Source organism: Schistocerca americana, chromosome 2, assembly GCF_021461395.2.
Source record: "Schistocerca americana isolate TAMUIC-IGC-003095 chromosome 2, iqSchAmer2.1, whole genome shotgun sequence".
Classification (NCBI taxonomy): domain Eukaryota; kingdom Metazoa; phylum Arthropoda; class Insecta; order Orthoptera; family Acrididae; genus Schistocerca; species Schistocerca americana.
Genome location: NC_060120.1, coordinates 1,074,145,378 through 1,074,217,466, shown reverse-complemented (window position 1 = coordinate 1,074,217,466; position 72,089 = coordinate 1,074,145,378).

The window sequence follows — 72,089 nt, the reverse complement described above, 5'->3', positions numbered from 1 at the left end:
AAAGAACTGACACTCTACCTTTATATGATATGAACCTCTCCTGTGAGTCCAGTTTTAGATTCCGATGCGTCACTTCAGGTTTACTGTATCCCTCGAACCTTCTTATTGACGATGAAACACAGAAATTGCATCCGATCTTAATACAATAGGCACAATGACGACTTAAGTACAAAAGGACTGACACTCTAATTTTCTATGATTTGAACCTCTCCTGTGAGTCCAGTATTAGATTCCGATGCTTCACTTCAGGTTTAGTGTATCCCTTGGACCTTCTTATTGACGATGAAGCACAGAAATTGCATCGGAATTAAATTCAAAAGGCACAATGCCGACTTAAGTACAAAAGAACTGACACTCTACCTTTATATGATATGAACCTCTCCTGAGAGTCCATTTTTAGATTCCGATGCTTCACTTCAGGTTTACTGTATCCCTTTTACCTTCTTATTGACGATGAAGCACACAAATTGCATCGGAATTAAATTCCAAAGGCACAATGCCGACTTAAGTACAAGAGGACTGACACTTCAACTTTCTATGATTTGAATCTCTCCTGTAAGTCCAGTTTTAGATTCCGATGCTTCATTTCAAGTGTACTGTATACCTTGGACCTTCTTATTGACGATGAAAGACAGAAATTGCATCGGAATTAAATAGAAAAGGCACAATGCCAACTTAAGTACAAGAGGACTGACACTCTAACTTTCTATTATTTGAAACCCTCCTGTGGGTCCAGTTTTAGATTCCGATGCTTCACTTCAGGTTTACTGTATCCCTTGTACCTTCTTATTGACGATAAAATACAGTAATTGCATCGGAATTAAATTCAAATGCCACAATGCCGACTTAAGTACAAGAGGACTGACACTCTAACTTTCTATGATTTGAACCTCTCCAGTGAGTCCAGTTTTAGATTCCGATGCTTCACTTCAGGTTTACTGTATACCTTGGACCTTCTTATTGACGATGAAACACAGAAATTGCATCGGAATTACATTCAAAAGGCACATTGCCGACGTAAGTACAAGAGGACTGATACTCTAACTTTCTTAGATGTTAACGTCTCCTGTGAGTAGAATTTTAGATTCCGATGCTTCACTTCAGGTTTACTGTATCCCTTGGACCTTCGTATTGACAATGAAGCTCAGAAATTGCATCGGAATTTAATACAAAAAGCACAATGCCGACTTATGTACAAGAGGACTGATACTCTAACATTCTATAATTTGAACCTCTCCTGTGAGTCCAGGTTTTGATTCCGATGCTTCACTTCAGGTTTACTGTATACCTTGGACCTACTTATTGACGATGAAACACAGAAATTGCATCGGACTTATATTCAAAAGGCACAATGCCGACTTAAGTACAAGAGGACTGTCACTCTAAATTTCTATGTGTCGAACCTCTCCTGTGAGGCCAGTTTTAGATTCCGATGCTTCACTTCATGTTTCCTGTAACCCTTGGACCTTCTTTTTGTCGATGAAGCACAGAAATTGCATCGGAATTAAATTCGAAAGGCACAATGCCGACTTAAGTACAAGAGGACTGACACTCTAATTTTCTATGATTTGTACCTCACCTGTGGGTCCAGTTTTAGATGCCGATGCTACACTTCAGGTTTACTGTGTACCATTGACCTTCTTATTGACGATGAAGCACAGAAATTGGATCGGAATTAAATTCAAAAGGCACAATGCCGACTTAAGTACAAGAGGACTGACACTCTAACTTTCTATGAGTTGAACCTCCCCTGTGAGTCCAGTTTTAGATTCCGATGCTTCACTTCAGGATTACTGTATCCCTTGGACCTTCTTATTGGCGATGAAACACAGAAATTGCATCGGAATGAAATTCAAAAGGCACAATGCCGGCTTAAGTAAAAGAGGACTGACACTCTAACTTTCTATGATTTGAACCTCTCCAGTGAGTCCAGTTTTAGATTCCGATGCTTCAATTCAGGTTTACTGTATGCCTTGGACCTTCTTATTGACGATGACACACAGAAATTGCATCCGAATTTAATACAAAAGGCACAAGGCTGACTTAAGTACAAGAGGACTGACACTCTAACTTTCTACGATTTGGACCTCTCCTGTGACTCCAGTTTTAGATTCCGATGCTTCACTTCAGGTTCACGGTATACCTTGGACCTTCTTATTGACGATGAAACACAGAACTTGCATCGGAATTAAATTCAAAAGGCACAATGCCGACTTAAGTACAAGAGGACTGACACTCTAACTTTCTCTGATTTGAACCTCTCCTGTGAGTCCAGTTTTAGATTCCGATGCGTCACTTCAGGTTTACTGTATCCCTCGAACCTTCTTAGTGACGATGAAACACAGAAATTGCATCCGAACTTAATACAATAGGCACAATGACGACTTAAGTACAAAAGGACTGACACTCTAATTTTCTATGATTTGAACCTCTCCTGTGAGTCCAGTATTAGATTCCGATGCTTCACTTCAGGTTTAGTGTATCCCTTGGACCTTCTTATTGACGATGAAGCACAGAAATTGCATCGGAATTAAATTCAAAAGGCACAATGCCGACTTAAGTACAAGAGAACTGACACTCTAACTTTATATGATATGAACCTCTCCTGAGAGTCCATTTTTAGATTCCGATTCTTCACTTCAGGTTTACTGTATCCCTTTTACCTTTTTATTGACGATGAAGCACACAAATTGCATCGGAATTAAATTCCAAAGGCACAATGCCGACTTAAGTACAAGAATACTGACACTTCAACTTTCTATGATTTGAATCTCTCCTGTAAGTCCAGTTTTAGATTCCGATGCTTCATTTCAAGTGTACTGTATACCTTGGACCTTCTTATTGACGATGAAAGACAGAAATTGCATCGGAATTAAATAGAAAAGGCACAATGCCCACATAAGTACAAGAGGACTGACACTCTAACATTCTATAATTTGAACCTCTCCTGTGAGTCCAGGTTTTGATTCCGATGCTTCACTTCAGGTTTACTGTATCCCTTGTACCTTCTTATTGACGATAAAACACAGTAATTGCATCGGAATTAAATTCAAATGCCACAATGCCGACTTAAGTACAAGAGGACTGACACTCTAACTTTCTATGATTTGAACCTCTCCAGTGAGTCCAGTTTTAGATTCCGATGCTTCACTTCAGGTTTAGTGTATCCCTTGGACCTTCTTATTGACGATGAAGCACAGAAATTGCATCGGAATTAAATTCAAAAGGCACAATGCCGACTTAAGTACAAGAGAACTGACACTCTAACTTTATATGATATGAACCTCTCCTGAGAGTCCATTTTTAGATTCCGATTCTTCACTTCAGGTTTACTGTATCCCTTTTACCTTTTTATTGACGATGAAGCACACAAATTGCATCGGAATTAAATTCCAAAGGCACAATGCCGACTTAAGTACAAGAATACTGACACTTCAACTTTCTATGATTTGAATCTCTCCTGTAAGTCCAGTTTTAGATTCCGATGCTTCATTTCAAGTGTACTGTATACCTTGGACCTTCTTATTGACGATGAAAGACAGAAATTGCATCGGAATTAAATAGAAAAGGCACAATGCCCACATAAGTACAAGAGGACTGACACTCTAACTTTCTATTATTTGAAACCCTCCTGTGGGTCCAGTTTTAGATTCCGATGCTTCACTTCAGGTTTACTGTATCCCTTGTACCTTCTTATTGACGATAAAACACAGTAATTGCATCGGAATTAAATTCAAATGCCACAATGCCGACTTAAGTACAAGAGGACTGACACTCTAACTTTCTACGATTTGAACCTCTCCAGTGAGTCCAGTTTTAGATTCCGATGCTTCACTTCAGGTTTACTGTATCCCATGGAACTTCTTAGTGACGATGAAACACAGAAATTGCATCGGAATTAAATTCAAAAAGCACAATGCCGACTTAAGTACAAGTGGACTGACACTCTAACTTTCTACGATTTGAACCTCTCCAGTGAGTCCAGTTTTAGATTCCGATGCTTCACTTCAGGTTTACTGTATACCTTGGTCCTTCTTATTGACAATGAAACACAGATATTGCATCGGACTTATATTCAAAAGGCACAATGCAGACTTAAGTACAAGAGGACTGACACTCTAACTTTCTATAATTTGAACCTCTCCTGTGAGTCCAGGTTTTGATTCCGATGCTTCACTTCAGGTTTACTGTATACCTTGGTCCTTCTTATTGACGATGAAACACAGAAATTGCATCGGACTTATATTCAAAAGGCACAATGCAGACTTAAGTACAAGAGGACTGGCACTCTAACTTTCTATGATTTGAACCTCACCTGTGGGTCCAGTTTTAGATGCCGATGCTACACCTCAGGTTTACTGTCTACCATGGACCTTCTTATTGACGATGAAGCACAGAAATTGGATCGGAATTAAATTCAAAAGGCACAATGCCGACTGAAGTACAAGTGGACTGACACTCTAACTTTCTATGATTTGAACCTCCCCTGTGAGTCCAGTTTTAGATTCCGATGCTTCACTTCAGGTTTACTGTATCCCATGGAACTTCTTAGTGACGATGAAACACAGAAATTGCATCGGAATTAAATTCAAAAGGCACAGTGCCGACTTAAGTACAAGAGGACTGACACTCTAACTCTCTACGATTTGAACCTCTCCAGTGAGTCCAGTTTTAGATTCCGATGCTTCACTTCAGGTTTACTGTATGCCTTGGACTTTCTTATTGACGATGAAACACAGAAATTGCATCGGAATTAAATTCAAAAGGCACATTGCCGACGTAAGTACAAGAGGACTGACACTCTAACTTTCTATGATTTGAACCTCTCCTGTGAGTCCAGTATTAGATTCCGATGCTTCACTTCAGGTTTAGTGTATCCCTTGGACCTTCTTATTGACGATGAAGCACAGAAATTGCATCGGAATTAAATTCAAAAGGCACAATGCCGACTTAAGTACAAAAGAACTGACACTCTACCTTTATATGATATGAACCTCTCCTGAGAGTCCATTTTTAGATTCCGATGCTTCACTTCAGGTTTACTGTATCCCTTTTACCTTCTTATTGACGATGAAGCACACAAATTGCATCGGAATTAAATTCCAAAGGCACAATGCCGACTTAAGTACAAGAGGACTGACACTTCAACTTTCTATGATTTGAATCTCTCCTGTAGTCCAGTTTTAGATTCCGATGCTTCATTTCAAGTGTACTGTATACCTTGGACCTTCTTATTGACGATGAAAGACAGAAATTGCATCGTAATTAAATAGAAAAGGCACAATGCCAACTTAAGTACAAGAGGACTGACACTCTAACTTTCTATTATTTGAAACCCTCCTGTGGGTCCAGTTTTAGATTCCGATGCTTCACTTCAGGTTTACTGTATCCCTTGTACCTTCTTATTGACGATAAAACACAGTAATTGCATCGGAATTAAATTCAAATGCCACAATGCCGACTTAAGTACAAGAGGACTGACACTCTAACTTTCTATGATTTGAACCTCTCCAGTGAGTCCAGTTTTAGATTCCGATGCTTCACTTCAGGTTTACTGTATACCTTGGACCTTCTTATTGACGATGAAACACAGAAATTGCATCGGAATTACATTCAAAAGGCACATTGCCGACGTAAGTACAAGAGGACTCATACTCTAACTTTCTTAGATGTTAACGTCTCCTGTGAGTAGAATTTTAGATTCCGATGCTTCACTTCAGGTTTACTGTATCCCTTGGACCTTCGTATTGACAATGAAGCTCAGAAATTGCATCGGAATGAAATTCAAAAGGCACAATGCCGATTTAAGTACCAGTGGACTGACACTCTAACTTTCTATGATTTGAACCTCTCCTGCGAGTCCAGTTTTAGATTCCGATGCATCACTTCAGGTTTACTGTATCCCTTGGACCTTCTTATTGAGGATGAATCACAAAAATTGCATCCGAATTTAATACAAAAAGCACAATGCCGACTTAAGTACAAGAGGACTGATACTCTAACATTCTATAATTTGAACCTCTCCTGTGAGTCCAGGTTTTGATTCCGATGCTTCACTTTAGGTTTACTGTATACCTTGGACCTACTTATTGACGATGAAACACAGAAATTGCATCGGACTTATATTCAAAAGGCACAATGCCGACTTAAGTACAAGAGGACTGTCACTCTAAATTTCTATGTGTCGAACCTCTCCTGTGAGGCCAGTTTTAGATTCCGATGCTTCACTTCATGTTTCCTGTAACCCTTGGACCTTCTTTTTGTCGATGAAGCACAGAAATTGCATCGGAATTAAATTCGAAAGGCACAATGCCGACTTAAATACAAGAGGACTGACACTCTAATTTTCTATGATTTGTACCTCACCTGTGGGTCCAGTTTTAGATGCCGATGCTACACTTCAGGTTTACTGTGTACCATTGACCTTCTTATTGACGATGAAGCACAGAAATTGGATCGGAATTAAATTCAAAAGGCACAATGCCGACTTAAGTACAAGAGGACTGACACTCTAACTTTCTATGAGTTGAACCTCCCCTGTGAGTCCAGTTTTAGATTCCGATGCTTCACTTCAGGATTACTGTATCCCTTGGACCTTCTTATTGGCGATGAAACACAGAAATTGCATCGGAATTAAATTCAAAAGGCACAATGCCGACTTAAGTACAAGAGAACTGACGCTCTAACTTTATATGATATGAACCTCTCCTGAGAGTCCATTTTTAGATTCCGATGCTTCACTTCAGGTTTACTGTATCCCTTTTACCTTCTTATTGACGATGAAGCACACAAATTGCATCGGAATTAAATTCCAAAGGCACAATGCCGACTTAAGTACAAGAGGACTGACACTTCAACTTTCTATGATTTGAATCTCTCCTGTAAGTCCAGTTTTAGATTCCGATGCTTCATTTCAAGTGTACTGTATACCTTGGACCTTCTTATTGACGATGAAAGACAGAAATTGCATCGGAATTAAATAGAAAAGGCACAATGCCGACTTAAGTACAAGAGGACTGACACTCTAACTTTCTATTATTTGAAACCCTCCTGTGGGTCCAGTTTTAGATTCCGATGCTTCACTTCAGGTTTACTGTATCCCTTGTACCTTCTTATTGACGATAAAACACAGTAATTGCATCGAAATTAAATTCAAATGCCACAATGCCGACTTAAGTACAAGAGGACTGACACTCTAACTTTCTATGATTTGAACCTCTCCAGTGAGTCCAGTTTTAGATTCCGATGCTTCACTTCAGGTTTACTGTATACCTTGGATCTTCTTATTGACGATGAAACACAGAAATTGCATCGGAATTACATTCAAAAGGCACATTGCCGACGTAAGTACAAGAGGACTGATACTCTAACTTTCTAAGATGTTAACGTCTCCTGTGAGTAGAATTTAAGATTCCGATGCATCACTTCAGGTTTACTGTATCCCTTGGACCTTCTTATTGACAATGAAGCTCAGAAATTGCATCGGAATTAAATTCGAATGGCACAATGCCGACTTAAGCACAAGAGGACTGACACTCTAATTTTCTATGATTTGAACCTCACTTGTGGGTCCAGTTTTAGATGCCGATGCTACACTTCAGGTTTACTGTGTACCATGGACCTTCTTATTGACGATGAAGCACAGAAATTGGATCGGAATTAAATTCAAAAGGCACAATGCCGACTTAAGTACAAGAGGACTGACACTCTAACTTTCTATGAGTTGAACCTCCCCGTGAGTCCAGTTTTAGATTCCGATGCTTCACTTCAGGATTACTGTATCCCTTGGACCTTCTTATTGGCGATGAAACACAGAAATTGCATCGGAATTAAATTCAAAAGGCACAATGCCGGCTTAAGTACAAGAGGACTGACACTCTAACTTTCTATGATTTGAACCTCTCCAGTGAGTCCAGTTTTAGATTCCGATGCGTCACTTCAGGTTTACTGTATCCCTCGAACCTTCTTATTGACGATGAAACACAGAAATTGCATCCCAACTTAATACAATAGGCACAATGACGACTTAAGTACAAAAGGACTGACACTCTAATTTTCTATGATTTGAACCTCTCCTGTGAGTCCAGTATTAGATTCCGATGCATCACTTCAGGTTTAGTGTATCCCTTGGACCTTCTTATTGACGATGAGGCACAGAAATTGCATCGGAATTTAATTCAAAAGGCACAATGCCGACTTAAGTACAAGAGAAGTGACACTCTAACTTTATATGATATGAACCTCTCCAGTGAGTCCATTTTTAGATTCCGATGCTTCACTTCAGGTTTACTGTATCCCTTTTACCTTCTTATTGACGATGAAGCACACAAATTGCATCGGAATTAAATTCCAAAGGCACAATGCCGACTTAAGTACAAGAGGACTGACACTTCAACTTTCTATGATTTGAATCTCTCCTGTAAGTCCAGTTTTAGATTCCGATGCTTCATTTCAAGTGTACTGTATACCTTGGACCTTCTTATTGACGATGAAAGACAGAAATTGCATCGGAATTAAATAGAAAAGGAACAATGCCGACTTAAGTACAAGAGGACTGACACTCTAACTTTCTATTATTTAAAACCCTCCTGTGGGTCCAGTTTTAGATTCCGATGCTTCACTTCAGGTTTACTGTATCCCTTGTACCTTCTTATTGTCGATGAAGCACAGAAATTGCATCCGAATTTAATACAAAAGGCACAATGCTGACTTAAGTACAAGAGGACTGACACTCTAACTTTCTATGATTTGGACCTCTCCTGTGACTCCAGTTTTAGATTCCGATGCTTCACTTCAGGTTTACTGTATACCTTGGACCTTCTTATTGACGATGAAACACAGAAATTGCATCGGAATTAAATTCAAAAGGCACATTGCCGACATAAGTACAAGAGGACTGACACTCTAACTTTCTATGATTTGAACCTCTCCAGTGAGTTCATTTTTAGATTCCGATGCTTCACTTCAGGTTTACTGTATCCCTTGGACCTTCTTATTGACAATGAAGCTCAGAAATTGCATCGGAATGAAATTCAAAAGGCACAATGCCGATTTAAGTACCAGTGGACTGACACTCTAACTTTCTATGATTTGAACCTCTCCTGCGAGTCCAGTTTTAGATTCCGATGCATCACTTCAGGTTTACTGTATCCCTTGGACCTTCTTATTGAGGATGAATCACAAAAGTTGCATCCGAATTTAATACAAAAGGCACAATGCCGACTTAAGTACAAGAGGACTAACACTCTAACTTACTATAATTTGAACCTCTCCTGTGAGTCCAGGTTTTGATTCCGATGCTTCACTTCGGGTTTACTGTATACCTTGGACCTTCTTATTGACGATGAAACACAGAAATTGCATCGGAATTAAATTCAAAAGGCACATTGCCGACATAAGTACAAGAGGACTGACACTCTAACTTTCTATGATTTGAACCTCTCCAGTGAGTCCAGTTTTAGATTCCGATGCTTCACTTCAGGTTTACTGTATACCTTGGACCTTCTTATTGACGATGAAACACAGAAATTGCATCGGAATTACATTCAAAAGGCACATTGCCGACGTAAGTACAAGAGGACTGATACTCTAACTTTCTAAGATTTTAACGTCTCCTGTGAGCAGAATTTTAGATTCCGATGCTTCACTTCAGGTTTACTGTATCCCTTGGACCTTCTTATTGACAATGAACCTCAGAAAATGCATCGGAATGAAATTCAAAAGGCACAATGCCGATTTATGTACCAGTGGACTGACACTCTGACTTTCTATGATTTGAACCTCTCCTGCGAGTCCAGTTTTAGATTCCGATGCATCACTTCAGGTTTACTGTATCCCTTGGACCTTCTTATTGAGGATGAATCACAAAAATTGCATCCGAATTTAATACAAAAGGCACAATGCCGACTTAAGTACAAGAGGACTGACACTCTAACTTTCTATAATTTGAACCTCTCCTGTGAGTCCAGGTTTGATTCCGATGCTTCACTTCAGGTTTACTGTATACCTTGGACCTTCTTATTGACGATGAAACACAGAAATTGCATCGGACTTATATTCAAAAGGCACAATGCCGACTTAAGTACAAGAGGACTGACACTCTAAATTTCTATGTGTCGAACCTCTCCTGTGAGGCCAGTTTTAGATTCCGATGCTTCACTTCATGTTTCCTGTATCCCTTGGACCTTCTTTTTGTCGATGAAGCACAGAAATTGCATCAGAATTAAATTCGAAAGGCACAAAGCCGACTTAAGTACAAGAGGACTGACACTCTTATTTTCTATGATTTGAACCTCACCTGTGGGTCCAGATTTAGATGCCGATGCTACACTTCAGGTTTACTGTATACCTTGGACCTTCTTATTGACGATGAAACACAGAAATTGCATCGGAATTTGATACAAAAGGCACAATGCTGACTTAAGTACAAGAGGACTGACACTCTAACTTTCTATGATTTGAACCTCTCCTGTGAGTCCAGTTTTAGATTCCGATGCTTCACTTCAGGTTCACTGTATACCTTGGACCTTCTTATTGACGATGAAACACAGAAATTGCATCGGAATTAAATTCAAAAGGCACAATGCCGACTTAAGTACAAGAGGACTTACACTCTAACTTTCTATTATTTGAAACCCTCCTGTGGGTCCAGTTTTAAATTCCGATGCTTCACTTCAGGTTTACTGTATCCCTTGTACCATCTTATTGACGACTAAACACAGTAATTGCTTCCGAATTAAATTGAAATGGCACAATGCCGACTTAAGTACAAGAGGACTGACACTCTAATTTTCTATGATTTGAACCTCTCCAGTGAGTCCAGTTTTAGATTCGGATGCTTCACTTCAGGTTTACTGTATACCTTGGACCTTGTTATTGACGATGAAACACAGAAATTGCATCGGATTTAAATTCAAAAGGCATATTGCCGACGTAAGTACAAGAGGACTGATACTCTAACTTTCTATGATTTTAACGTCTCCTGTGAGTAGAATTTTAGATTCCGATGCTTCACTTCAGGTTTACTGTATCCCTTGGACCTTCTTACTGACGACGAAGCTCAGAAATTGCATGGGAATGAAATTCAAAAGGCACAATGCCGAATTAAGTACAAGTGGACTGACACTCTAAGTTTCTATGATTGGAACCTCTCCTGCGAGTCCAGTTTTAGATTCCGTTGCTTCACTTCAGGTTTACTGTATCCCTTGGAATTTCTTATTGAGGATGAAACACAAAAATTGCATCCGAATTTAATACAAAAGGCACAATGCCGACTTCAGTACAAGAGGACCGACACTCTAAATTTCTATGAGTCGAACCTTTCCTGTGAGGCCAGTTTTAGATTCCGATGCTTCACTTCATGCTTACTGTATCCCTTGGACCTTCTAACTGACGATGAAGCACAGTAATTGCATCGGAATTTAATTCAAAAGGCACAATGCCGACTTAAGTACAAGAGGACTACCACTCTAATTTTCTATGATTTGAACCCCTCCTGTGAGTCCAGTTTTAGATTCCGATGCTTCACTTCAGGTTTACTGTATCCCTTGGACCTTCTTATTGACGATGAAACACAGAAATTGCATCCGAATTAAATACAAAAGGCACAATGCCGACTTAAGTACAAGAGGACTGACCCTCTAACTTTCTATGATTTGAACCTCTCCTGTGGGTCCAGTTTTTGATTCCGATGCTTCTTATTGACGATGAAACACAGAAATTGCATCGGAATTATATTCAAAAGGCACAATTCCGACTTAAGTACAAGAGGACTGACACTCTAACTTTCTATGATTTGAACCTCCCCTGTGAGTCCAGTTTTAGATTCCGATGCTTCACTTCAGGTTTACTGTATCCCTTGGACCTTCTTATTGACGATGAAACACAGAAATTGCATCGGAATTAAATTCAAAAGGCACAATGCCGACTCAAGTACAAGAGGACTGACACTCTCTATGATTTGAACCTCACCTGTGGGTCCAGTTTTAGATGCCGATGCTACACCTCAGGTTTACTGTCTACCATGGACCTTCTTATTGACGATGAAGCACAGAAATTGGATCGGAATTAAATTCAAAAGGCACAATGCCGACTGAAGTACAAGAGGACTGACACTCTAATTTTCTATGATTTGAACCTCCCCTGTGAGTCCAGTTTTAGATTCCGATGCTTCTCTTCAGGTTTACTGTATCCCTTGGAACTTCTTATTGACGATGAAACACAGAAATTGCATAGGAATTAAACTCAAAAGGCACAATGCCGACTTAAGTACAAGAGGACTGACACTCTAACTTTCTATGATTTGAACCTCTCCAGTGAGTCCAGTTTTAGATTCCGATGCTTCACTTCATGTTTACTGTATGCCTTGGACCTTCTTATTGACGATGAAACACAGAAATTGCATCGGAATTAAATTCAAAAGGCACATTGCCGACGTAAGTACAAGAGGACTGACACTCTAACTTTCTATGATTTGAACCTCTCCTGTGAGTCCAGTTTTAGATTCCGATGCTTCACTTCAGGTTTACTGTATCCCTTGGACCTTCTTATTGTCGATGAAACACAGAAATTGCATCCGAACTTAATACAATAGGCACAATGACGACTTAAGTACAAAAGGACTGACACTCTAATTTTCTATGATTTGAACCTCTCCTGTGAGTCCAGTATTAGTTTCCGATGCTTCACTTCAGGTTTAGTGCATCCCTTGGACCTTCTTATTGACGATGAAGCACAGAAATTGCATCGGAATTAAATTCAAAAGGCACAATGCCGACTTAAGTACAAGAGAACTGACACTCTAACTTTATATGATATGAACCTCTCCTGTGAGTCCATTTTTAGATTCCGATGCTTCACTTCAGGTTTACTGTATCCCTTTCACCTTCTTATTGACGATGAAGCACACAAATTGCATCGGAATTAAATTCCAAAGGCACAATGCCGACTTAGGTACAAGAGGACTGACACTTCAACTTTCTATGATTTGAATCTCTCCTGTAAGTCCAGTTTTAGATTCCGATGCTTCATTTCAAGTGTACTGTATACCTTGGACCTTCTTATTCACGATGAAAGACAGAAATTGCATCGGAATTAAATAGAAAAGGCACAATGCCGACTTAAGTACAAGAGGACTGACACTCTAACTTTCTATTATTTGAAACCCTCCTGTGGGTCCAGTTTTAGATTCCGATGCTTCACTTCAGGTTTACTGTATCCCTTGGACCTTCTTATTGACGATGAAGCACAGAAATTGCATCGGAATTAAATTCAAAAGTCACAATGCCGACTTAAGTACAAGAGAACTGACACTCTAACTTAATATGATTAGAACCTCTCCAGTGAGTCCAGTTTTAGATTCCGATGCTTCACTTCAGGTTTACTGTATACCTTGGACCTTCTTATTGACGATGAAACACAGAAATTGCATCGGAAAGAAATTCAACAGGCACAATGCCGACTTAAGTACAAGATGACTGGCACTCTAACTTTCTATGATTTGAACCTCTCCTGTGAGTCCAGTTTTAGAATCCGATGTTTCACTTCAGGATTACTGTATCCCTTGGACCTTCCTGTTGACGATGAAACACAGAAATTGCATCCGAATTTAATACAAAAGGCACAATGCCGACTTACGTACAAGAGGACTGACACTCTATCTTTCTATTATTTGAAACCCTCCTGTGGGTCCAGTTTTAGATTCCGATGCTTCACTTCAGGTTTACTGTATCCCTTGAACCTTCTTATTGACGATGAAACACACAAATTGCATCCGAATTTAATACAAAAGGCACAATGACGACTTAAGTACAAAAGGACTGACACTCTAATTTTCTATGATTCGAACCTCTCCTGTGAGTCCAGTATTAGTTTCCGATGCATCACTTCAGGTTTACTGTATCCCTTGGACCTTCTTATTGAGGATGAATCACAAAAATTGCATCCGAATTTAATACTAAAGGCACAATGCCGACTTAAGTACAAGAGGACTGACACTCTAAATTTCTATGATTCGAACCTCTCCTGTGAGGCCAGTTTTAGATTCCGATGCTTCCCTTCAGGTTTACTGTATCCCTTGGACCTTCTTATTGACGATGAAACACAGAAATTGCATGCGAATTAAATACAAAAGGCACAATGCCGACTTAAGTACAAGAGGACTGACACTCTAACTTTCTATGATTTGAACCTCTCCTGTGAGTCCAGTTCTTGATTCCGATGCTTCACTTCAGGTTTACTGTATACCGTGGACATTCTTATTGACGATGAAATACAGAAATTGCATCGGAATTATATTCAAAAGGCACAATGCCGACTGAAGTACAAGAGGACTGGCACTCTACCTTTCTATGAATTGAACCTTACCTGTGGGGCCAGTTTTAGATGCCGATGCTACACTTCAGGTTTACTGTCTACCATGGACATTCTTATTGACGATGAAGCACACAAATTGGATAGGAATTAAATTCAAAAGGCACAATGCCGACTTAAGTACAAGAGGGCTGACACTCTAACTTTCTATGATTTGAACCTATCCTGTGAGTCCAGTTTTAGATTCCGATGCTCCACTCCAGGTTTACTGTATCCCTTGGGCCTGCTTATTGACGATGAAACACAGAAATTGCATCGGAATTTAATTCAAAAGGCACAATGCCGACTTAAGTACAAGAGGACTGACACTCTAACTTTCTATGATTTGAACCTCCCCTGTGAGTCCAGTTTTAGATTCCGATGCTTCACTTCAGGTTTACTGTATCCCTTGGACATTCTTATTGACGATGAAACACAGAAATTGCATCGGACTTATATTCAAAAGGCACAATGCCGACATAAGGACAAGAGGACTGGCACTCTAACTTTCTATGATTTGAACCTCACCTGTGGGTCCAGTTTTAGATGCCGATGCTACACTTCAGGTTTGCTGTCTACCATGGACCTCCTTATTGACGATGAAGCACAGAAATTGGATCGGAATTAAGTTCAAAAGGCACAATGCCGACTTAAGTACAAGAGGACTGACACTCTAACTTTCTATGATTTGAACCTCCCCTATGAGTCCAGTTTTAGATTCCGATGCTTCACTTCAGGTTTACTGTATCCCTTGGAACGTCTTATTGACGATGAAACACAGAAATTGCATCGGAATTAAATTCAAAAGGCACAATGACGACTTAAGTACAAGAGGACTGACACTCTAACTTGCTATGATTTGAACCTCTCCTGTGACTCCAGTTTTAGATTCCGATGCTTCACTTCAGGTTTACGGTATACCTTTTACCTTCTTATTGACGATGAAACACAGAAATTGCATCGGAATTAAATTCAAAAGGCACAATGCCGTCTTAAGTACAAGAGGACTGACACTCTAACTTTCTATGATTTGAACCTCTCCTGTGAGTCCAGTATTAGATTCCGTTGCTTCACTTCAGGTTTAGTGTATCCCTTGGACCTTCTTATTGACGATGAAGCACAGAAATTGCATCGGAATTAAATTCAAAAGGCACAATGCCGACTTAAGTACAAGAGAACTGACACTTTAACTTTCTATAATTTGAAACCCTCCCTTGGGTCCAGTTTTAGATTCCGATGCTTCACTTCAGGTTTACTGTATACCTTGGACCTTCTTATTGACGATGAAACACAGAAATTGCATCGGAATTAAATTCAAAAGGCACATTGCCGACTCAAGTACAAGAGGACTGACACTCTAACTTTCCATGATTTGAACCTCACCTGTGGGTCCAGTTTTAGATGCCGATGCTACACCTCAGGTTTACTGTCTACCATGGACCTTCTTATTGACGATGAAGCACAGAAATTGGATCGGAATTAAATTCAAAAGGCACAATGCCGACTGAAGTACAAGAGGACTGACACTCTAATTTTCTATGATTTGAACCTCCCCTGTGAGTCCAGTTTTTGATTCCGATGCTTCTCTTCAGGTTTACTGTATCCCTTGGAACTTCTTATTGACGATGAAACACAGAAATTGCATAGGAATTAAATTCAAAAGGCACAATGCCGACTTAAGTACAAGAGGACTGACACTCTAACTTTCTATGATTTGAACCTCTCCAGTGAGTCCAGTTTTAGATTCCGATGCTTCACTTCAGGTTTACTGTATGCCTTGGACCTTCTTATTGAAGATGAAACACAGAAATTGCATCGGAATTAAATTCAAAAGGCTCATTGCCGACGTAAGTACAAGAGGACTGACACTCTAACTTTCTATGATTTGAACCTCTCCTGTGAGTCCAGTTTTAGATTCCGATGCTTCACTTCAGGTTTACTGTATCCCTTGGACCTTCTTATTGTCGATGAAACACAGAAATTGCATCCGAACTTAATACAACAGGCACAATGACGACTTAAGTACAAAAGGACTGACACTCTAATTTTCTATGATTTGAACCTCTCCTGTGAGTCCAGTATTAGTTTCCGATGCTTCACTTCAGGTTTAGTGCATCCCTTGGACCTTCTTATTGACGATGAAGCACAGAAATTGCATCGGAATTAAATTCAAAAGGCACAATGCCGACTTAAGTACAAGAGAACTGACACTCTAACTTTATATGATATGAACCTCTCCTGTGAGTCCATTTTTAGATTCCGATGCTTCACTTCAGGTTTACTGTATCCCTTTTACCTTCTTATTGACGATGAAGCACACAAATTGCATCGGAATTAAATTCCAAAGGCACAATGCCGACTTAGGTACAAGAGGACTGACACTTCAACTTTCTATGATTTGAATCTCTCCTGTAAGTCCAGTTTTAGATTCCGATGCTTCATTTCAAGTGTACTGTATACCTTGGACCTTCTTATTCACGATGAAAGACAGAAATTGCATCGGAATTAAATAGAAAAGGCACAATGCCGACTTAAGTACAAGAGGACTGACACTCTAACTTTCTATTATTTGAAACCCTCCTGTGGGTCCAGTTTTAGATTCCGATGCTTCACTTCAGGTTTACTGTATCCCTTGGACCTTCTTATTGACGATGAAGCACAGAAATTGCATCGGAATTAAATTCAAAAGTCACAATGCCGACTTAAGTACAAGAGAACTGACACTCTAACTTTATGTGATTAGAACCTCTCCAGTGAGTCCAGTTTTAGATTCCGATGCTTCACTTCAGGTTTACTGTATGCCTTGGACCTTCTTATTGAAGATGAAACACAGAAATTGCATCGGAATTAAATTCAAAAGGCTCATTGCCGACGTAAGTACAAGAGGACTGACACTCTAACTTTCTATGATTTGAACCTCTCCTGTGAGTCCAGTTTTAGATTCCGATGCTTCACTTCAGGTTTACTGTATCCCTTGGACCTTCTTATTGTCGATGAAACACAGAAATTGCATCCGAACTTAATACAACAGGCACAATGACGACTTAAGTACAAAAGGACTGACACTCTAATTTTCTATGATTTGAACCTCTCCTGTGAGTCCAGTATTAGTTTCCGATGCTTCACTTCAGGTTTAGTGCATCCCTTGGACCTTCTTATTGACGATGAAGCACAGAAATTGCATCGGAATTAAATTCAAAAGGCACAATGCCGACTTAAGTACAAGAGAACTGACACTCTAACTTTATATGATATGAACCTCTCCTGTGAGTCCATTTTTAGATTCCGATGCTTCACTTCAGGTTTACTGTATCCCTTTTACCTTCTTATTGACGATGAAGCACACAAATTGCATCGGAATTAAATTCCAAAGGCACAATGCCGACTTAGGTACAAGAGGACTGACACTTCAACTTTCTATGATTTGAATCTCTCCTGTAAGTCCAGTTTTAGATTCCGATGCTTCATTTCAAGTGTACTGTATACCTTGGACCTTCTTATTCACGATGAAAGACAGAAATTGCATCGGAATTAAATAGAAAAGGCACAATGCCGACTTAAGTACAAGAGGACTGACACTCTAACTTTCTATTATTTGAAACCCTCCTGTGGGTCCAGTTTTAGATTCCGATGCTTCACTTCAGGTTTACTGTATCCCTTGGACCTTCTTATTGACGATGAAGCACAGAAATTGCATCGGAATTAAATTCAAAAGTCACAATGCCGACTTAAGTACAAGAGAACTGACACTCTAACTTTATGTGATTAGAACCTCTCCAGTGAGTCCAGTTTTAGATTCCGATGCTTCACTTCAGGTTTACTGTATCCCTTGAACCTTCTTATTGACGATGAAACACAGAAATTGCATCCGAATTTAATACAAAAGGCACAATGACGACTTAAGTACAAAAGGACTGACACTCTAATTTTCTATGATTTGAACATCTCCTGTGAGTCCAGTATTAGTTTCCGATGCATCACTTCAGGTTTACTGTATCCCTTGGACCTTCTTATTGAGGATGAATCACAAAAATTGCATCCGAATTTAATACAAAAGGCACAATGCCGACTTAAGTACAAGAGGACTGACACTCTAAATCTCTATGATTCGAACCTCTCCTGTGAGGCCAGTTTTAGATTCCGATGCTTCCCTTCAGGTTTACTGTATCCCTTGGACCTTCTTATTGACGATGAAACACAGAAATTGCATGCGAATTAAATACAAAAGGCACAATGCCGACTTAAGTACAAGAGGACTGACACTCTAACTTTCTATGATTTGAACCTCTCCTGTGAGTCCAGTTCTTGATTCCGATGCTTCACTTCAGGTTTACTGTATACCGTGGACATTCTTATTGACGATGAAATACAGAAATTGCATCGGAATTATATTCAAAAGGCACAATGCCGACTTAAGTACAAGAGGACTGGCACTCTACCTTTCTATGAATTGGACCTTACCTGTGGGGCCAGTTTTAGATGCCGATGCTACACTTCAGGTTTACTGTCTACCATGGACATTCTTATTGACGATGAAGCACACAAATTGGATCGGAATTAAATTCAAAAGGCACAATGCCGACTTAAGTACAAGAGGGCTGACACTCTAACTTTCTATGATTTGAACCTCTCCTGTGAGTCCAGTTTTAGATTCCGATGCTCCACTCCAGGTTTACTGTATCCCTTGGACCTGCTTATTGACGATGAAACACAGAAATTGCATCGGAATTTAATTCAAAAGGCACAATGCCGACTTAAGTACAAGAGGACTGACACTCTAACTTTCTATGATTTGAACCTCCCCTGTGAGTCCAGTTTTAGATTCCGATGCTTCACTTCAGGTTTACTGTATCCCTTGGACCTTCTTATTGACGATGAAACACAGAAATTGCATCGGACTTATATTCAAAAGGCACAATGCCGACATAAGGACAAGAGGACTGGCACTCTAACTTTCTATGATTTGAACCTCACCTGTGGGTCCAGTTTTAGATGCCGATGCTACACTTCAGGTTTACTGTCTACCATGGACCTCCTTATTGACGATGAAGCACAGAAATTGGATCGGAATTAAGTTCAAAAGGCACAATGCCGACTTAAGTACAAGAGGACTGACACTCTAACTTTCTATGATTTGAACCTCCCCTATGAGTCCAGTTTTAGATTCCGATGCTTCACTTCAGGTTTACTGTATCCCTTGGAACGTCTTATTGACGATGAAACACAGAAATTGCATCGGAATTAAATTCAAAAGGCACAATGACGACTTAAGTACAAGAGGACTGACACTCTAACTTGCTATGATTTGAACCTCTCCTGTGACACCAGTTTTAGATTCCGATGCTTCACTTCAGGTTCACGGTATACCTTTTACCTTCTTATTGACGATGAAACACAGAAATTGCATCGGAATTAAATTCAAAAGGCACAATGCCGTCTTAAGTACAAGAGGACTGACACTCTAACTTTCTATGATTTGAACCTCTCCTGTGAGTCCAGTATTAGATTCCGTTGCTTCACTTCAGGTTTAGTGTATCCCTTGGACCTTCTTATTGACGATGAAGCACAGAAATTGCATCGGAATTAAATTCAAAAGGGACAATGCCGACTTAAGTACAAGAGAACTGACACTCTAACTTTATATGATATGAACCTCTCCTGTGAGTCCATTTTTAGATTCCGATGCTTCACTTCAGGTTTACTGTATCCCTTTTAAATTCTTATTGACGATGAAGCAAAGAAATTGCATCGGAAAGAAATTCAACAGGCACAATGCCGACTGAAGTACAAGATGACTGGCACTCTAGCTTTCTATGACTTGAACCTCTCTGTGAGTCCAGTTTTAGAATCCGATGTTTAACTTCAGGTTTACTGTATCCCTTGGACCTTCCTATTGACGATGAAACACAGAAATTGCATCCGAATTTAATACAAAAGGCACAATGCCGACTTAAGTACAAGAGGACTGACACTTTAACTTTCTATTATTTGAAACCCTCCCTTGGGTCCAGTTTTAGATTCCGATGCTTCACTTCAGGTTTACTGTATACCTTGGGCCTTCTTATTGACGATGAAACACAGAAATTGCATCGGAATTAAATTCAAAAGGCACATTGCCGACGTAAGTACAAGAGGATTGATACTCTAACTTTCTATGATTTTAACGTCTCCTGTGAGTAGAATTTTAGATTCCGATGCTTCACTTCAGGTTTACTGTATCCCTTGGACCTTCTTATTGAGGATGAATCACAAAAATTGCATCCGAATTTAATACAAAAGGCACAATGCCGACTTAAGTACATGAGGACTGACACTCTAAATTTCTATGAGTCGAACCTCTCCTGTGAGGCCAGTTTTAGATACCGATGCTTCACTTCATGTTTCCTGTATCCCTTGGACCTTCTTTTTGTCGATGAAGCACAGAGATTGCATCGGAATAAAATTCAAAAGGCACAATGCCGACTTAAGTACAAGAGGACTGACATTCTAATTTTCTATGATTTGAACCTCTCCTGTGCGTCCAGTTTTAGATTCCGAAGCTTCACTTCAGGTTTACTGTATCCCTTGGACCTTGTTATTGACAATGAAGCACAGAAATTGCATCGGAATTTAATTCAAAAGGCACAATGCCGACTTAAGTACAAGAGGACTACCACTCTAATTTTCTATGATTTGAACCTCTCCTGTGAGTCCAGTTTTAGATTACGATGCTACACTTCAGGTTTAATGTCTACCATGGACATTCTTATTGACGATGAAGCACAGAAATTGGATCGGAATTAAATTCAAAAGGCACAATGCCGACTTAAGTACAAGAGGGCTGACAATCTAACTTTCTATGATTTGAACCTCTCCTGTGAGTCCAGTTTTAGATTCCGATGCTCCACTCCAGGTTTACTGTATCCCTTGGACCTGCTTATTGAAGATGAAACACAGAAATTGCATCGGAATTAAATTCAAAAGGCACAATGCCGACTTAAGTACAAAAGGACTGACACTCTAACTTTCTATGATTTGAACCTCCCCTGTGAGTCCAGTTTTAGATTCCGATGCGTCACGTCAGGTTTACTGTTTCCCTCGAACCTTCTTATTGACGATGAAACACAGAAATTGCATCCGAATTTAATAGAAAAGGCACAATAACGACTTAAGTACAAAAGGACTGACACTCTAATTTTCTATGATTTGAACCTCTCCTGTGAGTCCAGTATTAGATTCCGTTCCTTCACTTCAGGTTTAGTGTATCCCTTGGACCTTCTTATTGACGATGAAGCACAGAAATTGCATCGGAATTAAATTCAAAAGGCACAATGCCGACTTAAGTACAAGAGGACTGACACTTTAACTTTCTATTATTTGAAACCCTCCTTTGGGTCCAGTTTTAGATTCCGATGCTTCACTTCAGTTTTACTGTATACCTTGGACCTTCTTATTGACGATGAAACACAGAAATTGCATCGGAATTAAATTCAAAAGGCACATTGGCGACGTAAGTACAAGAGGACTGATACTCTAACTTTCTTTGATTTTAACGTCTCCTGTGAGTAGAATTTTAGATTCCGATGCTTCACTTCAGGTTTACTGTATCCCTTGGACCTTCTTATTGACAATGAAGCTCAGAAATTGCATCGGAATGAAATTCAAAAGGCACAATGCCGATTTAAGTACAAGTGGACTGACACTCTAACTTCCTATGATTTGAATCTCTCCTGCGAGTCCAGTTTTCGATTCCGATGCATCACTTCAGGTTTACTGTATCCCTTGGACCTTCTTATTGAGGATGAAACACAGAAATTGCATCGGAATTAAATTCAAAAGGCACAATGCCGACTTAAGTACAAGAGGACTGTCACTCTAACTTTCTATGATTTGAACCTCCCCTGTGAGTCCAGTTTTAGATTCCGATGCTTCACTTCAAGTTAACTGTATCCCTTGGACCTTCTTATTGACGATGAAACACATAAATTGCATCGGAATTAAATTCAAAAGGCACAATGCCGACTTAAGTACAAGAGGCCTGACACTCTAACTTTCTATAATTTGAACCTCTCCTGTGAGTCCAGGTTTTGATTCCAATGCTTCACTTCAGGTTTACTGTATACCTTGGACCTTCTTAATGACGATGAAACATAGAAATTGCATCGGACTTATATTCAAAAGGCACAATGCCGACTTATGTACAAGAGGACTGGCACTCTAACTTTCTATGATTAGAACCTCACCTGTGGGTCCAGTTTTGGATGCCGATGCTACACTTCAGGTTTACTGTCTACCATGGACCTTCTTATTGACGATGAAGCACAGAAATCGGATCGGAATTAAATTGAAAAGGCACAATGCCGACTTAAGTCGAGAGGACTGACACTCTAACTTTCTATGATTTGAACCTCCCCCGTGAGTCCAGTTTTAGATTCCGATGCTTCACTTCAGGTTTACTGTATCCCTTGGACCTTCTTATTGTCGGTGAAGCACAGAAATTGCATCCGAATTTAATACAAAAGGCACACAGCTGACTTAAGTACAAGAGGACCGACACTCTAACTTTCTATGATTTGAACCTCTCCTGTGACTCCAGTTTTAGATTCCGATGCTTCACTTCAGGTTCACGGTATACCTTGCACCTTCTTATTGACGATGAAACACAGAAATTGCATCGGAATTAAATTCAAAAGGCACAATGCCGACTTAAGTACAAGAGGATTGACACTCTAACTTTCTCTGATTTGAACCTCTCCTGTGAGTCCAGTTTTAGATTCCGATGCGTCACTTCAAGTTTACTGTATCCCTTGAACCTTCTTATTGACGATGAAACACAGAAATTGCATCCGAATTTAATACAAAAGGCACAATGACGACTTAAGTACAAAAGGACTGAAACTCTAATTTTCTATGATTTGAACCTCTCCTGTGAGTCCAGTATTAGATTCCGATGCTTCACTTCAGGTTTAGTGTATCCCTTGGACCTTCTTATTGCCGATGAAGCACAGAAATTGCATCGGAATTAAATTCAAAAGGCACAATGCCGACTTAAGTACAAGAGAACTGACACTCTAACTTTATATGATATGAACCTCTCCTGTGAGTCCAGGTTTAGATTCCGATGCTTCACTTCAGATTTACTGTATCCCTTTTACCTTCTTATTGACGATGAAGCACACAAATTGCATCGGAATTATTTTCCAAAGGCACAATGCCGACTTAAGTACAAGAGGACTGACACTTTAACTTTCTATGATTAGAATCTCTCCTGTAAGTCCAGTTTTAGATTCCGATGCTTCATTTCAAGTGTACTGTATACCTTGGACGTTCTTATTGACGATGAAAGACAGAAATTGCATGGGAATTAAATAGAAAAGGCACAATGCCGACATAATTACAAGAGGACGGACACTCTAACTTTCTATGATTTGAACCTCTTCTGTGAGTCCAGTTTTAAATTCCGATGCTACACTTCAGGTTCACTGTATACCATGAACCTTCTTATTGACGATGAAGCAAAGAAATTGCATCGGAAAGAAATTCAACAGGCACAATGCCGACTTAAGTACAAGATGACTCGCACCCTAACTTTCTATGATTTGAACCTCTCCTGTGAGTCCAGTTTTAGAATCCGATGTTTCACTTCAGGTTTACTGTATCCCTTGGACCTTCCTATTGACGATGAAACACAGAAATTGCATCTGAATTTAATTGAAAAGGCACAATGCCGACTTAAGTACAAGAGGACTGACACTCTAACTTTCTATGATTTGAGACCCTCCAGTGAGTCCAGTTTTAGATTCCGATGCTTCACATCAGGTTTACTGTATACCTTGGACCTTCTTATTGACGATGAAACACAGAAATTGCATCGGAATTAAATTCAAAAGGCACATTGCCGACGTAAGTACAAGAGGACTGATACTATAACTTTCTATGATTTTAACTTCTCCTGTGAGTAGAATTTTAGATTCCGATGCTTCACTTCATGTTTACTGTATACCTTGAACCTTCTTTTTGTCGATGAAGCACAGAAATTGCATCGGAATTAAATTCAAAAGGCACAATGCCGACTTAAGTACAAGAGGACTGACACTCTAATTTTCTATGATTTGAACCTCTCCTGTGAGTCCAGTTTTGATTCCGATGCTTCACATCAGGTTTACTGTATCCCTTGGACCTTCTTAGTGACGATGAAACACAGAAATTGCATCCGAATTAAATACAAAAGGCACAATGCCGACTTACGTACAAGAGGACTGACACTCTAACTTTCTATGATTTGAACTTCTCCTGTGAGTCCAGTTTCAGATTCCGATGCATCACTTCAGGTTTACTGTATCCCTTGGACCTTCTTATTGTCGATGAAGCACAGAAATTGCATCCGAATCTAATACAAAAGGTACAATGCTGACTTAAGTACAAGAGGACTGACACTCTAATTTTCTATGATTTGAACCTCTCCTGTGAGTCCAGTTTTAGATTCCGATGCTTCACTTCCGGTTCACTGTATACCTTGGACCTTCTTATTGACGATGAAACACAGAAATTGCATCGAAATTAAATTCAAAAGGCACAATGCCGACTTAAGTACGAGAGGACTGACACTCTAACTTTCTCTGATTTGAACCACTCCTGTGAGTCCAGTTTTAGATTCCGATGCGACGCTTCAGGTTTTCTGTATCCCTTTTACCTTCTTATTGCCGATGAAGCACACAAATTGCATCGGAATTAAATTAGAAAGTCACAATGCCGACTTAAGTACAAGAGGACTGACACTTCAACTTTCTATGATTTGCACCTCTCCTGTGAGTCCAGTTTTAGATACGGATGCTTCACTGCAGGTGTACTGTTTCCCTTGGACCTTCTTATTGACGATGAGACACAGAAATTGCATCGGATTTAAATTCAAAAGGCACAATGCCGACTTAAGTACAAGACGACCGACACTCTAACTTTCTATGATTTGAACCTCTCCTGTGAGTCCAGTTTTAGATTCCGATGCTTCACTTCAGGTTTATTGTATTCCTGGGACCTTCTTATTGGCGATGTAGCACAGAAATTGCATCTGAATTAAATTCAAAAGGCACAATGCCGACTTAAGTACAAGGGGACTCACACTCTAACATTCTATGATTTGAATCTCTCCTGTGAGTCCAGTTTTAGTTTCCGATGTTTCACTTCAGGTTCACTGTATACCTTGGACCTTCTTATTGACGATGAAACACAGAAATTGCATCGGAATTAAATTCAAAAGGCACATTGCCGACGTAGGTACAAGAGGACTGATACTATAACTTTCTATGATTTTAACTTCTCCTGTGAGTAGAATTTTAGATTCCGATGCTTCACTTCAGGTTTACTGTATCCCTTGGACCTTCTTATTGACGATGAAGCTCAGAAATTGCATCGGAATGAAATTCAAAAGGCAGAATGCCGATTTAAGTACAAGTGGTTTGACACTCTAACTTTCTATGATTTGAACCTCTCCTGCGAGTCCAGTTTTAGATTCCGCTGCATCACTTCAGGTTTACTGTATCCATTGGACCTTCTTATTGAGGATGAAACACAAAATTTGCATCCGAATTTAATACAAAAGGCACAATGCCGAAATAAGTACAAGAGGACTGACACTCTAAATTTCTATGAGTCGAACCTCTCCTGTGAGGCCAGTTTTTGATTCCGATGCTTCACTTCATGTTTCCTGTATCCCCTGGACCTTCTTTATGTCGATGAAGCACAGAAATTGCATCGGAATTAAATTCAAAAGGCACAATGCCGAATTAAAAACAAGAGGACTGACACTCTAATTTTCTATGATTTGAACCTCTCCTCTGAGTCGAGTTTTAGATTCCGAAGCTTCACTTCAGGTTTACTGTATCCCTTGGACCTTCTTATTGACAATGAATCACAGAAATTGCATCCGAGTTTAATACAAAAGGCACAATGCCGACTTAAGTACAAGAGGACAGACACTCTAACTTTCTATAATTTGAACCTCCCTGTGAGTCCAGTTTTTGATTCCGATGCTTCACTTCAGGTTTACTGTATATCTTGGACCTTCTTATTGACGATGAAACACAGAAATTGCATCGGAATTATATTCAAAAGGCACAATGCCGGCATAAGTACAAGAGGACTGGCACTCTAACTTTCTATGATTTGAACCTCACCTGTGGGGCCAGTTTTAGATGCCGATGCTACACTTCAGGTTTACTGTCTACCATGGGCCTTCTTATTGACGATGAAGCACAGAAATTGCATCGGAATTAAATTCAAAAGGCACATTGCCGACGTAAGTACAAGAGGACTGACACTCTAACTTTCTATGACTTGAACCTCTCCTGTGAGTCCAGTTTTAGATTTCGATGCTTCACTTCAGGTTTACTTTATCCCTAGGACCTTCTTATTGTCGACGAAGCACAGAAATTGCATCCGAGTTTAATACAAAAGGCACAATGCTGACTTAAGTACATGAGGATTGACACTCTAACTTTCTATGATTTGTACCTCTCCTGTGAGTCCACTTTTAGATTCCGATGCTTCACTTCAGGTTCAGTGTATTCCTGGGACCTTCTTATTGACGATGAAACACAGAAATTGCATCGGAATTAAATTCAAAAGGCACAATGCCGACTTAAGTACAAGAGGACTGACACTCTAACTTTCTCTGATTTGAACCTCTCCTGTGAGTCCAGTTTTAGATTCCGATGCGTCACTTCAGGTTTACTGTATCCCTCGGACCTTCTTATTGACGATGAAACACAGAAATTGCATCCGAATGTAATACAAAAGGCACAATGACGACTTAAGTACAAAAGGACTGAAACTCTAATTTTCTATGATTTGAACCTCTCCTGTGAGTCCAGTATTAGATTCCGATGCTTCACTTCGGGTTTAGTGTATCCCTTGGACCTTCTTATTGACGATGAAGCACAGAAATTGCATCGGAATTAAATTCAAAAGGCACAATGCCGACTTAAGTACAAGAGAACTGACACTCTAACTTTCTATGATTTGAACCTTTGCTGTGAGTCCAGTTTTAGATTCCGATGCTTCACTTCAGGTTTACTGTATTCCTTTTACCTTCTTATTGACGATGAAGCACACAAATTGCATCGGAATTTAATTCCAAAGGCACAATGCCGACTTAAGTACAAGAGGACTGATACTTGAACTCTCTATGATTTGAACCTCTCCAGTGAGTCCAGTTTTAGATTCGGATGCTTCACATCAGGTTTACTGTTTCCCTTTTACCTTCTTATTGACGATGAGACACAGAAATTGCATCGGAATTAGATTGAAAAGCACAATGCCGACTTATGTACAGGAGGATTGCCACTCTAACTTTCTATAATTTGAACCTCTCCTGTGAGTCCAGTTTTAGATTCCGATGCTTCACTTCAGGTTTACTGTATCCCTGGGACCTTCTTATTGACGATGAAGCACAGAAATTGCATCGGAAATAAATTCAAAAGGCACAATGCCGACTTAAGTTCAAGAGGACTCACACTCTAACTTTGTATGATTTGAATCTCTCCTGTGAGTCCAGTTTTAGATTCCGCTGCTTCACTTCAAGTTTACTGTATACCTTGGACCTTCTTGTTGACGATGAAACACAGAAATTGCATCGGAATTAAATAGAAAAGGCACAATGCCGACTTAAGTACAAGAGGACTGACACTCTAACTTTCTATGATTTGAACCTCTCCTGTGAGTCCAGTTTTAGATTCCGATGCTACACTTCAGGTTTACTGTATACCATGGACCATCGTATTGACGATGAAGCTCAGAAATTGCATCGGAATGAAATTCAAAAGGCACAATGCCGAATTAAGTACAAGTGGACTGACACTCTAACTTTCTATGTTTTGAACCTCTCCTGCGAGTCCAGTTTTAGATTCCGATGCTTCACTTCAGGTTTACTGTATCCCTTGGACCTTCTTATTGAGGATGAAACACACAAATTTGCTTCCGAATTTAATACAAAAGGCACAATGCCGACTTAAGTACAAGAGGACTGACACTCTAAATTACTATGAGTCGAACCTCTCCTGTGAGTCCAGTTTTAGATTCCGATGCTTCACTTCATGTTTACTGTATACCTTGAACCTTCTTTTTGTCGACGAAGCACAGAAATTGCATCGGAATTAAATTCAAGAGGCACAATGCCGACTTAAGTACAAGAGGACTGACACTCTAATTTTCTATGATTTGAACCTCTCCTGTGAGTCCAGTTTTGATTCCGATGCTTCACTTCAGGTTTACTGTATCCCTTGGACCTTCTTAGTGACGATGAAACACAGAAATTGCATCCGAATTAAATAAAAAGGCACAATGCCGACTTACGTACAAGAGGACTGACACACTAACTTTCTATGATTTGAACCTCTCCTGTGAGTCCAGTTTCAGATTCCGATGCATCACTTCAGGTTTACTGTATCCCTTGGACCTTCTTATTGACGATGAAACACAGAAATTGCATCCTAATTAAATTGAAAAGGCACAATGCCGACTTAAGTACAAGAGGACTGACACTCTAATTTTCTACGATTTGAACCTCTCCTGTGAGTCCAGTTTCAGATTCCGATGCATCACTTCAGGTTTACAGTATCCCTTGGACCTTCTTATTGTCGATGAAGCACAGAAATTGCATCCGAATTTAATACAAAAGTTACAATGCTGACTTAAGTACAAGAGGACTGACACTCTAACTTTCTCTGATTTGAACCACTCCTGTGAGTCCAGTTTTAGATTCCGATGCGACGCTTCAGGTTTTCTGTATCCCTTTTACCTTCTTAATGACGATGAAGCACACAAATTGCATCGGAATTAAATTAGAAAGTCACAATGCCGACTTAAGTACAAGAGGACTGACACTTCAAATTTCTATGATTTGCACCTCTCCTGTGAGTCCAGTTTTAGATTCGGATGCTTCACTTCAGGTTTACTGTTTCCCTTGGACCTTCTTATTGACGATGAGACACAGAAATTGCATCGGAATTAAATTCAAAAGGCACAATGCCGACTTAAGTACAAGAGGACTGACACTCTAACTTTCTATGATTTGAACCTCTCCTGTGAGTCCAGTTTTAGATTCCGATGCTTCACTTCAGGTTTATTGTATTCCTGGGACCTTCTTATTGGCGATGTAGCACTGAAATTGCATCGGAATTAAATTCAAAAGGCACAATGCCGACTTAAGTACAAGAGGACTCACACTCTAACATTCTATGATTTGAATCTCTCCTGTGAGTCCAGTTTTAGTTTCCGATGTTTCACTTCAGGTTCACTGTATACCTTGGACCTTCTTATTGACGATGAAACACAGAAATTGCATCGGAATTAAATTCAAATGGCACAATGCCGACTTAAGTACAAGAGGACTGACACTCTAACTTTGTATGATTTCAACCTCTCCTGTGAGCCCAGTTTTAGATTCCGATGCTTCACTTCAGGTTTACTGTATACCTTGGACCTTCTTATTGACGATGAAGCACAGAAATTGCATCGGAATTAAATTCAAAAGGCACAATGCCGACTTACGTACAAGATTACTGACACTCTAACTTTCTATGATTTGAACATCTCCTGTGAGTCCAGTTTTGGATTCCGATGCTTCACTTCAGGTTTACTGTATACCTAGGACCTTCTTATTGACGATGAAGCACAGATATTGCATCCGAATTTAATACAAAAGTCACAATGACGACTTAAGTACAAAAGGACTGACACTCTAACTTTCTATGGTTTGAACCTCTCCTGTGAGTCCAGTTTTAGATTCCGATGCTTCACTTCAGGTTTACTGTATCCCTTTTACCTTCTTATTGACGATGAAGCACACAAATTGCATCGGAATTAAATTCAAAAAGCACAATGCCGACTTAAGTTCAAGAACACTGACACTCTAACTTCCTATGACTTGAACCTCTCCTGTGAGTCCAGTTTTAGATTCCGACGCTTCACTTCAGGTTTACTGTGTCCCAGGGACCTTCTTATTGACGATGAAGCACAGAAACTGCATCGGAATTAAATTCAAAAGGCACAATGCCGACTTAAGTACAAGGGGACTGACACTCTAACTTTCTATGATTTGAACCTCTCCTGTGCGTCCTGTTTTAGATTCCGATGCTTCACTTCAGGTTTACTGTATCCCTGGGACCTTCTTATTGACGATGAAGCACAGAAATTGCATCGGAATTAAATTCAAAAGGCACAATGCCGACTTAAGTACAAGAGGACTGACACTCTAATTTTCTATGATTTGAACCTCTCCTGTGAGTCCAGTTTTGATTCCGATGCTTCACTTCAGGTTTACTGTATCCCTTGGACCTTCTTAGTGACGATGAAACACAGAAATTGCATCCGAATTAAATACAAAAGGCACAATGCCGACTTACGTACAAGAGGACTGACACTCTAATTTTCTATGATTTGAACCTCTCCTGTGAGTCCAGTTTCAGATTCCGATGCATCACTCCAGGTTTACTGTATCCCTTGGACCTTCTTATTGTCGATGAAGCACAGAAATTGAATCCGAATTTAATACAAAAGGTACAATGCTGACTTAAGTACAAGAGGACTGACACTCTAACTTTCTATGATTGGAACCTCTCCTGTGAGTCCAGTTTTAGATTCCGATGCTTAACTTCCGGTTCACTGTATACCTTGGACCTTCTTATTGACAATGAAACACAGAAATTGCATCCTAATTAAATTAGAATGTCACAATGCCGACCTAAGTACAAGAGGACTGACACTTCAACTTTCTATGATTTGCACCTCTCCTGTGAGTCCAGTTTTAGATTCCGATGCTACACTTAAGGTTTACTGCATACCATGAACCTTCTTATTGACGATGAAGCAAAGAAATTGCATCGGAAAGAATTTCAACAGGCACAATGCCGACTTAAGTACAAGATGACTGGCACTCTAACTTTCTTTGATTTGAACCTCTCCTGTGAGTCCAGTTTTAGATTCCGATGCTTCACTTCAGGTTTACTGTATCCCTTTTACCTTCTTATTGACGATGAAGCACACAAATTGCATCGGAATTAAATTCAAAAGGCACAATGCCGACTTAAGTTCAAGAACACTGACACTCTAACTTTCTATGACTTGAACCTCTCCTGTGAGTCCAGTTTTAGATTCCGATGCTACACTTAAGGTTTACTGTATACCATGAACCTTCTTATTGACGATGAAGCAAAGAAATTGCATCGGAAAGAATTTCAACAGGCACAATGCCGACTTATGTACAAGAGGACTGACACTCTAACTTTCTATTATTTGAACCTCTCCTGTGGGTCCAGTTGTAGATTCCGATGCTTCACTTCAGGTTTACTGCATCCCTTGGACCTTCTTATTGACGATGAAACACAGAAATTGCATCCGAATTTAATACAAAATGCACAATGCCGACTTAAGTACAAGAGAACTGACACTCTAACTTTCTATGATATGAACCTCTCTAGTGACTCCAGTTTTAGATTCCGATCCTTCAATTCAGGTTTACTGTATCCCTTGGACCTTCTTATTGTCGATGAAGCACAGAAATTGCATCCGAATTTAATACAAATGGCACAATGCTGACTTAAGTACAAGAGGACTGACACTCTAACTTTATATGATTTGAACCTCTCCTGTGAGTCCAGTTTTGATTCCGATGCTTCACTTCAGGTTTACTGTATCCCTTTTACCTTCTTATTGACGATGAAGCACGCAAATTGCATCGGAATTAAATTCAAAAGGCACAATGCCGACTTAAGTTCAAGAACACTGACACTCTAACTTTTTCTATGAGTTGAACCTCTCCTGTGAGTCCAGTTTTAGATTCCGATGCTTCACTTCAGGTTTACTGTGTCCCAGGGACCTTCTTATTGACGATGAAGCACAGAAATTGCATCGGAATTAAATTCAAAAGGCACAATGCCGACTTATGTACATGGGGACTGACACTCTAACTTTCTATGCTTTGAACCTCTCCTGTGAGTCCAGTTTTAGATTCCGATGCTTCACTTCAGGGTTACTGTATTACTTTTAGCTTCAAATTGACGATGAAGCACACTAATTGCATCGGAATTAAATTCAAAAGGCACAATGCCGACTTATGTACAAGAACACTTACACTCTACCTTTCTATGACTTGAATCTCTCCTGGGAGTATAGTTTTAGATTCCGATGCTTCACTTCAGGTTTACTGTATCCCTTGGACCCTCTTATTGACGATGAAACACAGAAATTGCATCGGAATTAAATTCCAAATGCACAATGCCGACTTAAGTACAAGAGGACTGACACTCTAATTTTCTATGATTTGAACCTCTCCTGTGAGTCCAGTTTAAGATTCGGATGCTTCACTTCAGGTTTACTGTTTCCTTTGGACGTTCTTATTGACGATGAAACACAGTAATTGCATCGGAATTAAATACAAAGGGCAAAATGCCGACTTAAGTACAAGAGGACTGATACTCTAACTTTCTATGATTTGAATCTCTCCTGTGAGTCCAGTTTTAGATTCTGATGTTTCACTTCAGGTTTACTGTATCCCTTGGACCATCCTATTGACGATGAAACACAGATATTGCATCCGATTTTAATACAAAAGGAAGAATGCCGACTTAAGTACAAGAGGACTGACACTCTAACATTCTATTATTTGAACCTCTCCTGTGGGTCCAGTTTTAGATTCCGATGCTTCACTTCAGGTTTACTGAATCCCTTGGACCTTCTTATTGACGATGAAACACAGAAATTGCATCGGAATTAAATTCAAATGGCACATTGCCGACGTAAGTACAAGAGGACTGAAACTTTAACTTTCTTTGATTTTAACCTCTCCTGTGAGTTGAATTTTAGATTCCGATGCTTCACTTCAGGTTTACTGTATCCCTTGGACCTTCTTATTGACGATGAAGCACAGAAATTGCATCCGAATTTAATACAAAAGGCACTATGCTGACTTAAGTACAAGAGGCCTGACACTCTAATTATCTATGATTTGAACCTCTCGTGTGAGTCCAGTTTTACATTCCGATGCTTCAATTCAGGTTCGCTGTATACCTTGGACCTTCTTATTGACGATGAAACACAGAAATTGCATCGGAATTAAATTCAAAAGGCACAATGCCGACTTAAGTACAAGAGGACTGACACTCTTACTTTCTATGATTTGAACCTCTCCTGTGAGTCCAGTTTTAGATTCCGATGCTTCACTTCAGGTTTACTGTATACCTTGGACCTTCTTATTGACGATGAAGCACAGAAATTGCATCGGAATTAAATTCAAAAGGTACAATGCCGACTTACGTACAAGAGGACTGACACTCTAACTTTCTATGATTTGAACCTCTCCTGTGAGTCCAGTTTTAGATTCCGATGCTTCACTTCTGGTTTAGTGTATCCCTTGGACCTTCTTATTGACGATGAAGCATAGAAATTGCATCGGAATTAAATTCAAAAGGCACAATGCCATCTTAAGTACAAGAGGACTGACACTCTAACTTTCTATGATTGCAACCGCTCCTGTGAGTCCAGTTTTAGATTCCGATGATTCACTTCAGGTGTACTGTAATCCTTTTACCTTCTTATTGACGTTGAAAGACACAAATTGCATCGGAATTAAATTCAAAAGGCACAATGCCGTCTTAAGTACATGAGGACTGACACTCTAACTTTGTATGATTTGAACCTCTCCTGTGAGTCCAGTTTTAGATTCCGATGATTCACTTCAGGTTTACTGTAATCCTTTTACCTTCTTATTGACGTTGAAAGACACAAATTGCATCGGAATTAAATTCAAAAGGCACAATGCCGTCTTAAGTACATGAGGACTGACACTCTAACTTTCTATGATTTGAACCTCTCCTGTGAGTCCAGCATTAGATTCCGATGCTTCACTTCAGGTTTACTATATCCCTTGGACGTTCTTATAGGCGATGAAACACAGAAATTGCATCCGAATTTAATTCAATAGGCACAATGCTGACTTAAGTACAAGAGGACTGACACTCTAATTTTCTATGATTTAAACCGCTCCTGTGAGTCCAGTTTTAGATACCGATGCATCACTTCAGGTTTACTTTATCCCTTGGACCTTCTTATTAACGATGAAGCACAGAAATTGCATCCGAATTTAATACAAAAGGCACTATGCTGACTTAAGTACAAGAGGCCTGACACTCTAATTATCTATGATTTGAACCTCTCCTGTGAGTCCAGTTTTACATTCCGATGCTTCAATTCAGGTTCGCTGTATACCTTGGACCTTCTTATTGACGATGAAACACAGAAATTGCATCGGAATTAAATTCAAAAGGCACAATGCCGACTTAAGTACAAGAGGACTGACACTCTTACTTTCTATGATTTGAACCTCTCCTGTGAGTCCAGTTTTAGATTCCGATGCTTCACTTCAGGTTTACTGTATACCTTGGACCTTCTTATTGACGATGAAGCACAGAAATTGCATCGGAATTAAATTCAAAAGGTACAATGCCGACTTACGTACAAGAGGACTGACACTCTAACTTTCTATGATTTGAACCTCTCCTGTGAGTCCAGTTTTAGATTCCGATGCTTCACTTCTGGTTTAGTGTATCCCTTGGACCTTCTTATTGACGATGAAGCATAGAAATTGCATCGGAATTAAATTCAAAAGGCACAATGCCATCTTAAGTACAAGAGGACTGACACTCTAACTTTCTATGATTGCAACCGCTCCTGTGAGTCCAGTTTTAGATTCCGATGATTCACTTCAGGTGTACTGTAATCCTTTTACCTTCTTATTGACGTTGAAAGACACAAATTGCATCGGAATTAAATTCAAAAGGCACAATGCCGTCTTAAGTACATGAGGACTGACACTATAACTTTGTATGATTTGAACCTCTCCTGTGAGTCCAGTTTTAGATTCCGATGATTCACTTCAGGTTTACTGTAATCCTTTTACCTTCTTATTGACGTTGAAAGACACAAATTGCATCGGAATTAAATTCAAAAGGCACAATGCCGTCTTAAGTACATGAGGACTGACACTCTAACTTTCTATGATTTGAACCTCTCCTGTGAGTCCAGCATTAGATTCCGTTGCTTCACTTCAGGTTTACTATATCCCTTGGACGTTCTTATAGGCGATGAAACACAGAAATTGCATCCGAATTTAATTCAATAGGCACAATGCTGACTTAAGTACAAGAGGACTGACACTCTAATTTTCTATGATTTAAACCGCTCCTGTGAGTCCAGTTTTAGATACCGATGCTTCACTTCAGGTTTACTTTATCCCTTGGACCTTCTTATTGACGATGGAACACAGAAATTGCATCCAAATTTAATACAAAAGGCACAATGCCGACTTAAGTACAAGAGGACTGACACTCCAACTTTCTATGGTTTGAATCTCTCCTCTGAGTCCAGTTTTAGATTCCGATGCTTCACTTCAGGTTTACTGTGTACCTTGGACCTTCTTAATGGCGATGAAGCACAGAAATTGCATCCGAATTTAAAACAAAAGGCACAATGCCGACTTAAGTAATAGAGGACTGACACTCTAACTTTCTACGATTTGAACCTCCCCTGTGAGTCCAGTTTTAGATTCCGATGCTTCACTTCAGGTTTACTGTATCCCTTGGACCTTCTTATTGACGATGCAACACAGAAACTGCATCGGAATTAAATTCAAAAGGCACAATGCCGACTTAAGTACAAGAGGACTGACACTCTAACTTTCTATGCTTTGAACCTCTCCTGTGGGTCCAGTTTTAGATTCCGATGCTTCACTTCAGGTTTACTGTATCCCTTGGACCGTCTTTTGACGAAGAAACACAGAAATTGCATCCGAATTCATTACAAAAGGCACAATGCCGACTTCAGTACAAGAGGACTGACACTCTAACTTCCTATGATTTGAACCTCTCCTGTGAGTCCAGTTTTAGATTCCGATGCTTCACCTGAGGTTTACTGTATCCCTTGGACCTTCTTATTGATGATGAAACACAGAAATTGCATCCGAATTTAATACAAAAACCACAATACGGGCTTAAGTACAAGAGGACTGACACTCTAACTTTCTATGATTTGAACCTCTCCTTTGAGTCCAGTTTTAGATTCAGATTCTTCACTTCAGGGTTACTGTATCCCTTGGACTTTCTTATTGACGATGAAACACAGAAATTGCATCCGAATTTAATACAAAAGGCACAATGCCGACTGAAGTACAAGAGGACTGACACTCTAACTTTCTTTGATTTGAACCTCTCCTGTGGGTCCAGTTTTAGAATCCGATGCTTCACTTCAGGTTTACTGTATCCCTTGGACCTTCTTATTGACGATGAAACAAAGAAATTGCATCCGAATGTAATACAAAAGTCACAATGCCGACTTAAGTACAAGAAGACTGACACTCTAAATTTCTATGATTTGAACCTATCCTGTGAGTCCAGTTTTAGATTCCGATGCTTCACTTCAGGTTTACTGTATACCTTGGCCCTTCTTATTGGTGATGAAGCACAGAAATTGCATCCGAATTTAATACAAAAGGCACAATGCCGACTTAAGTACAAGAGGACTGACACTCTAACTTTCTATTATTTAAACCGCTCCTGTGAGTCCAGTTTTAGATTCCGATGCTTTGCTTCAGGTTTACTGTATCCCTTGGACCTTCTTATTGACGATGAAACACAGAAATTGCATCGGAATGAAATTCAAAAGGCACAATGCCGATTTAAGTATCAGAGGACTGACACTCTAACGTTCTATGATTTGAACCTCTCCTGTGAGTCCAGTTTTTGATTCCGACGCTTAACTTCAGGTTTACCGTATACCGTGGACCTTCTTATTGGCGATAAAGCACAAAAATTGTATCAGAATTTAATACAAAAGGCACAATGCCGACTTAAGTACAAGAGGTCTGACACTCTAAATTTCTGTGATTAGTACCTCTCCTGTGAGTTTAGTTTTAGATTCCGATGCTTCATTTCAGGTTCACTTTATCCCTTGGACATTCTTACTGACGATGAAACACAGAAATTGCATCCGAATTTAATACAACAGGCACAATGCCGACTTAAGTACAAGAGGACTGACACTCTCACTTTCTATGATTTGAACCTCTCCTGTGAGTCCAGTTTTAGATTCCGATGCTTCACTTCAGGTTTACTGTATGCCTTGGACCTTCTTATTGGCGATGAAGCACAGAAATTGCATCCGAATTTAATACAAAAGGCACATTGCCGACTTCAGTACAACAGGACTGACACTCTAACTTTCTATGATTTGAACCTCTCCTTTGAGTCCAGTTTTAGATTCCGATTCTTCACTTCAGGATTACTGTTTCCATTGGACCTTCGTTTAGGCGATGAAACACAGAAATTGCATCGGAATTGAAATCAAAAGGCACAATGCCGACATAAGTACAAGAGGACTCACAATCTAACTTTCTATGATGTGAAATTCTCCTGTGAGTCCGGCTTTAGATTCCGATGCTTCACTTCAGGTTTACTGTATCCCTGGGACCTTCTTATAGACGATGAAACACAGAAATTACATCGGAATTAAATTCAAAACGCACAATGGCGACTTAAGTACCAGAGGACTGACACTGTAACTTTCTACGATTTGAACCTCTCCTGTGAGTCCAGTTTTAGATTCCGATGCTTCACTTCAGGTTTACTGTATCCCTTGGACCTTCTTATTGACGATGAAACACAGAAATTGCATCGGAATTAAATTCAAAAGGCACAATGCCGACTTAAGTACAAAACGGACTGACACTCTAACTCTCCTTGATTTGAACCTCTCCTGTGAGTCCAGTTTTAGATTCCGATGCTTCACTTCAGGTTTACAGTTTCCCTTGGACCTCCTTATTGACGATGAAGCACAGAAATTGCATTGGAATTAAATTCAAAGGGCACAATGCCGACTTAAGTACAAGAGGACTGACACCCTAACTTTCTACGATTTGAACCTCTCCTGTGAGTCCAGTTTTGGATTCCGATGCTTCACTTCAGGTTTATTGTTTCCCTTGGACCTTCTTATTGACGATGAAACACAGAAATTGCATCGGAATTAAATTCAAAAGGCACAATGCCGACTTAAGTACAAGAGGACTGACACTCAAACTTTCTATGATTTGAACCTCTCCTGTGAATCCAGTTTTAGATTTCGATGCTTCACTTCAGGATTACTGTATACCTGGGACCTTGTTATTGACGATGAAGCACAGAAATTGAATCGGAATTAAATTCAAAAGGCACAATGTCGACTTAAGTACAAGAGGACTGACACTCTAACTTTCTGCGATTTGAACCTCTCCACAGAGTCCAGTTTTAGATTCCGATGCTTCACTTCAGGTTTACTGTATCCCTTGGACCTTCTTATTGACGATGAAACACAGAAATTACATCAGAATTAAATTCAAAAAGCACAATGCCGACTTAAGTACAAGAGGACTGACACTCTAAGTTTCTATGATTTGAACGTCTCCTGTAAGTCCAGTTTTAGATTCCGATGCTTCACTTCAGGTTTACTGTATCCCTGGGACATTCGTATTGACGATGAAGCACAGAAATTGCATCGGAATTAAATTCAAAAGGCACAATGCCGACTTAAGTACAAAACGGACTGACACTCTAACTCTCCTTGATTTGAACCTCTCCTGTGAGACCAGTTTTAGATTCCGATGCTTCACTTCAGGTTTACAGTTTCCCTTGGACCTCCTTATTGACGATGAAGCACAGAAATTGCATTGGAATTAAATTCTAAAGGCACAATGCCGACTTAAGTACAAGAGGAATGACACTCTAACTTTCTATGATTTGAACCTCTCCTGTGAGTCCAGTTTTAGATTCCGATGCTTCACTTTAAGTTTACTGAATCCCTTGGACTTTCTTATTGACGATGAAACACAGAAACTGCATCGGAATTAAATTTAATAGGCACAATACCGACTTAGGTACAAGAGGACTGAAACTCTAACTTTCCATGATTTGAACCTCTCCTGTGAGTCCAGTTTTAGATTCCGATGCTTCACTTCAGGTTTACTGTATCCCTTGGACCTTCTTATTGATGATGAAACACAGAAATTGCATTCGAATTTGATACAAATGGCACAATACCGATTTAAGTACAAGAGGACTGACACTCTACATTTCTATGATTTGAACCTCTCCTGTGAGTCCAGTTTTAGATTCCGATGCTTCACTTCAGGTTTACTTTATCCCTTGGACCTTCTTATTGACGATGAAGCACAGAAATTGAATCCAAATGTAATACAAAAGGCACAATGCCGACTTTAGTACAAGAGGACTGACACTCTAAGTTACTATGATTTGGACCTCTCCTGTGAGTTCAGTTTTAGATTCCGATGCTTCACTTCAGGTTTACTGTATCCCTTGGACCTTCTTATTGACGATGAAACACGGAAAAAGCATCGGAATTAAATTCAAAACGCACAATGCCGACTTAAGTACAAGAGGACTGCCACTCTAACTTTCTATGATTTGAACCTATCCTGTGAGTCCAGTTATAGATTCCGATGCTTCACTTCTGGTTTACTGTTTCCCTTGGACCTTCTTATTGACGATGAAACACAGAAATTGCATCGGAATTAAATTCAAAAGGCACAAGGCCGACTTAAGTACAAGAGGACTGACACTCTAACTTTCTATGCTTTGAACCTCTCCTGTGGGTCCAGTTTTAGATTCCGATGCTTCACTTCAGGTTTACTGTATCCCTTGGACCGTCTTTTGACGAAGAAACACAGAAATTGCATCCGAATTCATTACAAAAGGCACAATGCCGACTTCAGTACAAGAGGACTGACACTCTAACTTCCTATGATTTGAACCTCTCCTGTGAGTCCAGTTTTAGATTCCGATGCTTCACCTGAGGTTTACTGTATCCCTTGGACCTTCTTATTGATGATGAAACACAGAAATTGCATCGGAATTTAATACAAAAACCACAATACGGGCTTAAGTACAAGAGGACTGACACTCTAACTTTCTATGATTTGAACCTCTCCTTTGAGTCCAGTTTTAGATTCAGATTCTTCACTTCAGGGTTACTGTATCCCTTGGACTTTCTTATTGACGATGAAACACAGAAATTGCATCCGAATTTAATACAAAAGGCACAATGCCGACTGAAGTACAAGAGGACTGACACTCTAACTTTCTTTGATTTGAACCTCTCCTGTGGGTCCAGTTTTAGAATCCGATGCTTCACTTCAGGTTTACTGTATCCCTTGGACCTTCTTATTGACGATGAAACAAAGAAATTGCATCCGAATGTAATACAAAAGTCACAATGCCGACTTAAGTACAAGAAGACTGACACTCTAAATTTCTATGATTTGAACCTATCCTGTGAGTCCAGTTTTAGATTCCGATGCTTCACTTCAGGTTTACTGTATACCTTGGCCTTTCTTATTGGTGATGAAGCACAGAAATTGCATCCGAATTTAATACAAAAGGCACAATGCCGACTTAAGTACAAGAGGACTGACACTCTAACTTTCTATTATTTAAACCGCTCCTGTGAGTCCAGTTTTAGATTCCGATGCTTTGCTTCAGGTTTACTGTATCCCTTGGACCTTCTTATTGACGATGAAACACAGAAATTGCATCGGAATGAAATTCAAAAGGCACAATGCCGATTTAAGTATCAGAGGACTGACACTCTAACGTTCTATGATTTGAACCTCTCCTGTGAGTCCAGTTTTAGATTCCGACGCTTAACTTCAGGTTTACCGTATACCGTGGACCTTCTTATTGGCGATAAAGCACAAAAATTGTATCCGAATTTAATACAAAAGGCACAATGCCGACTTAAGTACAAGAGGTCTGACACTCTAAATTTCTGTGATTAGTACCTCTCCTGTGAGTTTAGTTTTAGATTCCGATGCTTCATTTCAGGTTCACTTTATCCCTTGGACATTCTTACTGACGATGAAACACAGAAATTGCATCCGAATTTAATACAACAGGCACAATGCCGACTTAAGTACAAGAGGACTGACACTCTCACTTTCTATGATTTGAACCTCTCCTGTGAGTCCAGTTTTAGATTCCGATGCTTCACTTCTGGTTTACTGTATGCCTTGGACCTTCTTATTGGCGATGAAGCACAGAAATTGCATCCGAATTTAATACAAAAGGCACATTGCCGACTTCAGTACAACAGGACTGACACTCTAACTTTCTATGATTTGAACCTCTCCTTTGAGTCCAGTTTTAGATTCCGATTCTTCACTTCAGGATTACTGTTTCCATTGGACCTTCGTTTAGGCGATGAAACACAGAAATTGCAACGGAATTGAAATCAAAAGGCACAATGCCGACATAAGTACAAGAGGACTCACAATCTAACTTTCTATGATGTGAAATTCTCCTGTGAGTCCGGCTTTAGATTCCGATGCTTCACTTCAGGTTTACTGTATCCCTGGGACCTTCTTATAGACGATGAAACACAGAAATTACATCGGAATTAAATTCAAAATGCACAATGGCGACTTAAGTACCAGAGGACTGACACTCTAACTTTCTACGATTTGAACCTCTCCTGTGAGTCCAGTTTTAGATTCCGATGCTTCACTTCAGGTTTACTGTATCCCTTGGACCTTCTTATTGACGATGAAACACAGAAATTGCATCGGAATTAAATTCAAAAGGCACAATGCCGACTTAAGTACAAAACGGACTGACACTCTAACTCTCCTTGATTTGAACCTCTCCTGTGAGTCCAGTTTTAGATTCCGATGCTTCACTTCAGGTTTACAGTTCCCCTTGGACCTCCTTATTGACGATGAAGCACAGAAATTGCATTGGAATTAAATTCAAAGGGCACAATGCCGACTTAAGTACAAGAGGACTGACACCCTAACTTTCTACGATTTGAACCTCTCCTGTGAGTCCAGTTTTGGATTCCGATGCTTCACTTCAGGTTTATTGTTTCCCTTGGACCTTCTTATTGACGATGAAACACAGAAATTGCATCGGAATTAAATTCAAAAGGCACAATGCCGACTTAAGTACAAGAGGACTGACACTCAAACTTTCTATGATTTGAACCTCTCCTGTGAATCCAGTTTTAGATTTCGATGCTTCACTTCAGGATTACTGTATACCTGGGACCTTGTTATTGACGATGAAGCACAGAAATTGAATCGGAATTAAATTCAAAAGGCACAATGTCGACTTAAGTACAAGAGGACTGACACTCTAACTTTCTGCGATTTGAACCTCTCCACAGAGTCCAGTTTTAGATTCCGATGCTTCACTTCAGGTTTACTGTATCCCTTGGACCTTCTTATTGACGATGAAACACAGAAATTACATCAGAATTAAATTCAAAAAGCACAATGCCGACTTAAGTACAAGAGGACTGACACTCTAAGTTTCTATGATTTGAACGTCTCCTGTAAGTCCAGTTTTAGATTCCGATGCTTCACTTCAGGTTTACTGTATCCCTGGGACATTCGTATTGACGATGAAGCACAGAAATTGCATCGGAATTAAATTCAAAAGGCACAATGCCGACTTAAGTACAAAACGGACTGACACTCTAACTCTCCTTGATTTGAACCTCTCCTGTGAGACCAGTTTTAGATTCCGATGCTTCACTTCAGGTTTACAGTTTCCCTTGGACCTCCTTATTGACGATGAAGCACAGAAATTGCATTGGAATTAAATTCTAAAGGCACAATGCCGACTTAAGTACAAGAGGAATGACACTCTAACTTTCTATGATTTGAACCTCTCCTGTGAGTCCAGTTTTAGATTCCGATGCTTCACTTTAGGTTTACTGAATCCCTTGGACTTTCTTATTGACGATGAAACACAGAAACTGCATCGGAATTAAATTTAATAGGCACAATACCGACTTAGGTACAAGAGGACTGAAACTCTAACTTTCCATGATTTGAACCTCTCCTGTGAGTCCAGTTTTAGATTCCGATGCTTCACTTCAGGTTTACTGTATCCCTTGGACCTTCTTATTGATGATGAAACACAGAAATTGCATTCGAATTTGATACAAATGGCACAATACCGATTTAAGTACAAGAGGACTGACACTCTACATTTCTATGATTTGAACCACTCCTGTGAGTCCAGTTTTAGATTCCGATGCTTCACTTCAGGTTTACTTTATCCCTTGGACCTTCTTATTGACGATGAAGCACAGAAATTGAATCCAAATGTAATACAAAAGGCACAATGCCGACTTTAGTACAAGAGGACTGACACTCTAAGTTACTATGATTTGGACCTCTCCTGTGAGTTCAGTTTTAGATTCCGATGCTTCACTTCAGGTTTACTGTATCCCTTGGACCTTCTTATTGACGATGAAACACGGAAAAAGCATCGGAATTAAATTCAAAACGCACAATGCCGACTTAAGTACAAGAGGACTGCCACTCTAACTTTCTATGATTTGAACCTATCCTGTGAGTCCAGTTATAGATTCCGATGCTTCACTTCAGGTTTACTGTATCCCTTGTACCTCCTTATTGACGATGAAACACAGAAATTGCATCCGAATTTAGTACAAAAGAACAATGCCGACTTAAGTACAAGAGGACTGACACTCTAACTTTCTATGATTTGAACCTCTCCTGTGAGTCCAGTTTTAGATTCCGACGCTTTACTTCAGGTTTACCGTATACCGTGGACCTTCTTATTGGCAATGAAGCACAAAAATTGCATCCGAATTTAATACAAAAGGCACAATGCCGACTTAAGTACAAGAGGTCTGACACTCTAACTTTCTATGATTAGAACCTCTCCTTTGGGTCCAGTTTTAGATTCCGATGCTTCACTTCTGGCTTACTGTTTCCCTTGGACCTTCTTATTGACGATGAAACACAGAAATTGCATCGGAATTAAATTCAAAAGGCACAAGGCCGACTTAAGTACAAGAGGACTGACACTCTAACTTTCTACGATTTGAACCTCTCCTGTGAGTCCAGTTTTAGATTCCGATGCTTCACTTCAGGTTTACTGTTTCCCTTAAACCTTCTTATTGACGATGAAGCACAGAAATTGCATCGGAATTAAATTCAAAAGGCACAATGCCGACTTAAGTACAAGAGGACTGACACTCTAACGTTCTATGATTTGAACCTCTCCTGTGAGTCCAGTTTTAGATTCCGACGCATAACTTCAGGTTTACCGTATACCGTGGACCTTCTTATTGGCGATGAAGCACAAAAATTGCATCCGAATTTAATACAAAAGGCACAATGCCGACTTAAGTACAAGAGGTCTGACACTCTAAATTTCTAGGATTAGTACCTCTCCTGTGAGTTTAGTTTTAGATTCCGATGCTTCATTTCTGGTTCACTTTATCCCTTGGACATTCTTACTGTCGATGAAACACAGAAATTGCATCCGAATTTAATACAAAAGGCACAATGCCGACTTAAGTACAAGAGGACTGACACTCTTACTTTCTATGATTTGAACCTCTCCTTTGAGTCCAGTTTTAGATTCCGATTCTTCAGTTCAGGATTACTGTTTCCATTGGACCTTCGTATTGGCGATGAAACACAGAAATTGCATCGGAATAGAAATCAAAAGGCACAATGCCGACATAAGTACAAGAGGACTGACAATCTAACTTTCTATGATGTGAACCTCTCCTGTGAGTCCGGCTTTAGATTCCGATGCTTCACTTCAGGTTTACTGTATCCCTGGGACCTTCTTATAGACGATGAAACACAGGAATTACATCGGAATTAAATTCAAAAGGCACAATGGCGACTTAAGTACCAGAGGACTGACACTCTAACTTTCTACGATTTGAACCTCTCCTGTGAGTCCAGTTTTAGATTCCGATGCTTCACTTCAGGTTTACTGTATCCCTTGGACCTTCTTATTGACGATGAAACACAGAAATTGCATCGGAATTAAATTCAAAAGGAACAATGCCGACTTAAGTACAAAACGGACTGACACTCTAACTCTCCTTGATTTGAACCTCTCCTGTGAGTCCAGTTTTAGATTCCGATGCTTCACTTCACGTTTACAGTTTCCCTTGGATCTCCTTATTGACGATGAAGCACAGAAATTGCATTGGAATTAAATTCAAAAGGCACAATGCCGACTTAAGTACAAGAGGACTGACACCCTAACTTTCTACGATTTGAACCTCTCCTGTGAGTCCAGTTTTAGATTCCGATGCTTCACTTCAGGTTTACTGTATCCCTTGGACCTTCTTATTGACGATGAAACACAGAAATTACATCAGAATTAAATTCAAAAAGCACAATGCCGACTTAAGTACAAGAGGACTGACACTCAAACTTTCTACGATTTGAACCTCTCCTGTGAGTCCAGTTTTGATTCCGATGCTTCACTTCAGGTTTACTGTATCCCTTGGACCTTCTTATTGACGATGAAACACAGAAATTGCATCGGAATTAAGTTCAAAAGGCACAATGCCGACTTAAGTACAAAACGGACTGACACTCAAAGTCTCCTTGATTTGAACCTCTCCTGTGAGACCAGTTTTAGATTCCAATGCTTCACTTCAGGTTTACAGATTCCCTTGGACCTCCTTATCGACGATGAAGCACAGAAATTGCATTGGAATTAAATTCAAAAGGCACAATGCCGACTTAAGTACAAGAGGAATGACACTCTAACTTTCTATGATTTGAACATCTCCTGTGAGTCCAGTTTTAGATTCCGATGCTTCACTTTAGGTTTACTGAATCCCTTGGACTTTCTTATTGACGATGAAACACAGAAACTGCATCGGAATTAAATTTTATAGGCACAATACCGACTTAGGTACAAGAGGACTGAAACTCTAACTTTCCATGATTTGAACCTCTCCTGTGAGTCCAGTTTTAGATTCCGATGCTTCACTTCAGGTTTACTGTATCCCTTGGACCTTCTTATAGATGATGAAACACAGAAATTGCATTCGAATTTGATACAAATGGCACAATACCGACTTAAGTACAAGAGGCCTGACACTCTATTTTTCTATGATTTGAACCTCTCCTGTGAGTCCAGTTTTAGATTCCGATGCTTCACTTCACGTTTACTTTATCCCTTGGGCCTTCGTATTGACGATGAAGCACAGAAATTGAATCCAAATGTAATACAAAAGGCACAATGCCGACTTTAGTACAAGAGGACTGACACTCTAAGTTACTATGATTTGAACCTCTCCTGTGAGTCCAGTTTTAGATTCCGATGCTTCACTTCAGGGTTACTGTATCCCTTGGACCTTCTTATTGACGATGAAACAAGGAAAAAGCATCGGAATTAAATTCAAAACGCACAATGCCGACTTAAGTACAAGAGGACTGCCACTCTATTTTTCTATGATTTGAACCTATCCTGTGAGTCCAGTTATAGACTCCGATGCTTCACTTCAGGTTTACTGTATCCCTTGTACCTCCTTATTGACGATGAAACACAGAAATTGCATCCGAATTTAGTACAAAAGAACAATGCCGACTTAAGTACAAGAGCACCGACACTCTAACTTTCTATGATTTGAACCTCTCCTGTGAGTCCGGTTTTAGATTCCGACGCTTCACTTCCGGTTTACCGTATACCGCGGACCTTCTTATTGCCAATGAAGCACAAAAATTGCATCCGAATTTAATACAAAAGACACAATGCCGACTTAAGTACAAGAGGTCTGACACTCTAACTTTCTATGATTAGAACCTCTCCTTTGGGTCCAGTTTTAGATTCTGATGCTTCACTTCTGGTTTACTGTTTCCCTTGGACCTTCTTATTGACGATGAAACACAGAAATTGCATCGGAATTAAATTCAAAAGGCACAATGCCGACTTAAGTACAAGAGGACTGACACTCTAACTTTCTACGATTTGAACCTCTCCTGTGAGTCCAGTTTTAGATTCCGATGCTTCACTTCAGGTTTACTGTTTCCCTTGGACCTTCTTATTGACGATGAAATACAGAAATTGCATCGGAATTAAATTCAAAAGGCACAATGTCGACTTAAGTACAAGAGGACTGACACTCTAACTTTCTGCGATTTGAACCGCTCCTGTGAGTCCAGTTTTAGATTCCGATGCTTCACTTCACGTTTACTGTATCCCAAGGACCTTCTTATTGACGATGAAACACAGAAATTACATCAGAATTAAATTCAAAAAGCACAATGCCGACTTAAGTACAAGAGGACTGACACTCTAAGTTTCTATGATTTGAACCTCTCCTGTGAGTCCAGTTTTAGATTCCGATGCTTCACTTCAGGTTTACTGTATCCCTGGGACATTCGTATTGACGATGAAGCACAGAAATTGCATCGGAATTAAATTCAAAAGGCACAATGCCGACTTAAGTACAAGAGGACTCACACTCTAACTTTCTATGATTTGAACCGCTCGTGTGAGTCCAGTTTTAGATTCCGATGTTTCATATCAGGTTTACTGTATCCCTTGGACCTTCTTGTTGACGATGAAACACAGAAATTGCATCCGAATTTAATACATAAGGCACAATGCCGGCTTAAGTACAAGAGGAGTGGCACTCTAACTTTCTATGATTTGAACCTCTCCTGTGAATCCAGTTTTAGATTCAGATGCTTCACCTCAGGTTTACTGTATCCCTGGGACCTTCTTATAGACGATGAAACACAGAAATTACATCGGAATTAAATTCAAAAGGCACAATGGCGACTTAAGTACCAGAGGACTGACACTCTAACTTTCTACGATTTGAACCTCTCCTGTGAGTCCAGTTTTGATTCCGATGCTTCACTTCAGGTTTACCTTATCCCTTGGACCTTCTTATTGACGATGAAACACAGAAATTGCATCGGAATTAAATTGAAAAGGCACAATGCCAACTTAAGTACAAAACGGGCTGACACTCTAACTCTCCTTGATTTGAACCTTTCCTGTGAGACCAGTTTTAGATTCCGATCCTTCACTTCAGGTTTACAGTTTCCCTTGGACCTCCTTATTGACGATGAAGCACAGAAATTACATTGGAATTAAATTCAAAAGGCACAATGCCGACTTAAGTACAAGAGGAATGACACTCTAACTTTCTATGATTTGAACCTCTCCTGTGAGTCCAGTTTTAGATTCCGATGCTTCACTTTAGGTTTACTGAATCCCTTGGACTTTCTTATTGACGATGAAACACAGAAACCGCATCGGAATTAAATGTAATAGGCACAATACCGATTTAGGTACAAGAGGACTGAAACTCTAACTTTCCATGATTTGAACCTCTCCTGTGAGTCCAGTTTTAGATTCCGATGCTTCACTTCAGGTTTACTGTATCCCTTGGACCTTCTTATTGATGATGAAACACAGAAATTGCATTCGAATTTGATACAAATGGCACAATACCGACTTAAGTACAAGAGGACTGACACTCTATTTTTCTATGATTTGAACCTTCTTCTGTGAGTCCAGTTTTAGATTCCGATGCTTCACTTCAGGTTTACTTTATCCCTTGGACCTTCTTATTGACGATGAAGCACAGAAATTGAATCCAAATGTAATACAAAAGGCACAATGCCGACTTAAGTACAAGAGGACTGACACTCTAACTTTCTACGATTTGAACCGCTCCCGTGAGTCTAGTTTTAGATTCCGATGCTTCACTTCAGGGTTACTGTTTCCCTTGGACCTTCTTATTGACGATGAAACACAGAAATTGCATCGGAATTAAATTCGAAAGGCACAATGGCGACTTAAGTACCAGAGGACTGACACTCTAACTTTCTACGATTTGAACCTCTCCTGTGAGTCCAGTTTTGATTCCGATGCTTCACTTCAGGTTTACTGTATCCCATGGACCTTCTTATTGACGATGAAACACAGAAATTGCATCGGAATTAAATTGAAAAGGCACAATGCCACTTTAAGTACAAAACGGACTGAAACTCTAACTCTCCTTGATTTGAACCTCTCCTGTGAGACCAGTTTTAGATTCCGATCCTTCACTTCAGGTTTACAGTTTCCCTTGGACCTCCTTATTGACGATGAAGCACAGAAATTGCATTGGAATTAAATTCAAAAGGCACAATGCCGACTTAAGTACAAGAGGAATGACACTCTAACTTTCTATGATTTGAACCTCTCCTGTGAGTCCAGTTTTAGATTCCGATGCTTCACTTTAGGTTTACTGAATCCCTTGGACTTTCTTATTGACGATGAAACACAGAAACCGCATCGGAATTAAATGTAATAGGCACAATACCGATTTGGGTACAAGAGGACTGAAACTCTAACTTTCCATGATTTGAACCTCTCCTGTGAGTCCAGTTTTAGATTCCGATGCTTCACTTTAGGTTTACTGTATCCCTTGGACATTCTTACTGACGATGAAACACAGAAATTGCATCCGAATTTAATACAAAAGGCACAATGCCGACTTAAGTACAAGAGGACTGACACTCTCACTTTCTATGATTTGAACCTCTCCTGTGAGTCCAGTTTTAGATTCCGATGCTTCACTTTAGGTGTACTGTATGCCTTGGACCTTCTTATTGGCGATGAAGCACAGAAATTGCATCCGAATTTAATACAAAAGGCACATTGCCGACTTCAGTACAACAGGACTGACACTCTAACTTTCTATGATTTGAACCTCTCCTTTGAGTCCAGTTTTAGATTCCGATTCTTCACTTCAGGATTACTGTTTCCATTGGACCTTCGTATAGGCGATGAAACACAGAAATTGCATCGGAATTGAAATCAAAAGGCACAATGCCGACATAAGTACAAGAGGACTGACAATCTAACTTTCTATGATGTGAAATTCTCCTGTGAGTCCGGCTTTAGATTCCGATGCTTCACTTAAGGTTTACTGTATCCCTGGGACCTTCTTATAGACGATGAAACACAGAAATTACATCGGAATTAAATTCAAAAGGCACAATGGCGACTTAAGTACCAGAGGACTGACACTCTAACTTTCTACGATTTGAACCTCTCCTGTGAGTCCAGTTTTAGATTCCGATGCTTCACTTCAGGTTTACTGTATCCCTTGGACCTTCTTATTGACGATGAAACACAGAAATTGCATCGGAATTAATTTCAAAAGGCACAATGCCGACTTAAGTACAAAACGGACTGACACTTTAACTCTCCTTGATTTGAACCTCTCCTGTGAGTCCAGTTTTAGATTCCGATGCTTCACTTCAGGTTTACAGTTTCCCTTGGACCTCCTTATTGACGATGAAGCACAGAAATTGCATTGGAATTAAATTCAAAGGGCACAATGCCGACTTAAGTACAAGAGGACTGACACCCTAACTTTCTACGATTTGAACCTCTCCTGTGAGTCCAGTTTTGGATTCCGATGCTTCACTTCAGGTTTACTGTTTCCCTTGGACCTTCTTATTGACGATGAAACACAGAAATTGCATCGGAATTAAATTCAAAAGGCACAATGCCGACTTAAGTACAAGAGGACTGACACTCAAACTTTCTATGATTTGAACCTCTCCTGTGAATCCAGTTTTAGATTTCGATGCTTCACTTCAGGATTACTGTATACCTGGGACCTTGTTATTGACGATGAAGCACAGAAATTGAATCGGAATTAAATTCAAAAGGCACAATGTCGACTTAAGTACAAGAGGACTGACACTCTAACTTTCTGCGATTTGAACCTCTCCACGGAGTCCAGTTTTAGATTCCGATGCTTCACTTCAGGTTTACTGTATCCCTTGGACCTTCTTATTGACGATGAAACACAGAAATTACATCAGAATTAAATTCAAAAAGCACAATGCCGACTTAAGTACAAGAGGACTGACACTCTAAGTTTCTATGATTTGAACGTCTCCTGTAAGTCCAGTTTTAGATTCCGATGCTTCACTTCAGGTTTACTGTATCCCTGGGACATTCGTATTGACGATGAAGCACAGAAATTGCATCGGAATTAAATTCAAAAGGCACAATGCCGACTTAAGTACAAAACGGACTGACACTCTAACTCTCCTTGATTTGAACCTCTCCTGTGAGACCAGTTTTATATTCCGATGCTTCACTTCAGGTTTACAGTTTCCCTTGTACCTCCTTATTGACGATGAAGCACAGAAATTGCATTGGAATTAAATTCTAAAGGCACAATGCCGACTTAAGTACAAGAGGACTGACACTCTGACTTTCTACGATTTGAACCTCTCCTGTGAGTCCAGTTTTAGATTCCGATGCTTCACTTCAGGTTTACTGTTTCCCTTGGACCTTCTTATTGACGATGAAATACAGAAATTGCATCGGAATTAAATTCAAAAGGCACAATGTCGACTTAAGTACAAAACGGACTGACACTCTAACTCTCCTTGATTTGAACCTCTCCTGTGAGACCAGTTTTAGATTCCGATCCTTCACTTCAGGTTTACAGTTTCCCTTGGACCTCCTTATTGACGATGAAGCACAGAAATTGCATTGGAATTAAATTCAAAAGGCACAATGCCGACTTAAGTACAAGAGGACCGACACTCTAACTTTCTATGATTTGAACCTCTCCTTTGAGTCCGGTTTTAGATTCCGACGCTTCACTTCAGGTTTACCGTATACCGCGGACCTTCTTATTGCCAATGAAGCACAAAAATTGCATCCGAATTTAATACAAAAGGCACAATGCCGACTTAAGTACAAGAGGTCTGACACTCTAACTTTCTATGATTAGAACCTCTCCTTTGGGTCCAGTTTTAGATTCTGATGCTTCACTTCTGGTTTACTGTTTCCCTTGGACCTTCTTATTGACGATGAAACACAGAAATTGCATCGGAATTAAATTCAAAAGGCACAATGCCGACTTAAGTACAAGAGGACTGACACTCTAACTTTCTACGATTTGAACCTCTCCTGTGAGTCCAGTTTTAGATTCCGATGCTTCACTTCAGGTTTACTGTTTCCCTTGGACCTTCTTATTGACGATGAAATACAGAAATTGCATCGGAATTAAATTCAAAAGGCACAATGTCGACTTAAGTACAAGAGGACTGACACTCTAACTTTCTGCGATTTGAACCGCTCCTGTGAGTCCAGTTTTAGATTCCGATGCTTCACTTCAGGTTTACTGTATCCCAAGGACCTTCTTATTGACGATGAAACACAGAAATTACATCAGAATTAAATTCAAAAGCACAATGCCGACTTAAGTACAAGAGGACTGACACTCTAAGTTTCTATGATTTGAACCACTCCTGTGAGTCCAGTTTTAGATTCCGATGCTTCACTTCAGGTTTACTGTATCCCTGGGACATTCGTATTGACGATGAAGCACAGAAATTGCATCGGAATTAAATTCAAAAGGAACAATGCCGACTTAAGTACAAGAGGACTCACACTCTAACTTTCTATGATTTGAACCGCTCGTGTGAGTCCAGTTTTAGATTCCGATGTTTCCCTTCAGGTTTACTGTATCCTTTGGACCTTCTTGTTGACGATGAAACACAGAAATTGCATCCGAATTTAATACAAAAGGCACAATGCCGGCTTAAGTACAAGAGGACTGGCACTCTAACTTTCTATGATTTGAACCTCTCCTGTGAACCAGTTTTAGATTCAGATGCTTCACCTCAGGTTTTCTGTATCCCTGGGACCTTCTTATAGACGATGAAACACAGAAATTACATCGGAAATTAATTCAAAAGGCACAATGGCGACTTAAGTACCAGAGGACTGACACTCTAACTTTCTACGATTTGAACCTCTCCTGTGAGTCCAGTTTTGATTCCGATGCTTCACTTCAGGTTTACTGTATCCCTTGGACCTTCTTATTGACGATGAAACACAGAAATTGCATCGGAATTAAATTGAAAAGGCACAATGCCAACTTAAGTACAAAACGGACTGACACTCTAACTCTCCTTGATTTGAACCTCTCCTGTGAGACCAGTTTTAGATTCCGATCCTTCACTTCAGGTTTACAGTTTCCCTTGGATCTCCTTATTGACGATGAAGCACAGAAATTGCATTGGAATTAAATTCAAAAGGCACAATGCCGACTTAAGTACAAGAGGAATGACACTCTAACTTTCTATGATTTGAACCTCTCCTGTGAGTCCAGTTTTAGATTCCGATGCTTCACTTTAGGTTTACTGAATCCCTTGGACTTTCTTATTGACGATGAAACACAGAAACTGCATCGGAATTAAATGTAATAGGCACAATACCGATTTAGGTACAAGAGGACTGAAACTCTAACTTTCCATGATTTGAACCTCTCCTGTGAGTCCAGTTTTAGATTCCGATGCTTCACTTCAGGTTTACTGTATCCCTTGGACCTTCTTATTGATGATGAAACACAGAAATTGCATTCGAATTTGATACAAATGGCACAATACCGACTTAAGTACAAGAGGACTGACACTCTATTTTTCTATGATTTGAACCTTCTTCTGTGAGTCCAGTTTTAGATTCCGATGCTTCACTTCAGGTTTACTTTATCCCTTGGACCTTCTTATTGACGATGAAGCACAGAAATTGAATCCAAATGTAATACAAAAGGCACAATGCCGACTTAAGTACAAGAGGACTGACACTCTAACTTTCTACGATTTGAACCGCTCCTGTGAGTCCAGTTTTAGATTCCGATGCTTCACTTCAGGGTTACTGTTTCCCTTGGCCCTTCTTATTGACGATGAAACACAGAAATTGCATCGGAATTAAATTCAAAAGGCACAATGGCGACTGAAGTACCAGAGTACTGACACTCTAACTTTCTACGATTTGAACCTCTCCTGTGAGTCCAGTTTTGATTCCGATGCTTCACTTCAGGTTTACAGTATCCCATGGACCTTCTTATTGACGATGAAACACAGAAATTGCATCGGAATTAAATTGAAAATTCACAATGCCACTTTAAGTACAAAACGGACTGACACTCTAACTCTCCTTGATTTGAACCTCTTCTGTGAGACCAGTTTTAGATTCCGATCCTTCACTTCAGGTTTACAGTTTCCCTTGGACCTCCTTATTGACGATGAAGCACAGAAATTGCATTGGAATTAAATTCAAAAGGCACAATGACGACTTAAGTACAAGAGGAATGACACTCTAACTTTCTATGATTTGAACCTCTCCTGTGAGTCCAGTTTTAGATTCCGATGCTTCACTTTAGGTTTACTGAATCCCTTGGACTTTCTTATTGACGATGAAACACAGAAACTGCATCGGAATTAAATGTAATAGGCACAATACCGATTTAGGTACAAGAGGACTGAAACTCTAACTTTCCATGATTTGAACCTCTCCTGTGAGTCCAGTTTTAGATTCCGATGCTTCACTTCAGGTTTACTGTATCCCTTGGACATTCTTACTGACGATGAAACACAGAAATTGCATCCGAATTTAATACAAAAGGCACAATGCCGACTTAAGTACAAGAGGACTGACACTCTCACTTTCTATGATTTGAACCTCTCCTGTGAGTCCAGTTTTAGATTCCGATGCTTCACTTCAGGTTTACTGTATGCCTTGGACTTTCTTATTGGCGATGAAGCACAGAAATTGCATCCGAATTTAATACAAAAGGCACATTGCCGACTTCAGTACAACAGGACTGACACTCTAACTTTCTATGATTTGAACCTCTCCTTTGAGTCCAGTTTTAGATTCCGATTCTTCACTTCAGGATTACTGTTTCCATTGGACCTTCGTATAGGCGATGAAACACAGTAATTGCATCGGAATTGAAATCAAAAGGCACAATGCCGACATAAGTACAAGAGGACTGACAATCTAACTTTCTATGATGTGAAATTCTCCTGTGAGTCCGGCTTTAGATTCCGATGCTTCACTTCAGGTTTACTGTATCCCTGGGACCTTCTTATAGACGATGAAACACAGAAATTACATCGGAATTAAATTCAAAAGGCACAATGGCGACTTAAGTACCAGAGGACTGACACTCTAACTTTCTACGATTTGAACCTCTCCTGTGAGTCCAGTTTTAGATTCCGATGCTTCACTTCAGGTTTACTGTATCCCTTGGACCTTCTTATTGACGATGAAACACAGAAATTGCATCGGAATTAAATTCAAAAGGCACAATGCCGACTTAAGTACAAAACGGACTGACACTCTAACTCTCCTTGATTTGAACCTCTCCTGTGAGTCCAGTTTTAGATTCCGATGCTTCACTTCAGGTTTACAGTTTCCCTTGGACCTCCTTATTGACGATGAAGCACAGAAATTGCATTGGAATTAAATTCAAAGGGCACAATGCCGACTTAAGTACAAGAGGACTGACACCCTAACTTTCTACGATTTGAACCTCTCCTGTGAGTCCAGTTTTGGATTCCGATGCTTCACTTCAGGTTTACTGTTTCCCTTGGACCTTCTTATTGACGATGAAACACAGAAATTGCATCGGAATTAAATTCAAAAGGCACAATGCCGACTTAAGTACAAGAGGATTGACACTCAAACTTTCTATGATTTGAACCTCTCCTGTGAATCCAGTTTTAGATTTCGATGCTTCACTTCAGGATTACTGTATACCTGGGACCTTGTTATTGACGATGAAGCACAGAAATTGAATCGGAATTAAATTCAAAAGGCACAATGTCGACTTAAGTACAAGAGGACTGACACTCTAACTTTCTGCGATTTGAACCTCTCCACAGAGTCCAGTTTTAGATTCCGATGCTTCACTTCAGGTTTACTGTATCCCTTGGACCTTCTTATTGACGATGAAACACAGAAATTACATCAGAATTAAATTCAAAAAGCACAATGCCGACTTAAGTACAAGAGGACTGACACTCTAAGTTTCTACGATTTGAACCTCTCCTGTGAGTCCAGTTTTAGATTCCGATGCTTCACTTCAGCTTTACTGTATCCCTTGGACCTTCTTATTGACGATGAAACACAGAAATTGCATCGGAATTAAATTCAAAAGGCACAATGCCGACTTAAGTTCAAAACGGACTGACACTCTAACTCTCCTTGATTTGAACCTCTCCTGTGAGTCCAGTTTTAGATTCCGATGCTTCACTTTAGGTTTACAGTTTCCCTTGGACCTCCTTATTGACGATGAAGCACAGAAATTGCATTGGAATTAAATTCAAAGGGCACAATGCCGACTTAAGTACAAGAGGACTGACACCCTAACTTTCTACGATTTGAACCTCTCCTGTGAGTCCAGTTTTGGATTCCGATGCTTCACTTCAGGTTTACTGTTTCCCTTGGACCTTCTTATTGACGATGAAACACAGAAATTGCATCGGAATTAAATTCAAAAGGCACAATGCCGACTTAAGTACAAGAGGACTGACACTCAAACTTTCTATGATTTGAACCTCTCCTGTGAATCCAGTTTTAGATTTTGATGCTTCACTTCAGGATTACTGTATACCTGGGACCTTGTTATTGACGATGAAGCACAGAAATTGAATCGGAATTAAATTCAAAAGGCACAATGTCGACTTAAGTACAAGAGGACTGACACTCTAACTTTCTGCGATTTGAACCTCTCCACAGAGTCCAGTTTTAGATTCCGATGCTTCACTTCAGGTTTACTGTATCCCTTGGACCTTCTTATTGACGATGAAACACAGAAATTACATCAGAATTAAATTCAAAAAGCACAATGCCGACTTAAGTACAAGAGGACTGACACTCTAAGTTTCTATGATTTGAACGTCTCCTGTAAGTCCAGTATTAGATTCCGATGCTTCACTTCAGGTTTACTGTATCCCTGGGACATTCGTATTGACGATGAAGCACAGAAATTGCATCGGAATTAAATTCAAAAGGCACAATGCCGACTTAAGTACAAAACGGACTGACACTCTAACTCTCCTTGATTTGAACCTCTCCTGTGAGACCAGTTTTAGATTCCGATGCTTCACTTCAGGTTTACAGTTTCCCTTGGACCTCCTTATTGACGATGAAGCACAGAAATTGCATTGGAATTAAATTCTAAAGGCACAATGCCGACTTAAGTACAAGAGGACTGACACTCTGACTTTCTACGATTTGAACCTCTCCTGTGAGTCCAGTTTTAGATTCCGATGCTTCACTTCAGGTTTACTGTTTCCCTTGGACCTTCTTATTGACGATGAAATACAGAAATTGCATCGGAATTAAATTCAAAAGGCACAATGTCGACTTAAGTACAAAACGGACTGACACTCTAACTCTCCTTGATTTGAACCTCTCCTGTGAGACCAGTTTTAGATTCCGATCCTTCACTTCAGGTTTACAGTTTCCCTTGGACCTCCTTATTGACGATGAAGCACAGAAATTGCATTGGAATTAAATTCAAAAGGCACAATGCCGACTTAAGTACAAGAGGACCGACACTCTAACTTTCTATGATTTGAACCTCTCCTGTGAGTCCGGTTTTAGATTCCGACGCTTCACTTCAGGTTTACCGTATACCGCGGACCTTCTTATTGCCAATGAAGCACAAAAATTGCATCCGAATTTAATACAAAAGGCACAATGCCGACTTAAGTACAAGAGGTCTGACACTCTAACTTTCTATGATTAGAACCTCTCCTTTGGGTCCAGTTTTAGATTCTGATGCTTCACTTCTGGTTTACTGTTTCCCTTGGACCTTCTTATTGACGATGAAACACAGAAATTGCATCGGAATTAAATTCAAAAGGCACAATGCCGACTTAAGTACAAGAGGACTGACACTCTAACTTTCTACGATTTCAACCTCTCCTGTGAGTCCAGTTTTAGAGTCCGATGCTTCACTTCAGGTTTACTGTTTCCCTTGGACCTTCTTATTGACGATGAAATACAGAAATTGCATCGGAATTAAATTCAAAAGGCACAATGTCGACTTAAGTACAAGAGGACTGACACTCTAACTTTCTGCGATTTGAACCGCTCCTGTGAGTCCAGTTTTAGATTCCGATGCTTCACTTCAGGTTTACTGTATCCCAAGGACCTTCTTATTGACGATGAAACACAGAAATTACATCAGAATTAAATTCAAAAAGCACAATGCCGACTTAAGTACAAGAGGACTGACACTCTAAGTTTCTATGATTTGAACCACTCCTGAGAGTCCAGTTTTAGATTCCGATGCTTCACTTCAGGTTTACTGTATCCCTGGGACATTCGTATTGACGATGAAGCACAGAAATTGCATCGGAATTAAATTCAAAAGGCACAATGCCGACTTAAGTACAAGAGGACTCACACTCTAACTTTCTATGATTTGAACCGCTCCTGTGAGTGCAGTTTTAGATTCCGATGTTTCCCTTCAGGTTTACTGTATCCCTTGGACCTTCTTGTTGACGATGAAACACAGAAATTGCATCCGAATTTAATACAAAAGGCACAATGCCGGCTTAAGTACAAGAGGACTGGCACTCTAACTTTCTATGATTTGAACCTCTCCTGTGAATCCAGTTTTAGATTCAGATGCTTCACCTCAGGTTTTCTGTATCCCTGGGACCTTCTTATAGACGATGAAACACAGAAATTACATCGGAATTAAATTCAAAAGGCACAATGGCGACTTAAGTACCAGAGGACTGACACTCTAACTTTCTACGATTTGAACCTCTCCTGTGAGTCCAGTTTTGATTCCGATGCTTCACTTCAGGATTACTGTATCCCTTGGACCTTCTTATTGACGATGAAACACAGAAATTGCATCGGAATTAAATTGAAAAGGCACAATGCCAACTTAAGTACAAAACGGACTGACACTCTAACTCTCCTTGATTTGAACCTCTCCTGTGAGACCAGTTTTAGATTCCGATCCTTCACTTCAGGTTTACAGTTTCCCTTGGATCTCCTTATTGACGATGACCACAGAAATTGCATTGGAATTAAATTCAAAAGGCACAATGCCGACTTAAGTACAAGAGGAATGACACTCTAACTTTCTACGATTTGAACCGCTCCTGTGAGTCCAGTTTTAGATTCCGATGCTTCACTTCAGGGTTACTGTTTCCCTTGGACCTTCTTATTGACGATGAAACACAGAAATTGCATCGGAATTAATTTCAAAAGGCACAATGGCGACTGAAGTACCAGAGGACTGACACTCTAACTTTCTACGATTTGAACCTCTCCTGTGAGTCCAGTTTTGATTCCGATGCTTCACTTCAGGTTTACTGTATCCCTTGGACCTTCTTATTGACGATGAAACACAGAAATTGCATCGGAATTAAATGTAATAGGCACAATACCGATTTAGGTACAAGAGGACTGAAACTCTAACTTTCCATGATTTGAACCTCTCCTGTGAGTCCAGTTTTAGATTCCGATGCTTCACTTCAGGTTTACTGTATCCCTTGGACCTTCTTATTGATGATGAAACACAGAAATTGCATTCGAATTTGATACAAATGGCACAATACCGACTTAAGTACAAGAGGACTGACACTCTATTTTTCTATGATTTGAACCTTCTTCTGTCAGTCCAGTTTTAGATTCCGATGCTTCACTTCAGGTTTACTTTATCCCTTGGACCTTCTTATTGACGATGAAGCACAGAAATTGAATCCAAATGTAATACAAAAGGCACAATGCCGACTTAAGTACAAGAGGACTGACACTCTAACTTTCTACGATTTGAACCGCTCCTGTGAGTCCAGTTTTAGATCCCGATGATTCACTTCAGGGTTACTGTTTCCCTTGGACCTTCTTATTGACGATGAAACACAGAAATTGCATCGGAATTAATTTCAAAAGGCACAATGGCGACTGAAGTACCAGAGGACTGACACTCTAACTTTCTACGATTTGAACCTCTCCTGTGAGTCCAGTTTTGATTCCGATGCTTCACTTCAGGTTTACTGTATCCCTTGGACCTTCTTATTGACGATGAAACACAGAAATTGCATCGGAATTAAATTGAAAAGGCACAATGCCACTTTAAGTACAAAACGGACTGACACTCTAACTCTCCTTGATTTGAACCTCTTCTGTGAGACCAGTTTTAGATTCCGATCCTTCACTTCAGGTTTACAGTTTCCCTTGGACCTCCTTATTGACGATGAAGCACAGAAATTGCATTGGAATTAAATTCAAAAGGCACAATGACGACTTAAGTACAAGAGGAATGACACTCTAACTTTCTATGATTTGAACCTCTCCTGTGAGTCCAGTTTTAGATTCCGATGCTTCACTTTAGGTTTACTGAATCCCTTGGACTTTCTTATTGACGATGAAACACAGAAACTGCATCGGAATTAAATGTAATAGGCACAATACCGATTTAGGTACAAGAGGACTGAAACTCTAACTTTCCATGATTTGAACCTCTCCTGTGAGTCCAGTTTTAGATTCCGATGCTTCACTTCAGGTTTACTGTATCCCTTGGACATTCTTACTGACGATGAAACACAGAAATTGCATCCGAATTTAATACAAAAGGCACAATGCCGACTTAAGTACAAGAGGACTGACACTCTCACTTTCTATGATTTGAACCTCTCCTGTGAGTCCAGTTTTAGATTCCGATGCTTCACTTCAGGTTTACTGTATGCCTTGGACCTTCTTATTGGCGATGAAGCACAGAAATTGCATCCGAATTTAATACAAAAGGCACATTGCCGACTTCAGTACAACAGGACTGACACTCTAACTTTCTATGATTTGAACCTCTCCTTTGAGTCCAGTTTTAGATTCCGATTCTTCACTTCAGGATTACTGTTTCCATTGGACCTTCGTATAGGCGATGAAACACAGAAATTGCATCGGAATTGAAATCAAAAGGCACAATGCCGACATAAGTACAAGAGGACTGACAATCTAACTTTCTATGATGTGAAATTCTCCTGTGAGTCCGGCTTTAGATTCCGATGCTTCACTTCAGGTTTACTGTATCCCTGGGACCTTCTTATAGACGATGAAACACAGAAATTACATCGGAATTAAATTCAAAAGGCACAATGGCGACTTAAGTACCAGAGGACTGACACTCTAACTTTCTACGATTTGAACCTCTCCTGTGAGTCCAGTTTTAGATTCCGATGCTTCACTTCAGGTTTACTGTATCCCTTGGACCTTCTTATTGACGATGAAACACAGAAATTGCATCGGAATTAAATTCAAAAGGCACAATGCCGACTTAAGTACAAAACGGACTGACACTCTAACTCTCCTTGATTTGAACCTCTCCTGTGAGTCCAGTTTTAGATTCCGATGCTTCACTTCAGGTTTACAGTTTCCCTTGGACCTCCTTATTGACGATGAAGCACAGAAATTGCATTGGAATTAAATTCAAAGGGCACAATGCCGACTTAAGTACAAGAGGACTGACACCCTAACTTTCTACGATTTGAACCTCTCCTGTGAGTCCAGTTTTGGATTACGATGCTTCACTTCAGGTTTACTGTTTCCCTTGGACCTTCTTATTGACGATGAAACACAGAAATTGAATCGGAATTAAATTCAAAAGGCACAATGCCGACTTAAGTACAAGAGGACTGACACTCAAACTTTCTATGATTTGAACCTCTCCTGTGAATCCAGTTTTAGATTTCGATGCTTCACTTCAGGATTACTGTATACCTGGGACCTTGTTATTGACGATGAAGCACAGAAATTGAATCGGAATTAAATTCAAAAGGCACAATGTCGACTTAAGTACAAGAGGACTGACACTCTAACTTTCTGCGATTTGAACCTCTCCACAGAGTCCAGTTTTAGATTCCGATGCTACACTTCAGGTTTACTGTATCCCTTGGACCTTCTTATTGACGATGAAACACAGAAATTACATCAGAATTAAATTCAAAAAGCACAATGCCGACTTAAGTACAAGAGGACTGACACTCTAAGTTTCTATGATTTGAACGTCTCCTGTAAGTCCAGTTTTAGATTCCGATGCTTCACTTCAGGTTTACTGTATCCCTGGGACATTCGTATTGACGATGAAGCACAGAAATTGCATCGGAATTAAATTCAAAAGGCACAATGCCGACTTAAGTACAAAACGGACTGACACTCTAACTCTCCTTGATTTGAACCTCTCCTGTGAGACCAGTTTTAGATTCCGATGCTTCACTTCAAGTTTACAGTTTCCCTTGGACCTCCTTATTGACGATGAAGCACAGAAATTGCATTGGAATTAAATTCTAAAGGCACAATGCCGACTTAAGTACAAGAGGAATGACACTGTAACTTTCTATGATTTGAACCTCTCCTGTGAGTCCAGTTTTAGATTCCGATGCTTAACTTTAGGTTTACTGAATCCCTTGGACTTTCTTATTGACGATGAAACACAGAAACTGCGTCGGAATTAAATTTAATGGGCACAATACCGACTTAGGTACAAGAGGCCTGAAACTCTAACTTTCCATGATTTGAACCTCTCCTGTGAGTCCACTTTTAGATTCCGATGCTTCACTTCAGGTTTACTGTATCCCTTGGACCTTCTTATTGATGATGAAACACAGAAATTGCATTCGAATTTGATACAAATGGCACAATACCGACTTAAGTACAAGAGGACTGACACTCTACATTTCTATGATTTGAACCTCTCCTGTGAGTCCAGTTTTAGATTCCGATGCTTCACTTCAGGTTTACTTTATCCCTTGGACCTTCTTATTGACGATGAAGCACAGAAATTGAATCCAAATGTAATACAAAAGGCACAATGCCGACTTTAGTACAAGAGGACTGACACTCTAAGTTACTATGATTTGGACCTCTCCTGTGAGTTCAGTTTTAGATTCCGATGCTTCACTTCAGGTTTACTGTATCCCTTGGACCTTCTTATTGACGATGAAACACGGAAAAAGCATCGGAATTAAATTCAAAACGCACAATGCCGACTTAAGTACAAGAGGACTGCCACTCTAACTTTCTATGATTTGAACCTATCCTGTGAGTCCAGTTATAGATTCCGATGCTTCACTTCAGGTTTACTGTATCCCTTGTACCTCCTTATTGACGATGAAACACAGAAATTGCATCCGAATTTAGTACAAAAGAACAATGCCGACTTAAGTACAAGAGGACTGACACTCTAACTTTCTATGATTTGAACCTCTCCTGTGAGTCCAGTTTTAGATTCCGACGCTTCAATTCAGGTTTACCGTATACCATGGACCTTCTTATTGGCAATGAAGCACAAAAATTGCATCCGAATTTAATACAAAAGGCACAATGCCGACTTAAGTACAAGAGGTCTGACACTCTAACTTTCTATGATTAGAACCTCTCCTTTGGGTCCAGTTTTAGATTCCGATGCTTCACTTCTGGTTTACTGTTTCCCTTGGACCTTCTTATTGACGATGAAACGCAGAAATTGCATCGGAATTAAATTCAAAAGGCACAAGGCCGACTTAAGTACAAGAGGACTGACACTAACTTTCTACGATTTGAACCTCTCCTGTGAGTCCAGTTTTAGATTCCGATGCTTCACTTCAGGTTTACTGTTTCCCTTGGACCTTCTTATTGACGATGAAGCACAGAAATTGCATCCGAATTAAATTCAAAAGGCACAATGCCGACTTAAGTACAAGAGGACTGACACTCTAACGTTCTGTGATTTGAACCTCTCCTGTGAGTCCAGTTTTAGATTCCGACGCATAACGTCAGGTTTACCGTATACCGTGGACCTTCTTATTGGCGATGAAGCACAAAAATTGCATCCGAATTTAATACAAAAGGCACAATGCCGACTTAAGTACAAGAGGTCTGACACTCTAAATTTCTAGGATTAATACCTCTCCTGTGAGTTTAGTTTTAGATTCCGATGCTTCATTTCAGGTTCACTTTATCCCTTGGACATTCTTACTGTCGATGAAACACAGAAATTGCATCCGAATTTAATACAAAAGGCACAATGCCGACTCAAGTACAAGAGGACTGACACTCTTAATTTCTATGATTTGAACCTCTCCTTTGAGTCCAGTTTTAGATTCCGATTCTTCAGTTCAGGATTACTGTTTCCATTGGACCTTCGTATTGGCGATGAAACACAGAAATTGCATCGGAATAGAAATCAAAAGGCACAATGCCGACATAAGTACAAGAGGACTGACAATCTAACTTTCTATGATGTGAACCTCTCCTTTGAGTCCGGCTTTAGATTCCGATGCTTCACTTCAGGTTTACTGTATCCCTGGGACCTTCTTATAGACGAGGAAACACAGGAATTACATCGGAATTAATTTCAAATGGCACAATGGCGACTTAAGTACCAGAGGACTGACACTCTAACTTTCTACGATTTGAACCTCTCCTGTGAGTCCAGTTTTAGATTCCGATGCTTCACTTCAGGTTTACTGTATCCCTTGGACCTTCTTATTGACGATGAAACACAGAAATTGCATCGGAATTAAATTCAAAAGGAACAATGCCGACTTAAGTACAAAACGGACTGACACTCTAACTCTCCTTGATTTGAACCTCTCCTGTGAGTCCAGTTTTAGATTCCGATGCTTCACTTCACGTTTACAGTTTCCCTTGGATCTCCTTATTGACGATGAAGCACAGAAATTGCATTGGAATTAAATTCAAAAGGCACAATGCCGACTTAAGTACAAGAGGACTGACACCCTAACTTTCTACGATTTGAACCTCTCCTGTGAGTCCAGTTTTAGATTCCGATGCTTCACTTCAGGTTTACTGTTTTCCTTGGACCTTCTTATTGACGATGAAACACAGAAATTGCATCGGAATTAAATTCAAAAGGCACAATGCCGACTTAAGTACAAGAGGACTGACACTCAAACTTTCTACGATTTGAACCTCTCCTGTGAGTCCAGTTTTGATTCCGACGCTTCACTTCAGGTTTACTGTATCCCTTGGACCTTCTTATTGACGATGAAACACAGAAATTGCATCGGAATTAAGTTCAAAAGGCACAATGCCGACTTAAGTACAAAACGGACTGACACTCTAACTCTCCTTGATTTGAACCTCTCCTGTGAGACCAGTTTTAGATTCCGATGCTTCACTTCAGGTTTACAGATTCCCTTGGACCTCCTTATCGACGATGAAGCACAGAAATTGCATTGGAATTAAATTCAAAAGGCACAATGCCGACTTAAGTACAAGAGGAATGACACTCTAACTTTCTATGATTTGAACATCTCCTGTGAGTCCAGTTTTAGATACCGATGCTTCACTTTAGGTTTACTGAATCCCTTGGACTTTCTTATTGACGATGAAACACAGAAACTGCATCGGAATTAAATTTTATAGGCACAATACCGACTTAGGTACAAGAGGACTGAAACTCTAACTTTCCATGATTTGAACCTCTCCTGTGAGTCCAGTTTTAGATTCCGATGCTTCACTTCAGGTTTACTGTATCCCTTGGACCTTCTTATAGATGATGAAACACAGAAATTGCATTCGAATTTGATACAAATGGCACAATGCCGACTTAAGTACAAGAGGACTGCCACTCTATTTTTCTATGATTTGAACCTATCCTGTGAGTCCAGTTATAGATTCCGATGCTTCACTTCAGGTTTACTGTATCCCTTGTACCTCCTTATTGACGAGGAAACACAGAAATTGCATCCGAATTTTAGTACAAAAGAACAATGCCGACTTAAGTACAAGAGGACCGACACTCTAACTTTCTATGATTTGAACCTCTCCTGTGAGTCCGGTTATAGATTCCGACGCTTCACTTCAGGTTTACCGTATACTGTGGACCTTCTTATTGCCAATGAAGCACTAAAATTGCATCCGAATTTAATACAAAAGGCACAATGCCGACTTAAGTACAAGAGGTCTGACACTCTAACTTTCTATGATTAGAACCTCTCCTTTGGGTCCAGTTTTAGATTCCGATGCTTCACTTCTGGTTTACTGTTTCCCTTGGACCTTCTTATTGACGATGAAACACAGAAATTGCATCGGAATTAAATTCAAAAGGCACAATGCCGACTTAAGTACAAGAGGACTGACACTCTAACTTTCTACGATTTGAACCTCTCCTGTGAGTCCAGTTTTAGATTCCGATGCTTCACTTCAGGTTTACTGTATCCCAAGGACCTTCTTATTGACGATGAAACACAGAAATTACATCAGAATTAAATTCAAAAAGCACAATGCCGACTTAAGTACAAGAGGACTGACACTCTAAGTTTCTATGATTTGAACCTCTCCTGTGAGTCCAGTTTTAGATTCCGATGCTTCACTTCAGGTTTACTGTATCCCTGGGACATTCGTATTGACGATGAAGCACAGAAATTGCATCGGAATTAAATTCAAAAGGCACAATGCCGACTTAAGTACAAGAGGACTCACACTCTAACTTTCTATGATTTGAACCGCTCGTGTGAGTCCAGTTTTAGATTCCGATGTTTCCCTTCAGGTTTACTGTATCCCTTGGACCTTCTTGTTGACGATGAAACACAGAAATTGCATCCGAATTTAATACAAAAGGCACAATGCCGGCTTAAGTACAAGAGGACTGGCACTCTAATTTTCTATGATTTGAACCTCTCCTGTGAATCCAGTTTTAGATTCAGATGCTTCACCTCAGGTTTACTGTATCCCTGGGACCTTCTTATAGACGATGAAACACAGAAATTACATCGGAATTAAATTCAAAAGGCATAATGGCGACATAAGTATCAGAGGACTGACACTCTAACTTTCTACGATTTGAACCTCTCCTGTGAGTCCAGTTTTGATTCCGATGCTTCACTTCAGGTTTACTGTATCCCTTGGACCTTCTTATTGACGATGAAACACAGAAATTGCATCGGAATTAAATTGAAAAGGCACAATGCCAACTTAAGTACAAAACGGACTGACACTCTAACTCTCCTTGATTTGAACCTCTCCTGTGAGACCAGTTTTACATTCCGATCCTTCACTTCAGGTTTACAGTTTCCCTTGGACCTCCTTATTGACGATGAAGCACAGAAATTGCATTGGAATTAAATTCAAAAGGCACAATGCCGACTTAAGTACAAGAGGAATGACACTCTAACTTTTTATGATTTGAACCTCTCCTGTGAGTCCAGTTTTAGATTCCGATGCTTCACTTTAGGTTTACTGAATCCCTTGGACTTTCTTATTGACGATGAAACACAGAAACTGCATCGGAATTAAATGTAATAGGCACAATACCGATTTAGGTACAAGAGGACTGAAACTCTAACTTTCCATGATTTGAACCTCTCCTGTGAGTCCAGTTTTAGATTCCGATGCTTCACTTCAGGTTTACTGTATCCCTTGGACCTTCTTATTGATGATGAAACACAGAAATTGCATTCGAGTTTGATACAAATGGCACAATACCGACTTAAGTACAAGAGGACTGACACTCTATTTTTCTATGATTTGAACCTTCTTCTGTGAGTCCAGTTTTAGATTCCGATGCTTCACTTCAGGTTTACTTTATCCCTTGGACCTTCTTATTGACGATGAAGCACAGAAATTGAATCCAAATGTAATACAAAAGGCACAATGCCGACTTAAGTACAAGAGGACTGACACTCTAACTTTCTACGATTTGAACCGCTCCTGTGAGTCCAGTTTTAGATTCCGATGCTTCACTTCAGGGTTACTGTATCCCTTAGACCTTCTTATTGACGATGAAGCACAGAAATTGCATCGGAATTAAATTCAAAAGCCACAATGCCGACTTAAGTACAAGAAGAGTGATACTCTAACTTTCTTTGATTTGAACATCTCCTGTGGGTCCAGTTTTAGACTCCGACGCTTCACTTCAGGTTTACTGTATCCCTTGGACCTTGTTATTGACGATGAAACACAGAAATTGCATCGGAATTAAATTCAAAAGCACAATGCCGACTTAAGTACAAAACGGACTGACACTCTAAATTTCTAGGATTTGAACCTCTCCTGTGAGTCCAGTATTAGATTCCGATGCTTCACTTCAGGTTTACTGTATCCCTTGGACCCTCTTATTGACGATGAAACACATAAACTGCATCGGAATTAAATTCAAAATGCGCCATGCCGACTTAATTGCAAGAGGACCGACACTCGAACCTTCACTTATTTGAACCTCCCTTGTGAGTCCAGTTTTAGTTTCCGATGCTTCCCTTCAGGTTTACTTTATCCCTTGGACCTTCGTATTGACGATGAAACACAGAAATTGCATCGGAATTAAATTCAAAAGGCTCAATGCCGACTTAAGTAAAAGAGGACTGACACTCAAACTTTCTATGATTTAAACCGCTCCTATGAGGCCAGTTTTAGATTCAGATGCTTCGCTCTTGGTTTACTGTATCCCTTGGACCTTCCTATTGACGAAGAAACACAGAATTTGCATTCGAATGTAATACAAAAGGCGCAATGCCGACTTAAGTACAAGAGGACTGACACTCTAAATATCTATGATTTCAACACCTCCAGTGAGTCCAGTTTTAGTTTCCGATGCTTCACCTCTGGTTTACTGTATACCTTGGACCTTCTTTTTGGCGATGAAGCACAGAAATGGCATCCGAATTTAATACAAAAGGCACAATGCCGACTTAAGTAAAAGAGGACTGACACTCTAACTTTCTGTGATTTAAACCGCTCCTGTGAGGCCAGTTTTAGATTCTGATGCTTTGCTCTTGGTTTACTGTATCCCTTGGACCTTCTTATTGATGATGAAACACAGAAATTGCATAGGAATTAAATTCAAAAGGCACAATGCCGACTTAAGTACAAGAGGACTGACACTCAAACTTTCTATGATTTGAACCTCTCCTGTGAATCCAGTTTTAGATTTCGATGCTTCACTTCAGGATTACTGTATACCTGGGACCTTCGTATTGACGATGAAGCACAGAAATTGCATCGGAATTAAATTCAAAAGGCACAATGTCGACTTAAGTACAAGGGGACTGACACTCTAACTTTCTGCGATTTGAACCTCTCCTGTGAGTCCAGTTTTAGATTCCGATGCTTCACTTCGGGTTTACTGTGTACCTTGGACCTTCTTATTGACGATGAAACACACAAATTGCATCGGAATTAAATTCAAAAAGCACAATGCCGACTTAAGTACAAGAGGACTGACACTCTAAGTTTCTATGATTTGAACCTCTCCTGTGAGTCCAGTTTTAGATTCCGGTGTGTCACTTCAGGTTTACTGTATCCCTGGGACATTCGTATTGACGATGAAGCGCAGAAATTGCATCGGAATTAAATTCAAAAGCCACAATGCCGACTTAAGTACAAGAAGAGTGATACTCTAACTTTCTTTGATTTGAACCTCTCCTGTGAGTCCAGTTTTAGATTCCGATACTTCACTTTAGGTTTACTGTATCCCTTGGACCTTCTTATTGACGATGAAACACAGAAACTGCATCGAAATTAAATTCAAAAGGCATAATGCCGACTTAAGTACAAGAGGACTGACACTCTAACTATCTATGATTTGAACCTCTCCTGTGAGGCCAGTTTTAGATTCCGATGCTTCACTTTAGGTTTACTGAATACCTTAGACTTTCTTATAGACGATGAAACACAGAAACTGCATCGGAATTAAATTCAAAAGGCACACTGCCGACACAAATACAAAACGGACTGACACTCTAACTTTCGATGATTTGAACCTCTCCTGTGAGTCCAGTTTTAGATTCAGTTGCTTCACTTCCGGTTTACTGTATCCCTTGGACCTTCGTATTTATGATGAAACACAGAAATTGCATCCGAATGTAATACAAAAGGCACAATACCAGCTTAAGTACAAGAGGAATGACACTCTATCTTTCTATGATTTGAACCTCTCCTTTGAGTCCAGTTTTAGATTCCGATGCTTCACTTCAGGTTTACTGTATCCCTTGGACCTTCTTATTGACGATGAAACACAGAAATTGCATCCGAATTTAATACAAAAGGCACAATACCGACTTAAGTACAAGAGGACTGACACTCTAACTTTCCTTGATTTGAACCTCTCCTCTGGGTCCAGTTTTAGATTCCGATGCTTCAATTCAGGTTTACTGTATCCCTTGGACCTTCTTATGGACGACGAAACACAGAAATTGCATCCGAATTAAATACAAAAGGCACAATGCCGACTTATGTACAAGAGGACCGATACTCTAGATTTCTATGATTTGAACCTCTCCTGTGAGTCCAGTTTTAGATTCCGATGCTCACTTCAGGTTTACTGCATACCTTGGACCTTCTGATTGGCGATGAAGCACAGAAATTGCATTCGAATTTAATACAAAAGGCACAATGCCGACTTAAGTACAAGAGGATTGACACTCTAACTTTCTATGATGTAAACCGCTCCTGTGAGTCCAGTATTACATTCCGATGCTTCACTTCAGGTTTACTGTATCCCTTGGACCTTCTCATTCACCATGAAACGCAGAAATTGCAACGTAATTAAATTCAAAAGGCACAATGCCGACTTAAGTACAAGAGGACTGACACTCTAACTTTCTATGATTTGAACCTCTCCTGTGAGTCCAGTTTTAGATTCCTATGCTTCACTTCACGTTTACTGTATCCCTTGGACCTTCTTATTGACGGTGAAGCACATATATTGCATTGGAATTAAATTCAAATGTCACAATGCAGACTTAAGTACAAGAGGACTGACACTCTAACTTTCTATGATTTGAACCTCTCCTCTGAGTCCAGTTTTAGATCCCGATGCTTCACTTTAGGTTTACTGTATCCCTTGGACCTTCTTATTGACGATGAAACACAGAAACTGCATCGAAATTAAATTCAAAAGGCATAATGCCGACTTAAGTACAAGAGGACTGACACTCAAACTTTCTATGATTTCAACCTCGCCTGTTAGTCCAGTTTTAGATTCCGAGTCTTCACTTCAGGTTTAATGTTTCCCTTGGACCTTCTTATTAACGATGAAACACAGAAATTGCATCGGAATTAAATTCTAATGTCACAATGCCGACTTAAGTACATGAATACTGACATTCCAACTTTCTATGTTTTGAACCTCTCCTGTGAGTCCAGCTTTAGATTCCGACGCTTCACATCAGGTTTTCTGTATACATTGGACCTTCTTATTGACGATGAAGCCCAGAAATTGCATCCGAATTTAATACAAAAAGCACAATGCCGACTTAAGTACAAGAGGACTGACACTCTAACTTTCTATAATTTGAACCTCTCCTGTGAGTCCAGTATTAGATTCCGATGCTTCACTTCAGGTTTACTGTACCCTTGGACCTTCTTATTGACGATGAAGCACAGTAATTGCATTGGAATTAAATTCAAAAGGCACAATGCCGACTTAAGTACAAGAGGACTGACACTCTAACTTTCTATGATTTGAACCTCTCATGTGAGGCCAGTTTTAGATTCCGATGCTTCACTTTAGGTTTACTGAATCCCTTGGACCTTCTTATTGACGACGAAACACAGAAATTGCATCGGAATTAAATTCAAAAGGAACAATGCCGACTTAAGTGCAAGAGGACTGACACTCTAACTTCCTATGATTTGAACCTCTCCTGTGAGTCCAGTTTTAGATTCCGATGCTTCACTTCAGGTTTACTGTATCCCTTGGACCTTCTTATTGATGATGAAACACAGAAATTGCATCCGAATTTAATACAAAAGGCACAATACTGACTTAAGTACAAGAGGACTGACACTCTAACTTTCCTTGATTTGAACCTCACCTCTGGGTCCAGTTTTAGATTCCGATGCTTCACTTCAGGTTTACTGTATCCCTTGGACCTTCTTGTTGACGATGAAACACAGAAATTGCATCCGAATTAAATACAAAAGGCACAATGCCGACTTAAGTACAAGAGGACAGATACTCTAAATTTCTATGATTTGAACCTCTCCCGTGAGTCCAGTTTTAGATTCCGATGCTTCACTTAAGGTTTACTGTATGCCTTAGACCTTCTTATTGGCGATGAGGCACAGAAATTGCATTCGAAT